The sequence below is a fragment of the Manihot esculenta genome, chromosome 10 (genome assembly GCF_001659605.2).
Source record: "Manihot esculenta cultivar AM560-2 chromosome 10, M.esculenta_v8, whole genome shotgun sequence".
Taxonomy (NCBI): domain Eukaryota; kingdom Viridiplantae; phylum Streptophyta; class Magnoliopsida; order Malpighiales; family Euphorbiaceae; genus Manihot; species Manihot esculenta.
Genome location: NC_035170.2, coordinates 643,153 through 713,385, shown reverse-complemented (window position 1 = coordinate 713,385; position 70,233 = coordinate 643,153). Strand labels below are relative to the sequence as shown.

The 70,233-nt window shown below is 37.2% G+C and overlaps 6 protein-coding genes and 1 pseudogene across 11 annotated transcripts; 2 read left to right on the top strand and 5 right to left on the bottom strand.

Annotated features, from left to right (window-relative positions):
* The window catches only part of LOC110624947, a 3,184-nt pseudogene extending 415 nt beyond the window's left edge, over positions 1–2,769 (top strand).
* A 1,227-nt stretch (positions 2,770–3,996) lies between these two features.
* Positions 3,997–7,167, top strand: LOC110624681 (phosphoglucan phosphatase LSF2, chloroplastic). Of its 2 annotated transcripts, XR_006352303.1 has the most exons (6): positions 3,997–4,290; positions 5,248–5,453; positions 5,617–5,787; positions 6,239–6,450; positions 6,754–6,852; positions 6,944–7,167. XR_006352303.1 is itself a non-coding variant. In XM_021769917.2 (5 exons), the coding sequence occupies exons 1-4, from the start codon at positions 4,014–4,016 to the stop codon at positions 6,440–6,442; spliced, it is 858 nt and encodes a 285-aa protein (XP_021625609.1). In that variant the 5' UTR covers positions 3,997–4,013; the 3' UTR covers positions 6,443–6,450; positions 6,944–7,167. The 2 variants fall into 2 exon arrangements, 1 of the variants encoding a protein (XP_021625609.1); XM_021769917.2 differs by lacking the exon at positions 6,754–6,852.
* LOC110624680 lies at positions 7,150–13,313 on the bottom strand. Of its 2 annotated transcripts, XM_021769915.2 has the most exons (13): positions 13,051–13,313; positions 12,791–12,955; positions 12,482–12,580; positions 12,227–12,364; positions 12,047–12,115; positions 11,873–11,969; positions 11,673–11,775; positions 10,450–10,660; positions 9,864–9,977; positions 8,841–8,972; positions 8,597–8,677; positions 8,165–8,281; positions 7,150–7,919 (listed from the first exon to the last, which is right to left on the bottom strand). In XM_021769915.2, the coding sequence occupies exons 1-13, from the start codon at positions 13,165–13,167 to the stop codon at positions 7,842–7,844; spliced, it is 1,521 nt and encodes a 506-aa protein (XP_021625607.1). In that variant the 5' UTR covers positions 13,168–13,313; the 3' UTR covers positions 7,150–7,841. The 2 variants fall into 2 exon arrangements, with proteins under 2 accessions (XP_021625607.1, XP_043816887.1); XM_043960952.1 differs by lacking the exon at positions 9,864–9,977.
* Positions 13,314–19,541: 6,228 nt separating this feature from the next.
* Positions 19,542–20,882, bottom strand: LOC110624634. Its single transcript, XM_021769847.2, has 3 exons — positions 20,512–20,882; positions 20,353–20,416; positions 19,542–20,194 (listed from the first exon to the last, which is right to left on the bottom strand). Exons 1-3 carry the CDS (start codon positions 20,857–20,859, stop codon positions 20,025–20,027), a joined length of 582 nt encoding a protein of 193 aa, XP_021625539.1. The 5' UTR covers positions 20,860–20,882; the 3' UTR covers positions 19,542–20,024.
* Positions 20,883–21,619: 737 nt separating this feature from the next.
* On the bottom strand, positions 21,620–27,428 carry LOC110624926 (potassium transporter 2). 4 transcript variants are annotated; one of them, XM_021770390.2, is made up of 11 exons: positions 27,188–27,428; positions 26,948–27,088; positions 25,759–25,854; positions 25,344–25,578; positions 25,020–25,265; positions 24,868–24,921; positions 24,117–24,377; positions 23,832–23,884; positions 23,615–23,732; positions 23,198–23,452; positions 21,620–22,896 (listed from the first exon to the last, which is right to left on the bottom strand). In XM_021770390.2, exons 3-11 carry the CDS (start codon positions 25,795–25,797, stop codon positions 21,794–21,796), a joined length of 2,364 nt encoding a protein of 787 aa, XP_021626082.1. In that variant the 5' UTR covers positions 25,798–25,854; positions 26,948–27,088; positions 27,188–27,428; the 3' UTR covers positions 21,620–21,793. The 4 variants fall into 4 exon arrangements, with proteins under 4 accessions (XP_021626082.1, XP_021626081.1, XP_043817017.1 ...); XM_021770389.2 differs by lacking the exon at positions 26,948–27,088 and having other exon boundaries at positions 27,188–27,427; XM_043961082.1 differs by lacking the exons at positions 26,948–27,088; positions 27,188–27,428 and adding an exon at positions 26,045–26,230.
* Positions 27,429–50,758: 23,330 nt separating this feature from the next.
* On the bottom strand, positions 50,759–53,847 carry LOC122724885. The gene is made up of 4 exons (XM_043960835.1): positions 53,544–53,847; positions 53,178–53,333; positions 52,772–52,921; positions 50,759–51,423 (listed from the first exon to the last, which is right to left on the bottom strand). The coding sequence occupies exons 1-4, from the start codon at positions 53,544–53,546 to the stop codon at positions 51,010–51,012; spliced, it is 723 nt and encodes a 240-aa protein (XP_043816770.1). The 5' UTR covers positions 53,547–53,847; the 3' UTR covers positions 50,759–51,009.
* Positions 53,848–59,184: 5,337 nt separating this feature from the next.
* LOC110623973 lies at positions 59,185–61,545 on the bottom strand. The gene is made up of 6 exons (XM_043961121.1): positions 61,112–61,545; positions 60,528–61,021; positions 60,323–60,449; positions 59,944–60,237; positions 59,750–59,854; positions 59,185–59,664 (listed from the first exon to the last, which is right to left on the bottom strand). Exons 1-6 carry the CDS (start codon positions 61,262–61,264, stop codon positions 59,185–59,187), a joined length of 1,653 nt encoding a protein of 550 aa, XP_043817056.1. The 5' UTR covers positions 61,265–61,545.
* Positions 61,546–70,233: the final 8,688 nt, after the last annotated feature.

Genomic DNA, 70,233 nt, shown 5'->3' with positions numbered 1-70,233 from the left:
TAATTTATTAAAAATAAATTCATATTCAATCTAACCCATTTAAAAATTAAAGTACAGCCTCTTTTAAATTCATATTCATTCACTTGAGGCCTCAAACAAGTTCCACATTTTTCACATGAACATGACTAATGCCAACCTCCAAATGTTTACAATATCTTTTATTCAATAAAAAATTAAAATGAATTGATTAATAATTAGATAACTATATAATAAAAATATTATTTTAATTTTGAAAATTAAGAAAGCTAAGCAAATTGATTTGATTGGCATTGGCTCTTTTAAGTCTAGAAACCACCAATTCCTATATTATTTTGGTTTCTTTTCATCAGCTATAAGCAACTATCAAAATTTGGCCATTTGTCTAAGAATAAACTGGTGGGTCATGCCTCCTGCAGCCTTCTAAACCCACTGAAATTTGCACATCGTTCACAATCCCTCTAAACCCACTGAAAAATAATAAATATTTATATATATAAAAAAAAATTAGAAAAAGAAAAAAGAGATATCTGCTTCTGGACCATTCAAATATCATATAGCTTGAATTGCAGATCAGTGCAATGATTCAATTAATATTTGTTTCTATCTTATTTTGTCATCATCATGAACTTCTTTTCTTTTCCTTTTTGCCTCGTAAAGCAATATGACCTAGTGATTTTAATGGACCAACACTTTAGTTTAATGATTTTAATATTAGTTTTAAAGCTTTTAAATTTTACATTTTAATCTCAATTAGAATTAAATAAATTAAAATGCTCATATATTATATTAATAATTTATTATTTCAGGTATTTTGAAAATCAGATTAAACTGAAAAAAAATATAATTATTGAAAATAATACTAGTAATTTTTATGTATTGGATTTTGATGAAATTTGAATTTGTAAGTTTACTTTAAAATAGAAATCAAAATTATATTCACTGATAGTTTTCATGAAAAAGCTCACTAATACATTAAATTAATAGTTCATATTTTGAATGTCTATTTTATTATATGAAAAATTATTAAATATTCAATTATTGATAACTATTTTATTTCAAAATTTATTAGTTAATAAATAATATAAAATCAGATTTTTACATTTTCACCAAGTAATTGTTATCCAAAATGTTGAACTCAAAGAAACTCTAATTAAATCTAATGTGAAACCACATTACCTTGAAATCTCCATTTATTTTCATTTAAAATCATTCACATAAGATAGTGGCGGTACCTGCTCTGTCTCCGACTGTGTCCCACTCTGCTCCGACCCAACCATCCCCGTTCCCAATTTTACAGGGCCATCCCTCCGTGTTATCCAACCTGACAATTCTTGCAAGTTCGACCCCGTTAATCCAGGCTACGCTGCTTGTTTAAATAAAATACGTAAAGACCTTATTGTAGCCACTGCAGCTTCTTCCCTTATTGGGTGTGTGATAATGGGCGTTTTCGCTAATCTTCCTCTAGCGTTGGCTCCGGGCATGGGCACAAACGCTTATTTCGCGTACACAGTCGTCGGGTTTCACGGGTCGGGTAATGTTTCTTACCAGAGTGCATGAGCTGCCGTTTTCATCGAAGGTCTGATCTTTTTAGCGATATCCGCAATTGGGTTAAGAGCGCAACTAGCGAAACTCGTCCCGAAACCGGTTCGGATCAGCTCCTCCGCTGGTATCGGTCTTTTCCTAGCATTTATCGGCTTACCAAAACAACCAAGGACTCGGGTTAATCGGGTACAATCCATCGACCCTGGTAACACTCGGAGGCTGCCCGATATCATCACGTGCGTCGTTGGCTCCTGTCACAACGTTAGCTAACGGCACAATTGCTTTGATGCAAGACGGCACCGTATCTGGAGATATCCTATGTGTACGTGACAGAATGGAAAGCCCAACCCTGTGGCTTGGAATAGTTGGGTTTATGATTATTGCTTATTGCTTAGTGAAGAATATTAAAGGAGCAATTATATATGGAATTGTTTTTGTAACGGCCGTTTCATGGTTTCGTGACACAAGAGTAACGGCGTTTCCTAACACCGTTGCAGGGAACCTGGCTCATGAGTATTTTAAGAAGGTGGATTTACATGTAACTGAAATTACAGCTGGGGCTCTAAGCTTTAAGAGCATAGGCAAAGGTTACTTTTGGGAGGATTTGGTCACGTTCTTGTATGTAGACATTTTGGACACAACTGGTACCTTGTATTCTATGGCTAGATTTGCTAAATTTATAGATCAAAATGAAAATTTTGAAGGCGAATATTATGATTTCATGTCAGATGCCATGTCAATTATTATAAAATTATTACTTGGTACGTCTCTGAATACAGAATATATTGAATCATCGATGGATATATATGAAGGTGGACGAATAGGATTAACAATATTGACTATCGCAAGATATTTTTTCTTAGCGTTTTTCTTTACGCTACTATTAGTTTTTATATCTGTTTGCATGATAGGATCGACATTAATTTTAATGAGGATATTGATAATGAAAGCAGTGATAAATATTGAATGAAATAATATGATATGAGACAAGTCATACCAGCATTTATAACTTTAATTTTGATGCCATTAACCTACTCTATTGCTTATGGATTAATAGGTGGAATTGGAACCTTCATTGTATTGCATATGGGAGATTGGTTCGAGGAGGCCTTGGAAAAAATTGGTATCATGAAAAGGAGAGATAGCAATGGTGGCAGCAACGATAACAAAAGGGGAGTTGATGATGGTTGCTACGGCGCAAATGAGCTAGAAAGACCGGATGAAAGTGTGAAATCAATTGAAGTTTAAGTTTAAAAATTTAGGGTTAGACATTATAATTTTACACATTTTTATTCATAATTTTGAAAATCTATATTTCTGCCTTTAAAAATTTGAAGAAATTAATATAAAATTTTTAGATGGAATTGATTAAAAGGGGTAAATATAAATATCTAGATATGTATTACCCATGTTATGGTTTATTATAATTTTACATTTTAATACTTTTAATTTTGAGATGATATACATATATATTATTAATTATGAAGAGGATCCAATGCATTTGACACAAATTCATCATGCCAAACCTTTGTGATACAATGTACACCTCCTCTTTCTCTTATGTATATATTTAATTTTATATATAATAGGATTCTTTTCTTTTTCATTTTGGTACTTTAGGGTTTTTTCTTTAATTATTAACACTTTTTGTATTGATAATTTGACCCATTTAAGAACATGTTCTAAATTGTGACAAACAATACATTTTCCAATAATTGATGATTTGATATAATAATTTTCAATGATAATGCTTTTAACAGAGAGATGTTATAGCAAATTTTAGAGCTTTTATTTTCTATCCTATTGACTAATAATGACTCAATTATCATATTATGCATATTTTCCTGTTTAATCAAACTTATGGACACATACACTTCATTAAATGAAAATTACTAATTTCAATTTTCTTATTTGCTTATTTGGTAACAAACATATTCATATTTCAAAACAAGTTTTATTTTAATAATTATACAACCTACTCGAATCTAAATTTCATTAGAGCTGAATTAATGAAAAAAAAATGAATAAATTCATAAAATCCTGATTATACTTATTTCTTTATTATATTTTATAGCATTTATAAATTATATTGAGGGAGAAGAAATTTAAAATTTTAAATTTGAAATACTTGAAATAAAGTGTGATAATTTTTATTATCAAACTACCTCAAATTTAAATTTGAGATAACTGAAATCAATCGTTTAACTCTCTTGATAAAGCTTAAAAATACAATATTAATTTTCAAAAATAAATACAATTAATTAACGGTTAAGATTTGATTTACAAAAATAAATCTTTGATTAATTTTAATACGTGTAAATTAACTTGAAAATATGTCCAAATGGTAAGGGAAAAAATAAACATTTTGGGGTGAAAGAAGGGGCATTATGGTAAAATGGAAGGAAAGGGTATTAAGGTAAAATGGTATATGTCCTATAAAATCTAGCCCCCCACAGGAATTAACAGAAAGTAGAGGATTAAAAGGAAAAGCAATGGCTTTTGCTACTAACTATATTTCCCTCTCTTCCGTTTTCTCATACCCGAATGAAACTGAAGTGTTCTTCACAAGAAATAAATCTACATGGAAATTCTTGCTTTCGAAGGATTGCTTCAAAATGGGTAGGATCAATTGTAAGCTATCAGATAGTGGAATCGAGAAAAAACCCACTGGAAAAGATGTGTCATTGAGCTCAACGAACAGGATGGAAGAGTACAATACAGCCATGAAAAGGATGATGAGGAACCCATATGAGTACCATCATGATCTTGGTTAGTTTATTCTACCCGAGCTTTGTTCTTGATGGTTCTGTTTCATTGCCACTTATCTTCCCTTTGTTATGATAACTTTTCAGTAGAAACATTGTTTTGGGGTTGATTGTTTTAGATTATAATTTTGATTGCATTTCCATGGAAATCTGATACAAAGCGGTGTTGATTGTTTTCAGTCTTAGTTATGTGGTAGAGAACGCTGTAATAATAATTGGGCCATGAAAGATCTCATCAGGATATTTAAGAATACTTGGTTGTGTTATAATCCATTTGCATTGGAAGTGATGAAGCAGCCTCTAGTTTATTAATTTAGGATGGATCTGGATCTAGATTCTAGATACAATCCTTTTGAATTTGTTTTTGTTTTATATTATATGATTGATATAGCTTCAAGATTGCAATGCCTAACATGCGCAAAAGGACTACCTCTATTTTAACTTTTTATGTTTTATTCATTCAATGGAGTGGACCCATTCCTGGATAATGGAGCTAGTGTAAACATCAATTTTTTTGTCACAACAATAATAAATAAATAAAAAGTTTTGGTAAAGAATCACAGAGATTCACAAACCTTGATTTGGAAGGTTTGTGTTTGCTTATATAGACTAGAGATTCTGATAAAGGCTTCATTTGGTTTTGCTTTGGTTCAACTTTTAAATATAGAACAATAATTCCATGGAATAGCAGTGTTGGCTAATTTTAATAATTAAGTATTATATGGAAGAGATACTTCCTAAATTTTGTAGAATACTTGTTCCATGGCCATGGAATAATTACTATATTCCCACACTGTTCTGTTCTGCAAACCCAAAGAAACAAAAGACTAGTATTTGCTTATTATTAACTCCCTCTGGATATGTTTTAACTAGGTCTGCATCCATCTATTGTGTGAATAGAATCCAATTAACTTGGAAGGTTTATTGTTTTCTTGAGTTCCCCCAATTTTTCTGATTTCAGGTATGAACTACACACTGATAACCAATAGTTTGATTGTGGGTTCCCAGCCTCAGAAAACTGAAGATATAGATCATCTGAAACACGAAGAAAATGTGGCCTACATTCTAAATTTGCAGCAGGACAAGGACATTGAGTATTGGGGTATTGATTTGCAGTCTATAATAAAAAGATGTCAAGAACTCGAAATCCTTCATATGAGAAGGCCTGTAAGGAAACAATAGTCATTTGAACATAGAAAATACTAAAACTTTTAATGAATTCTTATTTCCTGGGTTTTCTTTAGTTGTGGTTATGGTTATATTCTATGTTCTGCCAATGATTTTATTGGTGCTAAGTGAATGAATTTGGGAATTTGTTTCCTTTATTCAGGCCACAGATTTTGATCCAGACTCCTTGAGAAGAATGTTACCCAAGGCTGTTTCATCATTGGAATGGGCCATTTCTGAGGGGAAAGGCAGAGTGTATGTGCACTGCACAGCTGGACTGGGAAGGGCACCTGCTGTTGCAATTGCTTACTTGTTCTGGTTTCAGGAAATGAATGTCAGTCATCAACTCTTCTATTATTACTTTTTTCTGCTAATTATATCTAGTGGCCATCAGTCCAGTCCGGGCTAGGTCCCGGTTCAAGATTCATGGGAACCAGGACTGGACTGCAGGTCTCTCTCTATCCCAATGTCGATTTTTGGTTTGGTTTTAATCAAAACCAAAAGCAGGAATTTTCTTTTTCAAAATTTCTTTTCCAAAGGGAAAAAAACAGTTTTGACCATGAACCGGTTCCAGTTCAAAGCCCAGTTTTGACCAGTTTCTTCCAGATTGGACTAGTCCAGTTCTAGGCCAGGTCGAATTATATCATGCTTTCCTCGGCTTATTAGGAAGTTTAAACTGCATTGATATTTGACGCTTATCCTTTTGCCTTCTAGTTGGTTTTGCTACTTATATCGCTAACTGATTCTCTATACTTTCTAATCAGCATATATTGGTTATGAAACAGCTGAACACAGCTTATGATGAACTAACTTCAAAGCGACCTTGTGGACCTAATAAAAGATCAATACGAGGAGCAACTTACGATCTTGCCAAGAATGATCAATGGAAGGAGCCGTTTGATAATCTTCCAGAACATGCTTTTGGAGATATAGCAGATTGGGAGAGGAACTTGATTCATGAGCGTGTTCGTTCTCTTCGTGGAACCTGAACATTCAGGTGAAAATTTTTTGATTCTCGGAGGCGATCTTTCCTTAGGGTTTTTCACACTAAAATTAGTAAATGTAATCGATCAATTAATCGGCATGCTCACTCTTCTGCATTACACCCACAGTAGAAGTAAACAATTCCTTTCTAGTGATTAAAACCAATCATTTTAACACCAAGAAAACAAAAGTGAACCATGACTTTATACATACTGCTTAAATCCATTAGTTCTAGTTCCATGTTTTAATTCTTTGAGCGTGATTAACTATCATGTTCAGGAGCTTGATCACGTTTTATGTTAGAGCTTTCCTGTAGACTTTCGCTTCAGTTACAAGTGATCCCTGGCACCAGAATCCCACATAGGAAATACAATGACGATAAATCGTACACATAGCTTGTACCAACTTCTCTAGCGTATACTTCCTGATTCATTTCGATGTTTGGCTATTATTTTGTTCATGTATCCATGCTGAGGTGTGATGAGAATTTAAACTTTGTTAAACAGGAGATTAGCAGCTAAAAACATGACAAAGCTGCTACGGGGTCTTTTGCGATGAGAACGGCCTAGGGAAGCAATAGCATGTTTACAATAAACTCTGGAGTCTATCAAGGAATCTACACCCATAACTACTCTGTGCAACCGTTGTATATACAATAAATACTATGTACAACAATTGCATTGAAAGAGATAATAAAGGTGGCACCAAGATGTGCAATCAAACAGTCAAATACTCTTCTTATTACTGAATTGCAGAACATAAGATATCAGTAATGCTAGTCTAAATTACCTAATCCAATACAATAGTCTATGCCAGCAATTTCTAGCCTACTGTCAGCTGCGAATGTTTCTTTAAAGATTACAAGTTGATAACCGGCAAAATGCTAAAAAAAAAAAAATTGAAGAAAAACGCAAAAACCGCACTTCATTGATTTCAGCTTTTATTGTGGGGCTGGAGTGTCCCCTGAACTGAGAATATAAAATTTTGTATCCTAGATTTCTGAATCATTGCAACCGATGTCATCAGTATGGTAACTCAGGGAAATATGCTTCTCGAGTCTAAGGTTACCACTTAATAGGAACTACTTCAGTGCATGCCAACACCATACATGTGGCTGCAAGGGAAGCACTTTACATAACAACCTCGTTCCAGCTAAATGGAATCCAAGAGTAGCCTAGAGTAAACAGCAACTGAAGTGTCTTGGTATTGAACATGGTTATCGATTAAGTCAATGGAAAATGGCAGCAGAAGACATTTGACTCAGAAGCAATCTCCACCTATCAATGTCTAATGCTAGCATAATGGTGACTGTACTTTAAAAAAAAAAAAAACTGATTGATTGATCTTTGCATCTCTTAAACAAAAGCTGTACACAACTGCCGTTCAGGAAAAGATTCGGGAATTTCAGACATTCTGGAGCTTGGCAAGTCGTGCTTGTCGCCTTCCTAAATGGAATGCTGTAACTATCCACATTAAACAGACCTGGATCGGAAAAATGAATGGCAATTTCATACTTCTTGGTTGAAATAGTCACATCATCAGAATGAAATGCATAAAAAAATAGTAAAAAAAAAAAAAAAAACATTCAGACCATGCAAAGAGTGATATAGCAGAATAACACCTATGTTAAAAAAAACAAGAGCTACATAAACTAATAAGAAGCCCATCCGATTGGATGAATAATCCACTATGCTTCTGAAATACATATATATAGTGATTATACGTACAGGCAAGGCATAAAGGGAGACAGTTGAGGCTTTTTCATGAAGAGTGCTGAATAGTAGCTTATACATTCCTGCAGCTGTAGCATCTCCAAGCCGTTGAACAATTACATCTATGCACACCTGCAGCACCATGTAATGGAGAGGTCATGATGTTTTGGTGCTGTAAAATGCCTCGTGAATAAGGAATAGCGTGGTGAAATGATGATTTGCTACTCAATCAGAAAAGATCAGCACAATTCTTCCATGCTTAAAGGAGTTAACTAGGATTCCTATGATGGTTAACATCTAAAATAATTGGTCAAATATATTACGGAAGAGAGTGCAATGAAACGGTTCCGAGATGAACATGTAAAATAACAGCATGTTGCTAATACCAGTCGTCATAATCCAATTCTCAACTCTCAAGAGTCAAGATGGTTGGAGGAGTTGACAAACCTTTGCTTTGTATTTCTCCTCCTCTGAGACGACAGTAAAGAGTAGTTCTCTTCCTGGCCTGGTCACTACATAAGTGACAACCTGAAAGTAATGAAAAGGCCAAATGGTAAGATCTCAGTATCTTGAACAACTCACTTAGTCTTTAACAACTATGAAAATGGAAACTATCAGCTATACACATCATAGGTGCACGGTCAATTAACAAACAAAAAAAGAATGAAGCGAATTCGGCTTTGTGGCCAACCTTTCTTAAAGTCTCACAGATGGCAACTGCTATCCAAGTTGGCCAAACGGCAACAGCAACCAAATTTAAGAAGGCAACAACTGGGGCAGAGCATATAGCTGTTGTAACCCCAGCTACAGTAAGGATGCGCCCCTGCATTTGACTTGATAATTAAAATAAAAAGAAACTATGAAGTGTGTATCCTAATGAAATGAAATGCTGTGAACATTATGACTTAGTTCCCAGACGTTTTTATATACAAAGAAATTCATCCCACAGAATATACTAATTTAATTGCCGGAGCATGGACAGATAGAAGTAATTGCCACAGTCTGAATTCATGATTTTTCCAGTATTGTCTCTTAAAGTCAAGGTCATCTTCGTTTAGATTGCCATGAATTCAAAAACAATTACCATCACCAGCTGGGAACAGAAGTAGGAGATATTGTTTTCCATTTTAAGTCAATTATACACATATGATCAGCAAATATTTCAGATTGAACTTAATATAAGTTTTGCCTTCTAATAAGCAGCCAATATTTAGATGAAGAAAGCTTATTTCATGTAGATACAAATGAGAAAAAAAAATTGATTAAATTACCAACCTCAATACAGCTATGAGGAATTGGAGTCTTATTAAGTTACTAGAAATCTCATTGCCATTATTCTAATATTGGAGTCATACTAGGTTACAGATTCAATTTTGCATAACTAGAAGTGAACTGCTGGCTAAAGATTCAATTGTGCATTAACTAGTAGGAACTTTAACTCTAATTTTCAATTGTGCATTAACTAGTAGGAACTTTAACTCTAATTGCATAAAGGTATCTTCATCTTTTTAATTTGTCCCCTTCTCCAAAATGAACCACACTTTTCCCAGTGTGTAAAAGGAAGAGTTATAAAATAAGCATAGGGAGAAAACCTCTTTTGGGAATGTTTATCATGCAAGCTTAAACTATTACAGGGAAGTACAGTAGTCAGAAATCATAAGGCAGCAGCCAAAAAAGATCACGTGTGAAGGAACTTATCTAAATAAAAGAATACCGTTAGCGTAAGTTGTCCAGCAAGGATAAAAACAGCAATAAAGCTATTTATCTGTGCAAACAATCTTCTTCTGCCAAGAGAACTTGTAACAGTTATAGCAATTACAGTCACCTTCTGATCTTGCAGACAGACAAAGGGAAGTCAGCAGTAAGGTGCATTGCATGCTACCCATATCAGAAACTTGTAAATGAAATGCCACAAACAATGTGGATCTAATTCTAGTGGAATCTTAGCATGTAAGCATTTAATTTCAGTGCAGTACAGCTCGCATTGGCATGTTATGGGGTTCACAAGCACATCATTTCCCCTGCAATCTATCATCTCATGCATAATAAAGAAAGCAAAAATACGAAGCTTAAAAGAAGGGGCTTAAAAATATTTTCAGTGTTCTTAGTTCCTTTCTTCTTTTTTTACCTCATTCCTGCTTAACAAATGCCTGGTAAAAGAATGCCAAGCATAACCATTATAATTCTCTATGCTCGTGCAAATCCTATTTCTTCACTACTCAGCAAACCATAAAATCCGGATTAAGGAGGGAGATCTATAACTGTAAAATACATATTGAGGGAAAAAAGTTTCATTTTACCTGAAAGTAGAAGAATGAGGAGACAACTGCACTCAGCCACAGGAATAAGGACACATACAATAAATAAGTTGAAGATAATATAAGCCAAAATCCATCTAAGATGGCTAAAAACCGAGGCTTCACTGTAGATGTAGGTGACTTGGGACACAGAACTTTGAAAGAAGCTGATGTCATTTGATCATCCTTACTTTGTTGATCAGGATCAGCCTTTCTGTAAATCAGAAGCAAACAATTTACTCGCAACACTAAGGACTAAAACAACAAATTTAAAGCAATTTACTCACAACACGAAGGACTAAAACAACAAATTTAAAACAATGTACTCACAACACTTAAGGACTAAAACAACAAATTTAAGATTTAATACCTGCTTCATAACAATAATTTTGAAATTCCACTCCTAGAAGAATATGCTCAGCCAGCTATATCAGTTAATCCACAAGGCACAAAAAAATTGAGTAGCACAACTATCATTTACCCCAAATAAACTAGATCAACAGCTCATAGATTTCTGACAGTGTTCAAAGGTATTATCTAGAAGACAATTGAAAAGATAATATACTAAATACAAACTACAAGAATTGAAATAAGACTCAGGATAGACCCGTCACTCTTACCTTTTTGAAAAAAGACGGTTTTAAATGCATCTAGGATACGTATTATATATGAACAGTACACAATAACAAGTAGTCACCACAAACAAGGAATGACTATCCACTACATTATAGAGTTTCAGAGTATTAGTCCAACCTGCAAAGCCATTAAGATCAATTTCCTAACAGCTAATCTAAATCTTTTACAGCACATCGATAAGAGCTTTAATCTTTAACACATAATGTGGTATCTACATAAGAAGACTTATGCTGTCCACCTAATACTCCTTTAATTCTAATCTATGCAACTGAAGTAACTTCAGGTTTGTTGGGTCATGGTATGTTAACATGTGCATGCGTAATTGGATATTTTTTGCTTTGTTTTTAGCATAATATACTGTCTCAACAGCATATCTGAAGATGCTTAGTTTTAGCATTGGTTTTTGCACTTGATTAGTCTCAAGTCTCAACTATAGTATTGACTCCAAAGCAAATCATATGATATACTATTGCTTATAACACAAGAGAAAACCTCAACTAAAAGTCTTTAACACAAGAGATAACACTAGGAGCATGCAAAAGAAAAATACATGAAGCAAAGAAAATAAGAAATACAGAAACATAGCTGACCTTATGGGAGATAATTCTTCAGGAAGTTGGGACATATCTTTCTTGATCCCTTTTGATGACTGTGCAGCAAGTTCCATCAACAAAGCAGCAAACAAAAGCAGAACTGCAACGAAGCAGCCCATGGTTTAAAGCCACATAAAACTAAATGGAAATTAGGAAGTTTCTCTAATCTTGCAAACAGTTGAAAAAAGGACAAGTACATGGTCCCATCCAAGCCATTCCCGTGGCAAACAATGAACCAAAAAGCTGGCCAAGTGTAGCACCGGCCCCAATGAACCCAAACAATCTTGAGCCTGACTGAATACAGTAAACAATGTCAAATGCAGATTAAAACCATGATTTATCTTGAAATGTGATGTTGCAGTCATACTAACCTCACTATCCATCACATCGATTACTCTCGCCCAGGTTGAAGAAATGGTAATAAGATTAAGTAGAGCAACCTTCAAGGGGGGGGGGGGGGGGGGGGGAAGAAATTCCATTGTTATCTAAACTTGAAGACGCTTGAAGGCATGCCAGCCAAGAAATAACAAGTGACTAATCAATAATCGTACCCAGAGGAACAATGCAATTCTCACAGAAATGTAAAACCATCCAAGGTCGCTCCAACTGCTAGAATATGCAGGTGAACCAATTTCATTGACATCATCCTTTAGATACTCCTTTGATTCAGTGGATATTGAAACTTTACCCTAGGCATTGAATTTATATTACAGAAAAAAAGAAGCCCTTAGGAAAATATTCCAGAGAAAGAAGACAGAAGACATTAAGAAAAAGGAAGGCAGGCGGGAAGCAACGTCTCATACTACCTTGGTTTTGAATGGGGAAATTCCGCCTGATGAGGAATTCCAGAGAAAGAAGAACACAACAAGCGATACACTAAAAAATCTGTGTATCAAAAGCAAAGCCTGGAATTTCAAGAAGCACTTATTATGGGTATGTACAAGGACGCTAACAAATACTAAAAAATAAGCAACTAATTCATTTCCACTGAGAAAAGAGAGAATGAGATTGCTAAAAACTGTTCATTTAAGCTCAAAATAATGATTTCGAAGTCCAATTCAGCATATACAACAACAATTTTAGGGATTTAACAGCCATAAATGCAATGCAAGTACCTTTGCTTTAGACAAATTAGGCAAGGAGAAAATGAAAGTGGATAAAGGAGCAGCAACCAACGTGAGAGCTAAGGATCCAACAAACAAACCAGGTAGATTCGATAACCCCAGCGAGATCGCTCCCTCGTCCCGCAATGGCAACACCACAAAATACGCGCTCAAAATCTGAAAGAGAAAAATTAGAAAAACTGAAAATTTTTACATAAATTTCAAATTAAAAACTCCAAAATTGAAGAAAAATAAAATTGAAGAGGCATTACGAAGAAGAAACAAGAGGAAGAGTGAAACAGAGATGAGACTTCGTGAGGGTGAACGGAGACGAACGTGGAGAGGATGGAATCCAATCGAGACCTGCTCATTATGCTTAGCAATAGCATCTCAATCTCTATCGCTGGAATTGATCGAAGATCATAATCAAAGGTCAATGCATTCGAAGATCATAAGCAGAGGTCAATGCATTTTTCAAATACTTGGAGATCTTTCAAAAGGAAAAGCTTTTTTTCCCCCTGTTCAATTCACTGGATTTCTCTATTATTTAAAATTATTTTTTAATTTAAAAAAGATATTTTAAGAAAAAAAAGGAATTATGTACTCCGTAGTATAAATTATCCATATTTTTTAATTATTGCTTTATTATAATTTTATTTTATTTTTAAAATATTTTTCAGTATTTAATAAAATTTAATAATTTTAAAAGATTATAATTAAAAAATTAATAAAAAAATATTTTTTATTAATACGTATAAAAAATAAAATTATTAAAAATTATAAAATAAAATAAAATAAATAAAAATTATATTGAAAAAAGTATAATTTTTTAAGAGACATAAGAAATTCACTTGCAAGAAAATCTTTTGTTAATGGATCGAAGCAGGAGAATTTAAGAATTGGATCCTTAATTCTTTTGTACTAGCCACGATTAGGTTTAGCTATGAAACTGATTCAAAATAAAGTTGATTTATTTTGAAAATCGAAATAGGATGAAATAAAAAATAAAGACAGCTTGAAATTGATTTAATACTGAAAATGGAATTAAAAATCAGTCTAAATTAAATTAGAGTTAGTAAAGAAGGCTTTTTTTTAAAGTTACTCTCTCCATTTATGGTTGCACGGTCAGTCCTTTAGGCCTTCTTCCCGATTACTCGGGATCTTTTTCTTTCCTTGTCTTGTCTTGGTTTTACTTTGCTTTTTTTATTTTTGGATTTCAAAATTTGGTGTTTTAAGATATTTTTTCTTTGAATATGTGTTTTCTTTAATTTATTTTATCTTTGATTGATAATTTTATTTTTTTGCATGCATGTAGTTGTGTCTTTTCGGTTCAGATCTTTCTTCTCCTCTTGTTTGCTTCTATGGTTAGAATTCTATGTTGGCTTTTCTTCTTTTTGCTATTTAAGTCTGACATTAGGCAACTATAGTGGCTTATTGAGCAGAGAGTTATTTTTCGGTCGCAGAGTAATTGCACCATGCAGCATTCATTCAGAATGTGAGAGGCGTAGTAAATAATATAAGAAATATTATCAACTCGTTGCCTCAATACTGTCACACCCAATCCCAATACTGTAGAGACGGATAATTTTGAATAAAAAGAATAAAACTTACCTACCCAATTTTAGAGTCTCTGGAAGAAATTATTGAATTTCTGAGCAGGATATTGGTTTAAAGTAGGATCTAGCCGAGAATTTTAGAAGTTTATGAGTTGATTGGGTTGAAAAGGAGGAGATTTGGATTTAAAAGAGGAAAATTTTTTTAAAAAAAAATAACAGAGCATTTTGCTCTGCTACTGCTTCCGCTTTTCTTCACGAAGACAAATGCTCTGGTTTCGGGAAGAAACCAGAGCCTTCTAATGTTTTAATCTTTAATTTTTTTTTAATTTTTTTTTTTGGGCCTGGGCTTGGGCCTGATAAATACTGTCTCTACAATATAGTTGCTAGAGCATCACACATTATCTCAAAGGGCAAATCCCAATTAGAAACTTGGATGATGATGGGAACTATTACTAGCATCTCTTTAATCGAATTAAAGGTTGTCTTACAATCTTCATCAGAATCGAAGGTCACTTCTTGTTGAAGCAATCTGTATAATGGTTGTGTAATCTTAGAGAAATCCTTGATGAATTTTCTATAGAATTCTGTATAGTCAAGAAATGAATGAATTTCCTGTACATTTGTAGAATAAGATGGATTTTTTATTGTATCAACTTTGGTTTTGTCCACTTCTATTCCCTTGAGAAACAACGTGTCCTAGAATCAGACCTTGGTTAACCATGAAGTGATATTTTTCATAGTTTATAACCAAATTTGATTCTAGGCACCTTTCAAGAATATTCTCTAGATTAGCAAGGCATTAATCAAAATAATTATCGTACACCGTGAAATCATCTATAAAAACTTCAATAATGTTCTCCACATAATTAGAAAATATGCTCATCATGCATCATTGAAAGGTGGCTGGAGCATTGCATAGGCCAAATGACATTCTTCTAAATGCGAGAGTACTAAAAAGGCAAGTGAATGTTATCTTTTCCTAGTCTTTTGGAGCTACAAGGATTTGGTAAAACCTTGAATGCCTATCCAAGTAACAGTAGTGTGATTTACTCACAAGTCTCTCAAGCATTTGGTCAATGAAAGGCAAAGGGAAATGATCTTTCCTGGTAGCTGCATTCAGTTTTCTGTAGTCCATGCATACTCTCCACCCATTTTATATTCGAGTGGGCACAAGTTCTCCTTCAGTATTTTGAACAATGGCGATTCGAGTCTTCTTTGGAACTACATGAATAGGCTTACCCATTGGCTGTTAGAAATTAGGTAGATGACTCCAGCGTCTAGAAGCTTGACTATCTCTTTCTTGACAACCTCCATCATTGGTGGGGTTAACCTCCTCTGAGCATCACAAACAGGTCTGCAATCTTCTTCCATAAGAATTTTGTGCATGCAGGTAGATAGGAGATACCCTTTATGTCTGTTATGGTTCACCCTATAACTTTCTTGTGTTTCTTCAACACTTGTATGACACTCTTTTTCTCGTGGTGGCTTAGCTAGTTTGAAACTATGACAGGTAGTGTCCTGTATGTTCCTAAATAGACATACTTCAAATGACCTGGTAGAGACTTCAGTTCAAGCTCCGAAGCTTTCTGGACTGATGGTGGCGATTTGTCGTTTGATTTGAGCAAATGAGTGGTCAAATCAGTATAAATTTGGTCTTGTTTAACCTCCAGGTTGCATGCTATCTCCCATCTTACTGTTTCATCCATGCTTCTCCTGTCTTTCTCTCTTTCTTGATTGGTGTTCCTACATAGATCAGTGTTTAGTTTGTTATCTTGATTCATTTCAAAGACTTCTTGACTTAAGCAATCAATAACATCTAAATCATATACAGGAGATATATCATTAGGAAATTTTATTACATCATCAACATTAAACTTTATTACTTGTCCTTCAAATTGCATAGTTAATGTACCATCATGCACATCTATCTTTGTCCTGGCAGTGCTCAGAAAGGATCTCCCGAGCAATATGTCTGATATTGTATTGCTCTTGTTCTCCTCCATGTCAATCACATAAAAATTTGCTGGAAAAACCAGCTAATCCACCTGCATCAAAACATCTTCTAGGACACCTTTTAGATAGACAATAGACCTGTCGGCCAACTGAATAGCGATGTTAATATTTTTTAGTATTCCTGCATTTAATGAGTCATAAATGAAAAGAGGCATAATATTGATTGATACCTCTAGGTCACACATAGCTTTCTTTATGCCAATATTACCTATTTTGCATGAAACAACAAACATTTCTCGGTCTTCGCACTTGGCTGGAAGTTTTCTTTGGATAGCAGCTGAGACACATTCTCCTACACTCACTTTTTCATGTTCAACAAGTCTCCTGCAGTTGGTGCATAGTTCCTTCAAGAACTTTACATAGCGAGGTATTTGTTTGACAACATCCAATAAGGGTATGTTTATTTCCACCTTGCGAAAGGTTTCAAGTATTTCCTTCTCTTCCTTTTCCTTCTCGGATCTTGCTAGCCTTTCTAGAAATGGAGGTGGAATTTTGAAATGGTCTGGTGATCTTCCTTTTTCTTCTTTCTTCTATTTTGGTGTAGCTTCCTCAGCCTGCTTCTTAGTGGTTTGCCCATAGGTTTGGACAAATTGAGATTCAGGAACGTTGCTCTACAGCTCTTTTTCGACGGTTTGTCTAGGGGTTTGAGCAAATCAGTGTTCCAGTCTGTCATGCTGCAACTCTTTTCTGCTTTTCAAGATTATGGCACTGGCATTATGTTTTGGGTTGATCTCAGTTTGGGAAGGTAATTTCCCTTGTGACTCTAGCTTACTCACCGATGTGGCAACCTGACTGATTTGCTATTCTAGATTTTGAATTGTATTTGCTAGAGATTTCATGATCTCTTCTAGAGGTATACCTAATTTTTTAGGGGCTATTTGGATAGAATTCCTTTGACGATAATTTTGAAATTGATTTGCTCTAGCATAACTGAAATTCGGGTGTTTCCTCTAATATGGGTTATAAGTGTTAGAGTATGGGTTATATTTCCTTTGGCCATTAAGCCCTCAAATGGCATTAAATTGCTATTCTTCCTCTTGAAGAAAAGGACATAGATCAATTAGATATCCTATCGTGGCATAGATTCCACAGGGCCTTACTTACTGAGTTTGATGAGCTTGCTGCACTTGACCTACAATCAAACTTCGGACAGCTGATGTTAAATCAACAATTTGTGAGGCCAAGGAAGATATACTTACCTCATTAACTCTTCTAAGTGGTTCTCTTTAATCTCCATATTGTTTTGAGGCTGCTGTCATAGTGGAGATTAGGTCTTATAGCCTGAGGTGTTTTGTCCTCAATTGATCCCCACACGCTGTATCAATCAGTCTCCTTTCTCAAGGTAACAAACCTCCATAAAAGTATTCAATGAGAGACTTGTCAGAGATGTCATGTTGAGGGCAACTTATGCACAATCGTTTAGATCTCTCCCAATACTCATATAGTTCTTCGGAATCCTTCTGCTTGATATCACTGATCTCTCTCTTAATGCCAATGGCCTTTGAGGTTGGGAAGTATTTATTCAAGAAAACCCTCACCATCCTAGCCCATGAGGTAATGGATCCGGGTAGCAAGTAGAATAACCAATATTTGGCAAAATCATTAAGGGAAAAGTGAAAGACTCTTAGTTTAACAAGTTCTTCAGTTATCCCTTGAGGTATCATGGTTGAGCATACAATATGAAATTCTTTGAGGTATTTGTGTGGATCTTCATTTTTCAGACCTCTGAATTTTAGAAGAAGGTGGATTAATTCAGTTTTAAGCTCAAAAGGGGATATCAGAGGTGGGAAAGTGATGCACATCGGTGCTTGATCACCCGCGGGAGTTGCTAATTCACAAAGAGTCATTTCTTGTGCCATTGGAGCTCTTATCCCAATGTTTTCAGTTTCAAATTCAACTGCTACCGGCTCTGATCTAGCTACTGTAGGTATTCTGTTTAGTGTTTCTGGTGCAGCAGCTTGTATATCAGCTGCGGTTGGATCTGCCACCTCTACAGCAAGTTATGCAGCAGGATTTAGGGTTGTTGTTGTCTCTTCACTAGTTGCAGATGAAGACGGTTTTGAGCCTTAGTTCCTTGTATTTGCTTGTTTTCTCAAGTTCTTGGCAGTACGTTTAATTTTTGGATCGTAAAGTAAATTTTCTTTACATTCCGAACTGGTCATGAAAGAAAATAAGTTAGTTTAAATTCCTCGGCAACAACACTAATTTTTTATGGGTGTCGAAACCAACAAAAATAATCTATTAAATAACAACAAATATGAATTGTTTGTAGGGAAAATAAGATCAAATTTACAGAGAATTGATACTAAAAATTTCCAAATGTTGACTATGATAATAAATAATAAAAATAAAATAGGGGTTTTGATGATGAGTTAAAATAAAGATTAAAGCAATAAAAGAAAATAATAATTAAAAGAGAAATAAATCAAAATAAACGAGTTTTAGTTGAAGTGTGGGATCTATTTTAGTTTGGAAATTGATTATCGATGCAAAAATACTTTTACTCATTTTAATAAATTAGTTATAGTTATGAAAAACGCTCCACATAACCAACTGTCATTAGGTTTAAATTAATTAAGAAACATTCGCTAATTAATTCTAACCAATAAATTATCCAAAAAAAAGTTTTTGAATTTCATTTATCAACTGTAAGCATTAGAGAGATCTAATTGTTACTTGTTGAATAACTTAAGCAAATTCTTAATTTGTGAATTTGAGTTAGATTATGCAATTTCTTAATAGTTACACTAATTGTTACTTGTTAAATAATTTAAGCAATACGGACTTCAAACATTCAAACTAATAATTTATTACTTAGAAATTAAGAACAATGGTCCTATTGATCAAATAACAAAATAGTAGTAATAATAAAAAGGGAAAATTACTTTTTAGTCCCTGAGGTTTAACGTAATTAACACTTCTGTCCCTCTATTTTAGCGACCCAACACTTAAGTCTCTCACTTTCTCTTTCGTCCAAATTCGTAGTCCTTCCGTCCATTTAAACCGTTTGATCAAAGAGTCAAAGGTGAGATGTGATAATTTTTTCCAAAAATACCATTCTCTCAATGTGAAATCCCAGAAGAAGAAGAAGAAAGAGATTAATTTTGTCAATTCACAAAATAGAGACGAAGAATAAATTTATATAAATATTGAAAAATAAAAGATAAATAATTGAGTTTAGATCTCCCAATTCATGTATAAACTGAAATTTTACTCTAATTTTAATTAGAAAAAAAAAATTGACACTCATAGTTCTCAAAGAAAATATAAAAGAGAAGGCGAAGAATCGGTGCTGGTGAAGAGACATGAGATGCTGCGGCTGTCCAAGCGCTGTCCTGAATGCTTGGTTTATATAAATGCCAGTTATTAGTCTTCAATTTACTTGTCTATAGCCCATCTATCAGAATCACTAGTAATGTTTGTTTTCCCTTGTAAATGTTTAGCTTGAAGTTAGAACTTGTAATTGAAGTTCCTCGTAGTTTACATTTGGATTGCTTAACATCGAAGCATTGACTGCAATATTCTGGGAAAAGATTATCACAAATTTTTTTTCCAAGTAATCTAAATGCTAAAAATGTAGTTGAAGATTGTAACAATTGACTTTTGCAAATCTCTTGCACAAAATCTATACCAATAGCTATACAAAGGAAAATTTTCATTCTGCAGCAGCATCCCCTTCATCTGGAGAACAATCTGGTAAAGAAATTCCCTGAATTTGCCTTTTCTAGACATGCTACATGAACATATCTCCCAAACTTGTCTACTTGCCTTGGCTCCCCTCCTGTGTCTTTCTTGCAGACCTTGCAAGTTTTGTCCACCCAGCCCTCTTCAACATATTGCCCATCCACTGATTTCAACATGAGAAAAAAAGTTTAAAACAAACAAAAATTCAGTCTTTTAACTTTCATTCTTTTTCTCAGACTCTCTCCATCAACAGACAATGATGGGTTATCAAGAAAAAAAATTTTACAGAATGAACTCAAGTTGAATGAATGAACTGCACACCTTCAATGTAAGATTTGAAGAAATCCTTGTAAGTCCCTCCAATTTTCCGTCTAAGAGCACCATACTGCATAGAATGAGAAATTCCAATTACAATATATAAAATAAAATTCAAATAAAAATTAATTATTTTCTTTTATCAAACAAAAACTCTGCAAGTACCTGTTCCCTTGTCATTCTACCACCAGACCTGGTGTTTTCTCTAGCCTCGTCAAGAAGTTCAGCATCTTTAGCAGAACGAACCTGGGAAAAATCTAAAGCTTCTGTTACACTGCTAAACAAAGATTGCTTGCTCTTCTTTGGCTGCTCTTTGCTATTCTCTGATTTAGCAAGAACCCTAAATTTAAAGCTCTGATGAAGCCTGCAGTGATAATTCAAGCATTTCTGTGTAACTCCCACCTGAGGAGGGAAGCAACAGTTTTGAGAAGGTGACAAGGGAAGAGTTCGAAGTCCCATGTTTATTTTCCTGAAATGCAGTAGCTTCAATTCCCACCCAGAAACTCCAATCATTTTGCATTTTTATAGTCAGTGTGGCGGTGCTTGGCCTGCAAAGCAGAGCCACTGGTTTATTGCAATACTTGGTGGCTGAAGGAAAAGCTACGTGGTCCTTTGCCCAGCTACTGAAACTGAGAGGAAAAGTTGGTGGTGAACTTGGGACAAATTCTTAAGAACTATCTCTTGACTGAAAAAACATTTCTATATCTTTATAGTTGCAATATCAATGGCTACCACGTGATTGGAATTTCAATTTCTGTCCTCTTCTTGAATTTTTCTTCTTAAAACACAATATTCTTGTGGTAATTATTAGAATTGAACACCCACATTTGTATTTGCATATGCTAAATATTATATTATACCACTAGGTTAGCTTATTTTTAAATTAAATAAATTAATGAGAATTGACAAAACGGAGTTATTAACTCTTTTTTTAGAATAAATATATTTATAAGAAAAGAATTTACGATATATATTTTTATTGTATTTTTAAAAAGTTAAAAAAAATCAAATTAAATCGGGAATTTCTAGATATAAACAAAAGTATAAGATAATAAAAAATTCTTGTGAATTTATTGAATAAAAGGATCTTCAATTGATGCAGTCAGAATATAAATATTAAATAATTAATTTTTCAAACCTGGAGAATAATATAATATTAACATTCCAACCAAAGGATGCACCAATTGTCTTAATGTCTCTCTCACTGACATTGGGCCCACAAAGCTCTCCAGTTGCACAATGACACCTCAGCTGTAGCCTAGTAAACTCATTGTAATCACCATAATGATTTGAGCTAATTTTTTATTTGAAGAATACAATTTTCCTAATTCAGTATGCATATGATGACTCTGTACAAACAACTTCCTCTATGAAAACTTGTCTTAATTTCCTTTCTCTTATAAAATAAGCACAGCAAATTACTATTTACTTACATGAGATGAAATTATTACACAACATAAACCATGCCAACCTCTAGAAGAGAAGCTGGTGGAATTTTGAGTGCCACGTCTGGCCCCCTGCAGTTCCTTCCAAGGAAATTATACCCAAAATTAATAGCCAATTTCTTAAGCACGGATGACCCTTGCTTTGCTTGAACATGAGAATGTCCTAGTATAAATGCAGTTCCAGCTTCTTGAGCTGCTAAAAGATCTTCTAGCTCTTCTTTTAACTGCAGATGAATATCAGACTCTTGATCATCATCAATGGCAAATCTAACTCTTCTTTCAACTACAGGTTCCATTTCAATAACATCAGCCATGCTTTCTACTGTCGAAAAACCACCCGACACACTAGCCGGTTGCACGGTCTCCTCAATCTCGTATTGTGGTGTGCAAGCGAATGTTGTGTTTCCTATCACTGCCAATCTATATTCACTGGAGGATTCATTGGATTGAGATGCAGCATCCTCAGTATGCGAGTTAGTTCTAAGTGCTCGACGCCAATCATAGTTGATGAAATCAGCCAGCCTAGCAATAAGCTCAGTTTCAAAAGAATCAACATCCTGATGCACTTCACGATATCCATATCGAACAATGCATCTGTAAGATCGATGAGTTGAAGGGCCAACACGTCCCACAAGATATCTCTCAGCAGGGGGCACATAAGGGACGGGCACAGATTTTACACACACGAATACAAGGACACGGTGAAAGGCAGGAAGGTTAGTGACAAAGCGTGAAAAGTTAGCTGGGATGCCGGAGGTGAGGTCAGTGAAAACTAAGCCAATGCCTGGGACTCTAGCAATTCCTAAGCTTGGACCTAGTTCTAAAAGCCAGTCTAGTGATACCTTGTTATGGAGATCAAATTCATACTTTTTAATGGTGGCATAATGCCAAACAAACATGATGGTCATGAGGAAGAGGGCTAAGAGGATGGGAAGCCAGGCACCCTCGGTAAACTTGGTCAGTGAAGCTGAGAAGTAGAGAAGTTCAACAGAACCAAAGAAAAGTAGAAACGAAAGCGCTACTGCAGGGTTCTTGTTCCAACAGAGGATGATAACCAGGGAAGTTAGGCATGTGGTCACCAGCATTACCGTCATCACTGCCAATCCTGCAACAGAAAACAATGAGATTGTAAAAACTTAACCGCCAAGATTCCCTTCTTAGTTTTCTAAATTCAGGTACTCCATAAAAATTTGATCATCAATTATAAGATGAATCAAGTTGAATGACAAGGTCAATGCATGTAATCGAAGTCAGGCAAATGGTGCTTGGCTTGCCCCTGACGACTAAAACCTTGCAATGGACACTGCTTCTCAAAATGGAGATGAAATAAGCATTTAAATGGGAAAATAATTTGGTAATATATACGAAAAATAAGGATCTGGGTCAACTTTAATGATGCAACCTACCTGATGCATTTCCCATGTGCTTTGTGTCTCTAAATCCAATAGTCACAGCAATACAGAGGACCATGAGAATCCAATTGATCTCAGGGATGTAAATCTGGCCATGCATCTCATCAGATGTGTGAACAACTTTCACTTTTGGGAAGCAGCAAAGTGACTGGCTCTGGTTTATGATAGAGAATGTCCCAGTAATAATTGCTTGGCTTCCAACCACAGAAGCAAGAATTGCTATTATTAGCACCGGCAACCTTAATTTTTCTGCAACCAAAGTCAGTCAAGTACATGACCACCACTGGTTAGAAGAAATAGTCCCCAACAGACTGAGACATTGCATTTTCCTAGTTGCTATAGTTGTCTCGTTTTAATTTGTCAGCATTGGTGGATGGCAAGTGTGAATAATTACGCAGATGAAGGTCTTACCTGGAACTGAAATATAAAAACCAATATGATTATCATTGTGGTGATGTTGCGACAGATATGCAGCTTGCCCCATATATGCCAATATAAGTGCTGGATAAACCAGAAAGGTGAAAGCAATCTGAAGTGCAACAAAGACGAGAGAAGTACATAAATATTCATAGGAATTGTGGATTTTTATATCACTAGACATGATACTAACTTTGGAATTCTAGCATACCTGAATTGCAGCATAAGAGAAATGGCCTAGATCAGCAAACATTGCTTCTGAGCCTGCATATGAATCATGCATATCATAGTCATTCTCAGTTAGTTAACAAAATACGATCCAAAACTCTGTTTCCCACAATGTAATCCATCAACACAGTCTGGATGTAGACTATACAGATAGATGTTGCTGGCTTAGAGAGACATATCAAGCACATTTCAGGTTGAATTTGAAATTCTAAGTCACAAACACCCAATGTATAAAAATTCCACATATACAAACATGTTACAAATATACCTGTTATGCACAGTAATATTCCGCCCAACGACATCCATCCGCCTTTCCTTGTTTTCTTCAAGAACTTAAACATGTAATACGGAGAAAGAGCTTGATAGACGTGTGGATTCCAGTAGATTATGTTATATAAACCAAGGGCGCTGATGCATAATAGCCATGTTAAGACTATTGGTGCAAAGAAAAATCCCACTCGATGTGTGCCATAGTGTTGAAGTGCAAAAAGACAAACCAAGATGAAACAAGTGATTGGAACTACAGCATCTGCAAACAAGAGGGAGCAAATAGGATTACAGTATAGTTACAACTGAAAATGAAACTAGGATATAAATGATAACGTTAAACAAATTAAACAGATAATTTATCATCTTCAATAGCCAAATAAAGACATCAGCTCATGTCTTCAAATAATTTTACATGATTTTGTCAATGATTGGGATTTTGCATATTTACTCGTAAAGCAAAACTAAAGCTCCACTAAATTTTATTTCAGACAGCAAAAGTCCAAATGCAACCTCCCCCTTCTCCCAAATCCAGTTTTCCCCCTTCCTCAAAGAGATTTCCAGACACCTAAATACAAACAATTCAATTGTGTGGAAGTAATTAGCCAGAAGTTCTTTGCCCATCATTAATTCTCAACTAATGCAACAAGCTTGGTCATTCTATTAAATCCCAGCTTCTTAATAAAAAAATTTATAAGTTTCAATACTAATTTAATAGTAGAAATAAGGCAAATGCGAGTAAAGAAGCATACACTGATGATGCTCCTTGGACATGGATAACTCAAGGCCAGATACAGCAGAAAAAACTGCATACAAAAAGCAAATAAACAATATGTCAATCTGCAAACTGAGAGATTAGAGCATGTCAAACAAATTAATCGAACGTTACTGGAAAGAGACTTACCAGAAATTGCTGGAGTGAGTACTCCATCTCCAATTACCATACATGTACCAAGAAGCACCAAGATCAGCAAAGCAGTATGCAAGGCCTTGTGCTTTTCAAGGTATATTTTAACCCCTGATTTATTATTCTTCTCTGGAAGGTGCTCAGTTTTGTAAGTAGAGAGTGCTTCATCTGCAGCCTGTCTATTGGGCAAAAGGCTCACTTTTGCATGCCGGCATATCAATGAATACAGTGCAAAAGTACCTCCTGCAAAATCAAGCACAAAAAGTTTTCAATTTGATGATCCAACTGATACAGTTATAGCATAATTATCCGAGTACTTACCCTCTCCGTTGTCATCAGCTCTAAGTACAACAAAGACATACTTGAACAAGGGAACCAATGTGAGAGTCCAGAAAACAAAAGACAGAACACCAAAGATCTCTTCATTGGAGTCTGAATGGTGGATATCTTCTGCAAATGTGCTCTTATAAACATAGAGAGGAGAAGTGCTGAGGTCCCCATATACAACTCCAAGGCTCTGATATGCCAAAACCAACAGTGTCTTCCAAGAATCCTTCTGCAACGAAATTTGACAAGCACTATTCTTAAGAACTCAACCAAGTTGCAGAAGCATCACAAAATTAATTTTCTATCAACTGAATGAACCTCCAGGCTACATGTCATTACTGACAGTGCCTTTAATATGATCTTAAAGTATAGATCCAAGAAATCAAGCTCAAAAAAGAAATGAACAAACCTTTGAGGTATCCCAACATTTACCATGCCCGAGATCCATGATTCCTACGCCTCAAACTGAATTTCTTTTAGTTCCTAAAACAATATATATGCAGATCTGCAGGGAATAAAATATTTAGACAGAATTAAAAATTAGAATTGAATCTGAAGAAACTCTTTAAAGAATATCCTCATGAATCCCAAAGCACCCATGCATCTTTGCTTTGCTCCAACAACCAGAGAAGATAGGGGAAAAGAAATAGGTCACATTCGCTCACATTCCAATAAAATCCACTTCCCATCCATACCTCCATCACATCCTCACCAAACCCTCAGAAAACTGAGTTCAAGAAAAAAATTTTTTTTAAATAGTAAAAAAAACTCCAAATATTGAGTTACACCCACATCCTAAATTTTGGTGAAATACCGGAAGCCTTAAAATATTATGCTCAGCTACAATAAAATTAATCAAATAAAGCTTCATAAATGAAAAGGGCCCTCCATCTTAATCACAGCACCTGCTGAACTTCTTTTCTGTTATAAATAAGATTATATATTTACGTCTCTTTTCTTTTTATGGTTGATACTTCACTGTTTCTAGCACTTGAATAAAGCAAGAAGCCAAATCCAACACGAAATATATAGCAACCGATCCATAAAAGACAAAAAGGGTATGGAACAACAGCAACTTTGATGTTATTTTCAACAAAAAAAAAAAAAAAAAAAAAGGAAACAGCAACTTTGATATTAACAATGTGTATTAAGCTGTGGCAGCATATGGCAGATAGTTACTACGGCTTCATTGCCACAGAAAAAACAAGAATACAAGATTGAAGAATCTAAGTGACGGAATAGAGAGGCATGATCACGTGGTGTAACGACAGTTTACGTGCACCGCCTTAAAAGCCGATTCTGAGGATCATAGAAAAAACCGCACCTTCCCTCTCTGGGTTAGTTTGGATACCCAAATGGACTTAATGAGTCTCAATTTATCCATCCACAGATGAATTTCCAGATTCTCACCCACCGAAAGACACCCTTTTTAATTTCTTTTCTTGAAAAATCTTTGAAAGCTGATATAAGCAGTTAAAAAAGTAAGATTACTGCTGGTTTGGATTTTGCAAGCAGCTAAAAGTGATAATAAACGAATCATAACTTTACAATCACATGCTCTCTTAGATAGACCACACAACCACTCACAAATTCATTACCCTGCAGAGCTAGCAATTTGTTTCAACGATTGTAGTAGAGACAGGCCCATGTGGGTCATAAGAAATGAACGTGCTTTTTAGCTCAGAATGCACTAATCATCACCAGCCTTTCACAATCACTTTGCAGCAAGATTAAGAAATCTGGCAAACCCACTTGTAGCTTACTTAAACAAATTTCATAAAATGGCAAAAGTAATCTGAACTGATGAAGACAAATATGGTGAAGCATTAAACTTTTACCTGAGTTTCAATTCCATTCTGAACTTCTCGGTGACAATGGTAGAAAACTCTGATTGGATCTGCAAGAACACACTAATGCAGCAATGTGTGGAGTTGAAGTTCAGAACTTTTCTTCTCACCACCTTAACAACATATAGAACATGAGTCACTCTTTTATACAAAATAATTGTTTACCAAGAGACAGGACATGTGAGGGAGATTTATACGTAAGTAGAAGGTAGTGATAAGCTTAAGAGACAGCTCGCACTGTAGATTTTGGATGGATTTGAAGGGTTAAATGAATGGACAAAATTCGACCAAAACAGATGAATGGACAAAAGCTGTTAACCTCTGCACCAACTGACAAACGGCGAATGTTGCTCGGTTCAGTCGAGATACTATTATAAAGAAGAAAATGGAGGAGAATAATAATAATTAATAAATTAAAATAAAGAGCATTGTTTTTTGGACATAGAGAGTTTCCATTTAAAATATAAGGGGGTTTGTTTAGTATCATATATTACTTTTATTTAATATTTATAAAACAATATAAAAATTAATAAATGTGTAGTCATTTATTAAATTAAATTTTAATTATGAATATTCTTAATTAATAAATAGTTTTTAATTATTTATTTAACATAATAAATGATAATTGAGTGAAAGTGTTTTAATATGAGTATTATAGTCCACAATATATTGTTATACAAATTTTGTAAAATTTATTTTAAATTCTATCAAAATTTACTTTTTACTTGAAATTACGAATTAAATTTAATTTATTCAATTAATATTTTTATATTTTATAAAATTCAAATCTTTAATTTTTCTATTAAAAAAACATTAATTACCTTAAATTATTTATAATATTTAATTTTTATAATTCTAATTATATGCATTATTTAATAATTATAATTTTAAATATTCATATTATTCAATTAATCTGATTAAAATTAAAATAAATAAATTAATACTTTTTTATAGAAAAATTGAAATTTTTAATTTTTAAAAATATATGAATATTTTAATTAAATAATTTTAAAATAAAAATAAATTAATAAATTTTTAAAAAATTTAGAAACTTTTCTTCGTGAGTAGAGAGAGAATACATTCGTTTACTTTGTTATTCCATGAATTTTCTAGAACGACGTCATTCCATGGATTGGAATCATGAACCTCCTTTCTTTTTTCTTTCTTTGTTGCACTTATGCATCATATTTAACCATTTTCAACATGAAGTAAATATCAAGATTCAGTTTGTTTCCAAAGAAAAAAAATATATTATGGTGTTTGAATATTTAGAAAATTAATTAATAAAATATATTTTATTAATTCAACAAATTATTAAATATTTAAAGAAAATTACCTTTTTTCTTTTAATATTTTCATATATTAACCCTCCCTAAGGTAAAATTTATTTTATAAGAAAAAATTCAAATAAATTATTATAAAATTTAAATTTTTTAAAATGTAAATTTTTAAGTTAAAAAAAATAATTTTTTTGCATTTCAAATTTTAATAAAAAATTTTATTTCAGAAGGAAGATAAATGTTATGGAAATTTTTGCTTTAATATCAATGTAAAAGTAATTAGTTGTGATATTTGGAGCTAATTATAATTAATGATGAACAAATCACATAACCAAGGATATAATTAGTTTTAAAAATGACCAAGTTTATATTTATAAAATTTGAAAAAGTAATAATTTATTATTTTTTTCATATCATGGTTCAAACTTTTTTCTAAAAAAAATTATTTTTAAATAATATTAAATATTAATATAAAATTATGTAACTCTATAATTAAAATATATTAAGATTATTCTAGTTAATATATTTTTAATAAATCTAAAAAGATAATGTTAAACCCTATGTGGGGCGGCTAACCAATTATAGCTATTGAGTGGAAATCACAAAGCCCTAATAGTTAAAATTGAATGGACTAAAAAGCTAGTCAAAATTTTCATCATACCTTGCAAGTCAAATTCCCCCACTAACAAATACTTAATTTAGGATCAAAAGCCTATATATAGGGATAGTGTTACATGCTAAACAATTTGATACACGTATAATTAAGATATTTGATATTGCTTTGCTTTCAAAAAAAAAAAAAGACAGAATGGAAATCAATGTTGTACATTATTGTCAACTGAAATAGTGTATTTTCTAATAATTTCTCAAAAACTATATAAATTTTAATTTTTATATAAAGTAAAATTTTGTTTTAAATAAAATAATCATAAGTAGTTTGGGCCACCTGAGCTAAATCGTTATAGAGCCCATTTTCAATAGATCAATGGGCCTAGCCCAAAAACGCACTATGCGTTGATCCTCTGCATAATTTTGGTGAACATATCAAGTATTTTAAACCAAAGGCAAATAATTTCATGAGAAAAGTCATGATTAATTTGATTAAACATTGTTATTTTCCTAATTTGTAATCATGAAAAGAAAATAAAATGAAATGAAAATACTTCCTTTGATCACTCCTGATGTTTAGGTTTGATTTCGTTTAATTAAAGGCAATTTTCATTTTCAGTGGCTCAATTTAAAAAGGAACAATAATTCCATTTGAAAAAGGGGGAAAAAAAATGTTTCTCCCATTGTTAGGGTTTTAGAATTGCACTTAAAATTAATGACGTTCAAAAGTTTACTATGGTATGATCCACTTCAAATTACTATCCTTATTCAGAAAATATAAATTTAGAGAAAAAAAAATAGTATAATTATGTGAAAATTGAATTCATTTCTCCTTACACATGATCTTATCATAATGAAACCATTACCATTGAAAATGAAACTTTTTAAATATCAAACATTTGGGTTCTCTATAGCGGACCATAATGAGCAAGGGGAGGTTGAGTTTGGAGAGTTGTTTGAAGAAATAATGCATCTTTTTTTTTTGGGCTACAAAAGGATTTTTGAGTTTTTTATATACCGGAAATTCTGGAAGAGGCTGAGGGGAAAATTTAAAATTCTTAAAAAGGGCTTTTTTGTTATTAAACATAATTATTTTAATTATTTCTTTTGCCAGTAGGTATTTAAAAAAAAATAGGAAAATTAAACTCTGATCATTATGGTATTTTTAAAAATGTTTTGCCAACCTATCCCATCGAGTGTGGAGATTGCGAACACTCTGATCTTGTTTAAGCAGGTTTCAACATCTTGATTCTGAAATGAGATTATTATTTTATCCCTCCACTTTTTATGACCCCATCTTTCATCAACATCTCAGGAACCTTTTCCCAGGAAAGGAAGTTTTCTTCCACCACTTGGGACACCATCTTTTTCACCCTTCAAATGAGATATGGGGACTAATCACCAGGTTCTATCAGGCTTACTTGGCAAAGCCATGAGGAGTTTCAATAATTTAATGACAGTGAAGACTACATGAGAGCATCGGCAGAAATTTGTTTAGTCTGTATGATGTGTTCGTGATGTGGCTCAAAGATTAGGAGGATTGAAGGCATGGATCTGCACAAGGCAGAGGGTAATGATGACCCAGAGCAGCCTTGCGAGCCTGCAATTACTATGGAGCCATGTTTCCATTTTCCTCTGAAATATGATTGCAAGAAAAGGACTAAAGTTGATGCCAGTGATATTTTCTTCCTTATTTAAGGCATTGTGAGGAGCTGAGTTGGGGAGTGAAGCTGGTTAATGATGATGATTAGTTGTAATTAAGCAGCAAAATTACTTCCTTGTAGTTTGTTAAATAGGTGAGGCTGTCCACTAAGCATGTCCTTGTCTATCAAGTAGAATGCAATTTGATTTGATTTCGTTTATTTGGCTCACTTGGTTCTGACTAGAATTTGAACTTGGCCTCATAATGCTGGCATGGCTTATTAAGTTAAAATCTATTGGTTTCTTGCCATTATTTTACTTACTTTTTGCTTTAGAGTCCATAATCCTTTGCATTTGGTTAATATCTGAACTAGAAACATTAAAGAAGTATTACCCACATCTTCAAGTTGATATGCTTGCTTGCAATTCACAAACACCATTTTTTTAAATAGAAAAGCTGAGATTGCTTAGTGCTAGCTTTATAATTAAGCACACAAAATCATTTACATTTGTGATAATTACTGTGTGACTTCACAAAGAGAACATTTTGGCCACCCAATTGGAGAGGAGGATGTCGCTCAATTTCAATCCTTTTCTCCAAAAATAAGCCAAAGACAATAAGTTATTTACCATCTCTTGGTGGGGACTTAATCAAAAACCCAAAAACAATATCATGAGAATAGTTTCAATATTTGTCATCTCTCCAGTCTCCACTAAAGAACCATAGAGTAGCCAGAATACTTGCTAAAATGTTCTTATTTATTAACACAAGAAAAATAAAGGGAAAGAAATAGCTGTATGCAGAACATAATGAAGAAGAAGAGAATTAACACAATAACATGAAAACATATGTATGACAGAGAAGGAAAAGAAAAGAAAAGAAAAAGCAGCTGCAAGGGGAAAATTAAGAGCTCAACTCTAACTTCAGTGGCCAACACCAGGGCTTGGAACATCACCATACCTTCTGTAATAATCATATTCTCCTTCTCCAGCTTCATCTCCTGAATCATCTTCAATGTCTACATGCTTTTTTGTTCCTCTTCTTTCAACCTGGCAAGCAAGACCACAATCCTTGCCAATCCTGGTGGCCACTTTACATTGAAACATCAGGGACAAAAAAAGCACAAGTATCAGAAGAAGAGCACTAGCCTTAGCCATTTTTTGAAACTGATATAACTCTTGAAGCTAGCCAGCTAGCTTTACCTATGGGAGCCTAGTCTTGAAGAAGGTAAAGGTTACACAAATTTGAATTATTTATAAGGCACTATCATGGGATGGCATGATTTTTAGAAAGGTAAAGTAGTAGTATATATATAATTTCTTTCATGGAGGGTCATGTAAATGAGCAGTGCATAGCATTTATGAAGAAAGAAATATAAAATTTTTATGACTTTGTCTTTGACCTCAGTGCAATTAATATTCATTGTAACTAGGAAACATCTTGAACTTGAAGATGTTATTCACATCATCACACATTTCATTTACCAACTTTTGCTCATTAAAAAGATACTCTCATTACAAGGCAGATATCTCTAGTCTAAGATATGGCCTGCACACCAGTAAATCAAATAAAAACAAATGCTTGGTGTGTTAGACAAGTGAATGAACAAAAATAAACTGTTAAAATTGTGATATTATAGAAAATGAATAAAAAAAATCGTTCGATAAAGTATTTTAACGAATATGTGTATTTATTAGAATTAAACTCTTGACTTTATTTGAAAGAATAACATCAAATTATGTACTCGACGCTCATTTATTTAGAAATAATATTTTAAAATTGAGGAGTCAAATCATATTCAATTTTGAGATGGGTATTTTATATATATATATATATATATATATATGCAGACTTATTTTTCTTACATGTATGACAAAATCATGTGCATGGTGCTGGCTTATATAAATTACCTTGAAGTTAGTACTCCATGGCCATACAAATGACCTTGAATTTGAGGTCTAAGGTATTTGTAAGTAAGAGATGTTATTGAATGGAAGTGTGCAGGTCATGCATTTAGAGATCTGAAAGCCATTGGAACTACAATACTCTTACAGTTGATAACTCTCATGGCACATGGGACTTCAGCTTTCTTGGCATGAAAACTTTGAATTTCTTATTCCAACAACTTTCCAGATTTCCTATAAGAGAATAATTAAGTGCTTGCTCAAAATGGGTCCATTTATGGGTAATAATAATGCAAGAAATTGATGTTAATCTTCGATCCCATACTTGACTAATTTTATTATTTTTTTTGCTTTTTATGAGAATTCAAAATCGAAATGTCAAAAACTTCAATACTACTGAATTAAAACTTATGATAATAGAGAAACATATATAATTGAAGAATTTTGAATTTTAATTTAAAAAATTGTCATGCCTTTAAAGAAAAGATGAGAGTTTTGGCATTCATGCCACTAGATAAAACCAGATTATAAAAAATGAATTTAAAAAAAAGGTATGAATGAACTGGGGTCACCATGTATTCATTTTGTCTTTAGAAAATGTCAAAATCTCTTGATGCTTTTTTGCTTTTCTTTTGTTGTTCATGGAAAGTAAAATTCTTTTTTGAGCTTGTATATATCATGAACTTTCGGCCATGCAGAGGAAACCAAATCAAACTAAATTCAACCTAATCCATTGACACATTAGAAAGCTTTATGTTTTTTCATGGTTTTGGCGTATGTCTAACAGTAAAAATAGTTTTTTTTTTTTTTTCTTCACCAAACCATATGCGTGTCATCTAGTGCACTAGCATTTTTTACCACCTTCGCAATTTATTTGCATCATCCTTACGTATGGACCATGCAAACATAGACCCATTAAATATCAACATATTATGATTAATTATTTTTTAAATTTAAAATGTCATTAAAAATAAGAAAAAATTGAATAAGGAGAATACAATCTAACCCTATTTCAGTAAATTGGCCCAATTTAAAATTCAATATGTTAAGTAAAAAAATTTTTATATAAATTTTATTCGAAATTTTAATTAATATCGTTTGACTAAAATGAAATAAGAGAAAAGAAAACTAAAAATCTTATTGAAATTCTTTAAAAATTGAAAAAGTGAGTTTCTAATAGTTAAAAGAGACTATTTATAATAAAAATAAAATCTTAATAAATAAAATTATGAAAATATTTAAAAAATAATTAAAATAGTAAAATTGACTCCTAAACGATACAATTTTCATATTGAATTTTATGATAAGGTCTGCGGCTCTTGTTACACTTTTGAAAGTCATGCGTTCTGAAATTGCCTTTTTAAAAAGCAATCGTGTGTCTCTATCGGACGTCGGCAGTAAAAGATAGACACGATCTAAATCTACTGTATAATTCAAGACTAGTTGCGCATGTCAATATAAAATTAAAGAAAAAATAATAAAAACAAATTTAAAAAATTTTGAATAAAATAATAAATAGTCACCTTACATAACATGGATTATAGTTAACTGGGATAATGGGTTTATCAGAATTCTGTAAAAATTTTATTGAATGCAACAAATTTATTAATTAATTGCAAATAAAACTTCTGTAAAAATCTCATCCATCAATCTACAAGTACATTTTAATTTTAAATAATGTATTATTTATCGAGGCTTATAATTAGATTTGTGTAAACTCATTTTTCTTGCTAATTCTATACCTTTGGATTAGTTTGCGAATAAAACGTAAGTTTTTTTTTTTTTTTTTATAAGCATACAATTTTTATTAATACAAAAAACTAAGAAAAACTCAGCATGACTATTGAGTCTATCTCAAATACAACCCTAAACAACATAAGTTTTTTAATTTAATGAACCGTTTGTTTTATGGAAATATTTTCCACATTTTTTTGGATTTAAGATATTTAAAAAATTAATTAATAAAATATATTTTTTATTAAAAAAATAATTAAATGAAAAATAATTTTATTTAAAATGAAAAAAAAATATTTTTTTATAATTTAAAAAGCTTTTTAAAGACTTAAATATATAAATTTATTAATATATTTTGATTTTTAAATTAAAATTATTTTAAAAAAAATATTTTTAATATATAAGTTATTTTCGAAAAGAAAGGAAATCTAAATACGTAATATATTATTATATTCAAGTTAATTTACTCACATTTAAACTTAATCGAATTGTACATTTAATTCATTAAAAAAATTAACTCATCCTCTTACCCACTAATACAACTCTTAATAATTAATCCACCAATTAACAATGGGACCAATGGATGCTTGGATTTTGGCAGCCAACAGGGAAGGATCTATCTATGGGCCTCCCTTATCTATGGACTAAGGGGCCATGAGCCCTGAAATTTTCTAAGTTATATAAAGAAATTTAAGTAATTTTCTTTTAATTTTAAAAAAATTATTATTAAATTTCTTAATTTTTAAAAAATTTATTAATTTATCTCTATTTAAAAGTTACCTAATTAAAAAATCTTTAAATTTTATAAAACCAAATCCTTTAGTCTTTTATATCAAAGAATTCATTAAATATCTTAAATTTATATTACTTGTTTTATATAATTAATTATATGTATTATTTAATTTTTATAATTTTAGATATTCATACTATTTGATTTATTTAATTAAAATTAAAATAAATTAATTAACTTTTTTTTACAAAATAAACTAAATAATTTAATTTTATAAAATCTTTATTTTTTTAATTCAAAAAATTTATTTTTATTATGACAATTCATTTAAATCTTCAAATACTTGTATTAAAGTAAGTCACCGTTCGATTTCAAAATCTTTCTAATTTAGGAACGAATTTAGCATCAATTATAATAAATCCATTAGTTACATATTATGGTATATGCCAAATGAGGAGTCCCAGTTGACATTATAGATGGATAAAACAAATAAGAGAACCTCCAATAATGTTATCTTCTTTAATTAGCTTTATTATCATTTTCTTCTCATCATCATCGCCACCAACTTCTTCTTCTCTAGGTTTATTAAAATATATTTGGTGGAATTAAAATGTCCAAGATAATTGACCAATTGATGCAAGCCTAACGAAATCAATTTTGAACAAGACATAGTGGTAGTGGAGTTAGTTAAGGAGACAATAAAAGCATTTTGAATTCTTAGCAAATTAATTATTAATTGCATATATGCCCTCAATTTTTAATTAAATTATTTATTTTGTAAATTATAATTTATATTTTCTATTCATTTTCCATGTGTCAAACGCAAACGTATTCAATTGGACTCAATCTATATAATATATTAATAATTGATGACCGCTGGATTCCTTCACCCCGGACCAGGGACTTGACCATAGCCCAAGGCCCACGACGTAGGGGCCCACACACCTGATATACATAACAAGCCTGGCTCATCCAACCTTCAAGGCCGGGCTCGGCCCATCTTCCTCACTCAAGTCAGCCCGGCCCGCACGAAGCAGACCCTCTCCACTCAGACTTAGCATCCAGCCCAACTCTCAGCCCAGCCCAGGATCCGGAATAATATTCACCAGACAGCCTGGCAGATCCGCTTGAACGTACGCACGAGGAGAATCAGAGGCCGTTACGCATGGAGCAAGCGGCTGATACCCTAGTACCTCCGAATCCGCATGGCAGAGACGCGTGGCCCAATCCTGGAGAGACCTTTACACGTCACCGGCAAGCAAGACAATGTATAAAAGAGGAGTCCCCTCCTCAGGAAACTCAAGCCTTATTCAGTAATACAAAACCCTTGTAAAACCCTATTCCATTGGATCTCAGATCATCAATTGGCGCCGTCTGTGGGAAACGAAGGAGATCTTTTCATCACCGGAGTTTTCACTTTCAAAACCCACTGAGATCCACGATGGCAAACCACCAAGACAGTAACCTTAATATTCTAAATGACCTGAGCTCTGCCCAAGATGGGCAGCAGTTCTCTTTTTCTAGCCCTACAACGTTGAATAACCAAACACCTGTTTCTCTTAATCCCTCGCCAAGCCTGGCAGGGAATACTCCCACCATGACCCTATCTAACTAAGACATTCAAACCATGGCTCTCCAGCTACAAACCACTGCTCACTGGTTGGGGCAGATAATGCAACAAAGGGGACTTAGCACCCCAGTAAACGCACTCCCAGTAGTGGAGGAACCCAGAACCGATGAACCCCTACCTACCTCTGCCCGCCTCCGAACTAACAACCACGATGCCGGAGAAGAGGAAGAACCGGAGGCCAGAATTCATGGGAGAAGGGCAAGAGAGTTGATAGAAAATGAAGAGGTGAACGACCATTCTGCCGAAACAACCAGGGAAACGGGAACTGAGACAGAGGAGGAAGAATGTAGTTTGGGCAAAAGATCCAGCCCGGAAGACGAGAAAATGAACCAAAAACTGAAAAGGTTGAAGGAGCAGCTCCTAGCCGAGCTAGGTAAGAAAGATCAGAGTCAAACCTCCTTGCCTACTTCTTCTCCCTTCTCAAAATTAATGCAGCAGGAGACCGTTCCCAAAAAGTTTATGATGCCGCCGATGGCGGCCAATAATGGGGCTGGTAACCCGAGAGAGCATGTCATGAACTATAAGACCTTCATGGAGTTGCAAACTCTGTCAGATGCTCTGATGTGCAAGGTGTTCCCAACAACGCTCTCGGGGCCAGCGAGGGCATGGTTCAACAGCCTGGAGGCCGGAAGCATTAAAAGTTTCGGAGATCTGGCCACCCGCTTCATTAGCCGGTTCGTAGCCGGGGTGCCAGCAGATAGGAAGACGAGCTATCTGGAAACAGTGAGACAAAAAGCTGGTGAATCCCTCAGAGAGTATGTCGCCCGTTTCAATACGGAGGCCCTTCAGATTCCCGAGCTTGACGAAGGAAGGGCGGTAGAGGCCATACAAAAGGGAACAACCTCTGCCGAGTTCTTTGGTTCTCTGAGCAGGAAACCTCCGACCTCACTGGCCGAGTTGATGAAGAGGGCGGAAAAGTATATAAGGCAGGATGACGCCTTAGTAACCAGTAGATTTGCCAAAGGGGTGGAAGGAAAAGAGAAAGCCCCGGAGGAGGGGAGGTCGGAGAAACATGAAAAGAAGCATGGAAAGAGGCCCGAGCCGTACAAGCAGGCCTGGGAAAGAAGGGATCAAAGGCCTCCTCCTCCTCGGGTTCTCGAACCAAGAGTGCTCCCTCCTTGGGTCCCGGAGAAACCGACTCCATTAAATGCGTCCAGAGCCGAGGTGCTCATGGCTGTCCAGGATAAGGAGTTTCTCCAGTGGCCCAAACCTTTGAAGTCGGAAGCAGATCAGGGGAATCCTGACAAGTATTGTCAGTACCACCGGACGCATGGCCACGATACAAATAACTGTTTTCAGTTAATCGCGGAGATTGAAAGATTGATAAAAAGGGGGCATCTCAAAAATTTTGTGAAGAAACCGGAGGGGCAGAGGCCTCAACCCGGTCCGGCTGCCCAGATGCCCAGGAGAACTGGAGCGGGACCAGTGAATGATGGGTCCAGTGGAACTATTAACATGATTGTTGGAGGAACTGGAGGACGGATGAACCGTCGAGGAAAGAAGAGAAACCGGGAAGAGGAGACCAGCAATGGTGAGATTATGCAGATCGTTGAACACTCTCCCATGACCATCGCTTTCTCTTCGGAGGATGCACAGGGCATTCAGATGCCCCATGATGACGCGCTTGTCATTGAAGCAGTCATTCATAATTTTCGAGTGAAGATCTGGTGGATGATGGGAGTAAGGTCAACTTATTGCCATATCGGGTTTTCCAGCAGATAGGAATCCCAGAGGAACAGCTGGTTCGGGACCAGTCACCCATCAAAGGTATCGGAGGAGCACCGGTACTTGTAGAAGGGAAGGTGAAGCTGGCCCTTACCTTGGGAGAAGCACCCAAAGCTCGCACCCATCATGAGGTGTTTTTGGTGGTCAAACTCCCACTAAGCTACAATGCGATTTTGGGGAGGCCGGCGTTGTTCAGCTTCGAAGCTGTCACTAGCATCAAGTATCTGGCACTCAAGTTCCCAACGGAAGGAGGAGTGGGAATGGTCCGGGAAAGCCAGGAGGAAGCAAGGGCAGTATACTTGGCCACAGTGACGGAACCAAACTCAACCGGAGAAGCGCTTGATTCGGAAGTTTTGGAGGTCAGGGATGAGACAAAGGAAGCCCGGACAGAGCCCGTTGGAGAGCTGGAGACCTTCTCCCTATCAGAAGAAGAAACGAGTAAGGTCTTCAGTCTCAATGCCGGCCTCACCAAAGAACAAAAAGGTGAAGCCATGGCCCTGATACGAAGTCACTCGCCGACCTTCGCATGGAAGCCCTCAGACATGCCGGGAATTGACCCCAAAGTGATGACACACCGATTGAATGTTCTCCCCGAGGCCAGACCAGTAAAGCAAAAGAAGAGAGTAGTGGGAAGAGAGAAGCAGCAGGCTACCCAGGAAGAAGTGCAGAAGCTAGAAGAGGCAGGCTTTATTAGGGAGGTTATGTACCCACAGTGGTTGGCAAATCCTGTGTTAGTCAAAAAAGCCAATGGCAAATACAGGATGTGTATAGATTTTACCGACCTAAATAAGGCCTGCCCTAAAGATTGTTACCCCCTCCCCGATATTAATAAGATGGTCGACTCAACGGCCGGTTTTGATTATATGTCTTCTTTGGATGCTATGTCTGGTTACCACCAAATCCCAATGGAAAAAGCGGATGAGGAGAAGACCTCATTTATAACTGAAGACGGGACTTACTGCTACAGAGCTATGCCCTTCGGATTGAGAAACGCCGGGGCAACTTACCAACGATTAATGAATAAAATCTTTAAGAACCAGATCGGCAGGAATGTAGAAGTGTATGTGGACGACATGGTGGTTAAAAGTTCAACTTTTCAACAACATATAATGGATCTAAGGGAGATATTCGGGGTGTTAGATCAATACAGGATGAAGTTGAATCCAGCAAAGTGTGCTTTCTTCATCAGGGGAGGAAAGTTCTTGGGGTACATGGTGAGTGGAAAAGGCATTGAGCCCAATCCGGAGAAGGTGGAAGCCATACTGAATATGCCAGAGCCGACCTGTGTAAGGGACGTCCAGAGATTAACCGGGAGAGTAGTGGCGCTTCACCGATTTATGTCAAGGTCGGCAGAAAAGTGTTTGCCATTCTTCAAAAAATTGAGGAAGGTCCCGAATTTTGAATGGACAGAAGACTGCCAAAAAGCCTTCATAGAGCTTAAGGAATACCTCAGCTCGCCTCACGTGCTCAGCAGCCCCGTAAAAGGGGAAGAACTCCTGATATACTTGGCAGCCTCAGAGCAAGCAGTCAGCGCGGTACTAGTAAGAGTGGAAGAAGGGGAACAGAAACCTGTTTTCTACGTCAGCAAGGTACTCAGAGACACTAAGGTCAGATACTCGAACATTGAAAAATTGGCGTATGCCTTGTTGTTAGCAGTCCGGAAATTCAAGGTTTATCTGGAAGGCCACCAAGGAGTTGTGATGACGGACCAACCGTTAAAGAAGATCCTACGTAAGCCGGAAACTTCAGGACGGATGTTAGCATGGTCCGTGGAAATCAGCCCTTACTGTCTGGAGTACCGACCTCGGACAGCTATAAAATCTCAAGCGCTGGCCGACTTCATAGCAGAATGCTCATTCAACGAGGAGAAGGAAGGATCATCCTCGGAGATACCAAGCAAAGAAGGAGAGGGAGAGCTTTCCCAAGAGTCCAGCTGGAAGCTATATGTAGACGGAGCATCAGGCTCTGAGGGCAGTGGCACTGGGATAATACTTAAGGGGCCGGAGGGCTTTAAAGTATGTTATGCCTTACGGCTAGAATTCAAAGCTTCTAATAATATGGCCGAATATGAAGCCTTGGTAAACGGAATGTTGGTAGCTTTGGAAATAGGGGTAACCGACCTCGAAGTAAATAGTGACTCTCAGCTGGTAATCAACCAGGTGACGGGAGTATATCAGGCCAGAGATCCCATCATGCAGAGTTATCTTGATAAAGTAAAAACTGTGGAAGCCGACCTCACGAGCCGAGGAGTTATTACGAGATTTCAGAGGATACCTCGAGATGAAAATGAGGAGGCAGACCTGCTTAGTCGGCTGACCAAAGAAGAGTTAGAGCAGCTCCCTGATGAAGTATACATACAGCATGTCAGCACACCTGCTTTCAAGAAGAAAAACACAATACTGCAGGTGGAGCAGAGCCCAACTTGGATGACTCCATACCTGAGATACTTGGAAAAGGGCGAACTCCCCGAAGATAAAGTTGAAGCCAAAAAGATAGCAGCCCGAGCTGCCAATTACCAAGTAATAAGGGGAACCTTATACAGAAAAGGGAATTCCAGCCCATGGCTCCGGTGTGTGAGTCCGGAAGAAGCTGCAAAGGTAATGGAGGAAATACATAAAGGCCTATGTGGGGCTCATGAGGGAGCAGGGACATTAGCTAACAAAATATTCAGGCAAGGATACTACTGGCCCACTGTTAAAAAAGAAGCAGAAGAGTTTGTTCGGAGGTGTGACGTATGTCAGAGATTTGCTAATGCCATCAGGATCCCTGCCACTCCTCAAGCAAGCATATCCAGTCCATGGCCTTTCTCACAATGGGGAATTGACATCCTGGGACCTTTCCCCTAGACTACGAGGCAAAGGAAATTCGTAGTGGTGGCTGTGGAATATTTCTCGAAATGGCCAGAGGCAGAAGCAATAGCCACAATCACAGCTCGCAAGATGATAGATTTCGTATGGGGACATATCATCTACAGATTTGGCATACCAAGAGTACTTATCTCAGACAACGGCAGACAATTTGACTGCAGCACTTTCAGAGACTTCACGACGAACATGGGCATATGGCATAAGTTCTCCTCCGTGGCTCATCCTCAGACTAATGGCCAAACGGAAGTCACTAATAGAGCTATCCTTCAAGGATTAAAGAAACGGCTGAATGGCGCAAAGGAAAATTGGGCAGAAGAGCTCAACAGCACTCTATGGGCACTCCGAACCACTCCCAGAGCACCCACTCAAGAAACCCCGTTTGCACTCGCCTATGGCACAGAGGCTGTAGTCCCAGTCGAGTTGCAGATCCCCACTCATCGAGTTCAATTCGTTAGTGAGAACGCTAATGCGGACAAATTAAGGAGCAACCTAGATGCTCTTGAAGAAGTTAGGGAAGAAGCCCAAGTCCGAACTGCTGCTTATCAACAACGCGCGGCAATATATTACAATCAAAAGGTCAGAGAAAGAAGCTTGAAGGTGGGAGACCTGACTTTAAGAAACCTGGAAGCTACTGGAAAAAGAGCAGCCGCAGGCAAGCTAGCACCGACCTGGGAAGGTCCATTCAAGGTGACAAAAGTGGTTAAGCCCGGGGTATACCGAATTGAAGATATGCAAGGAAACCCCGAGCCCCACGCTTGGAACATCCAGCACTTAAAAAGGTATTTTCCTTGAAATATTTGTAAAGAAAAAACATTGTATTTTGACAAATATGAATAAATGAAAATTTATACAATGTGATTATCTTTGTGAAAAACATTTTTTCATGAAAAAGAAAGAACAGGGCTCAGAAAGATCCCTTGCAAACAAGACCTCAGCTAAGCACAAAAACCGGCTGAGATGACGAAGCGACAGTAAGGCCAATGAGCCTGAATTTTGTAAAAACAACCGGCGAGGCCCCGAGGTCGTCCCAGAAATCCAAAGAAAAACAGGATCCCGTGAGATCTCCTGGAAACAAAAACAACCGGCGAGGCCCCGAGGTCGTCCTGGAAATTCAAAGAAAACAGGATCCCGTAAGATCTCCTGGAAAAAAAAACACCCGGCGAGGCCCCGAGGTCGTCCAGGAAATACAAAGAAAACAGGATCCCGTAAGATCTCCTGGAAACAAAAAACAACCGGCGAGACCCCGAGGTCGTCCCGGAAATCCAAAAAAAAAAAAAAAAAAAAAAAAACAGGATCCCGTAAGATCTCCTGGAAACAAAAAACAACCGGCGAGGCCCCGAGGTCGTCCCGGAAATTCAAAGAAAAACAGGATCCCGTAAGATCTCCTGGAAACAAAAACACCCGGCGAGGCCCCGAGGTCGTCCCGGAAATTCAAAGAAAACAGGATCCCGTAAGATCTCCTGGAAACAAAAAACAACCGGCGAGGCCCCGAGGTCATCCCGGAAATCCAAAGAAAAACAGGATCCCGTAAGATCTCCTGGAAACAAAAACACCCGGCGAGGCCCCGAGGTCATCCCGGAAATTCAAAGAAAACAGGATCCCGTAAGATCTCCTGGAAACAAAAACACCCGGCGAGGCCCCGAGGTCGTCCCGGAAATTCAAAGAAAAAAGGATCCCGTAAGATCTCCTGGAAACAAAAACAACCGGCGAGGCTCCGAGGTCGTCCCAGAAATTCAAAAGCAACACAGGGTCCCGTAAGATCTCCTAGAATCAAAAATAGGTCGGTGAAGGACTTAAGAGCCTCCCGAAATAAAAAAATTTTTTTTTTCCACCGGAACAACTTATAAAATCTAATTCCGACCTCGGAAGAAGAAAAGCCCAGAGCCAAAAAAAAAAAAAAAAAAAAAAAAAAAAGAAGCCGAGCTCCCAGCTCGAACAGACTCATATTCTTACAACACTCAAGGTCGAGCTCCCAGCTCGGACCGATGTTAGCAAAGGCCCAAGACCGAGCTCTCAACTCGGGTAGACTTATATCCTTAAAGGATCCAGATACGAAGGCCAAAGCGCACGGCCACGTTCCCTCCATAGCAGGACTCATAAATGACGATATCCTTAGGAGGATAAAAAAGGCTATAATCAAAGCCGAAATCAGTTTATCTGAAACAAATATACGAAGTCACAACGAAGAAAGCAGGACTAAAAGCCAAAAACTGACATGATAGTTGTCATTCAAAAGGTACGAGACTTGATCTCTCAGACTATCAGCTAAGAGCTGAGCTCGCAACTTAAGCTTAATTCAGAGCTTCTGAATGAAAATATGTAGTTTACATCACGAATACGAAGAGAAGAGATAAATGCCAAGAAATATGAAAAACAAGAAGGAAACTAATATTTTATTAATGACTATTACACTCTATTTCTCCGGCGAGGAAGGAGGATAAATAGTCCTTAAAGGACTTACATCAGTAAGAACACCCTCGCCTGCATTATCTCTATTTACAGCCACCCCCGAAGGAAGCTCGGTGTCCCTGGGGCCAGAGCTCTCAACATTAATAGTAGGGGCAACTTCTGACCTAAGGTGGAGGCCGTCTTTCTCAGAATCAAGATCATCTTCCTCCGACCCCACCTCGGATTCCCCTGACGAAGACTCAGCTGTCCGGTCTATGTTCCTCCGAGAATCTCCTCGGGGCAAAGGGAAATCATCCTCCCCGTATAGCACTGACTCGCCATCTGAGTCCACTTCGCGCCTACGAAGCTTGGCCAAAGGAATATCAGGAGCCTGTCTAGCTTCTCTTAAACCGCGATTGTAGCCAGTTACATACATGCTGTAGGCCTTATCAAGGATAGCCTTTTTCATTTCACCAGAAGCTTTATACTCATCAAGATGTTCTTCACAAGCCTCAGCCACAAATTCCTTGAACTCAGAAGAGTCTTTGTAGTCCTGAAGATGAGCTTCACAGGCCTGATCAATTTTAACCTTCAGCTCATCAGACTCCTGATACTCCGCTATATACTGTTCACGCTTCAGCTGAGCCTTCCCTTCGGCATACTTTACCACCTCAAGCAGGGCTAAACATTTACGTTCCAAAGCCCTGACTTCATTTTTCAGCTGTTGTTGGCGAAGGTTGAACTCTTCAGCCGATGAAGACAGATCTTTGATACGTTCAGAACTTGTGCCCAATTCCTGCTCCAGGACCTCCACCCGGGCTAGGGCACTTTCCTTCTGAGCCCTCACCTCATTTAGGTGAGCTTGAAGCCCCTCAAAATCAGCCTTTAAGGCCTCATGTTGGCGCTGGACCTCGGCTTTTTGGCCAACAGCCTCATCCCTCTCCTGAAGGGCCGTTGTCATAGAGGACAGCTGTTTTACAGCCTCTACACAACGAGCTTCCACTTCAGCTGCCCTCTCATCAGACTCCTGGAGAACCCTGCGAGTACGAGACAGCTCTAATTCCAGGGATTTGCTATGCTCTGCCGCATCAACCGCTCTGTCCTCAGCTCTTTTCGAGGCCTCCAGCGCAGAATGTACCTCCACCTGGAGAGACTGGATCTGCTCCCGGGCGGCTGCCAGGTGGCCCCTCGCGTCGCTGGTGGCAGTCAGGTTCTCATCGCGACGCGCTTCCTCGATCCGGCGGTCCACGGACTCCCGGAGAGAGAGATCACGGGCATCCACCTCCATAATCAGGCCTAACACCTAGTACGGAAGAACAATTGTCAAGAAAAGAAACAAAGCAAACTCAAAGAGAAGTGAAAAAATAACTTACCATCAGCAGCATTTCTCCAATCGTGGATCCGAGCTCCTCACGAGAGCGAGATTGGAAGGACACCTGCTCCTTGGTAGAACTGGCCAAGTGACCAGTCAGGGCCAGAAGACGAGGATCCGAAGCCTCTGTTATCCCGCCGAACATCCGTTCCCGGAGAAGTGCGGCAACAGCGGAGGCCGGAGACTCCGAGGAAATGCTTGACAGGTCCAGAATGTTGTCAGTAGGGGACGATGAAGGAACAGCAGAAATACCCTTCCCTTTCCCCATGGGAGGAAGAGGTGCGGAAGGACCTGTAGCAGTCCGGGATTTCTTCCGAGCAGGAGATGGGACAGGCGTTCCAGCAGGGGTCGGACGCTTGCCCCCAATCTTGGAGGGGACACCCTCAGATCCCTCAGGTTCAGTCCTCACAGGGGCAGGGGCACCTTCAACAGAAACCTCCGGGCTTTGATCCTCCAGGAGGATGATCTCCATCCCTGTCCTAGAGATCTCCTTATCTTCAACAGGGGACTTAAATTTCCCCTCTAACACCTCCTCAGTAGAATGAACGGCACCCTGCCCCACTTGTTCAGTAGCTTGGGTCTGCTCCACAACAGCTAGGGAAGTTTCCCTCACGACCTCTGAGGAGGCTGGAACGGATCTAAACCCTTCAGCAGGCGTCGAGGTCGAGCTCGACCCACCATGGCTAGATGACCGAGCTGATTTGGTGCTGCGAGAGCTCGGCTTGGAAGTTTGAGAAGAGGCTTTGACGGGAGGTCGGCTGATCTTCTTGGAGGAAGCGGCCTGAGCCAGCTCTGCAGCAATCTCAGTTACAGAACGCCCATCCCCAAAGGCGTCAAAAATTGCATGCATGTTCTCCCGAGACAGGTCAAAATTCTTGGGGAATTTGATGCCATCCATTCTAACCTCAGACGCTGCAAGAAATAAGAAGTTATAAAGAGTCAGCATACTTCCTGATATCATGAGCAAAGAAGAAACAGAATAGCCGGACAAAGCACTATACCCGTGTCCCGGATATCCCTAAGGTTGGACGCAAACATACACTTCTCGACATCATACTTCCTCTCAACGGAAGTCAGTCGAAGTAGCCCGACCTGCTCAATAAGACTCAATTCGGGCAGATTGTTGCAGCCCGGAAAGATCTCCCCCCACCTTAGGTCCACCTCCCATGATCGGCAGGACCCTAATTTCAACTCCGCCACAAGGAAATTCTCTACCCATCCCTTTATAGAATCCTTGTAGCCCGTAAGAAGAGACAGCCCATTACGGGGGGAAAAGTAATAGAAGTTTTGCTTCGCCCTAACCAGGCGGAAAAAAGTGACAAACAGACAGGCCGTAGGGGCGAAACCCCAACCCAGGCAGATAGACTCGAAACAGGACATGAACAAAATGGAATTTGGGGATAACATTCGAGGAGTTACCCCAAAGTATTCAAACACCTCAACAAAGAAAGGGGTAAAAGGAAGCGGTAGACCAAATTCTCTCTGCTTCAGGAAAAACACTATGCTACGAACCTCTTGGGGATCCACTAAACCAGGTGGGCGAGGGTAAGGAAGCACTATCCTCTCATTTGGAAGAGGTGCTCGAATAAGATACAACGGAGTATCTAAAAGCCTCCGGGAAATGTGATTAGTTATGTTGGAAGGGGTAATATGCGACTCAAGGTCAAAAACATCAGGAAGCTTTAAACTTGCCATGGAAGAACAAGGAAGCGTACCTGAGAACACGATAGGATGAAAAAAGAGACGTAGAAGGAATTGCAGGAAGACAGAGAGCAACCAAGAACTAGTTCTTCAAAAGACAGAAGGAATTCGAAAAGAAAGAAAGAAAGGCTATTATGAGGCAAGGCGTTGATACTGAACAGTTTTGTCTTGGAGCGGCGCGATCATTAATTGTTCTCGAAGTTTACCCTCTCGACGGTTAGGAAATAACCGGCGAGACGGTAAAGGGGCAAAAGGACGATCGCTGGGCTTCTCTACATCTATCAAGGGCCAAGTATACGATGACAGTCCATCATTTAAAAGCCCATTCGCCATCCACATAGTACAGGCCCAACTCATCAGTCAGAGCAACTTAGCCTACTACTTTACCATCCCTATGGTAAATGCCGAGGAAACAGAGGGGCAAGTCACGAAAAGACTCAACAGTACAAGCAAATAGGAGCATGATAAAGGTCAGACTTGTGCATCACTTAAAAAGTTATAAGATTTGATTTACCGCTACTAAACAAAGGGTGGGAGATCGGAAAGAGGCGCCAAAAGCACCTCGGAGTCATACAAAGCTGAGAGCTTAGAGTTCAACTCATCAGAAGCCGAGCTCAGAGGTCGGATTAGTCCAGCTCAGACAGCATGACTTGAGAGCTCGGCCAGCTAAAGGAAACTCAGAGCTCATCTCACTAAGCAAAGACATAACTCTCAGGTCGGTCAGTTCAGCTCGGACAACATGACCTGAGAGCCCGTTCGGATGAAGGAGACTCAAAGCTCAATTCATCGAAGTAAAGACCGAGCTCACAGGTCGGTCAGACAGTCCAGTTCGAAAAACTTGAAAGCCCAGTTGACTAAGTGGATCCGGAGTTCAACTCATCAGAGCTCGCAGATAGGTTAGATTAGCTCGGGAAAAAGCAGGACAGAGCTCAGTTGGTTAAAACTATAAGGCGAGCAATCTAAAGTATTTCACACATAATAAAAGAAGAACAGCTTAAGCATGAGAGCAGAACAAGAACTTCATTAAAAGAAAAGCACATTACAGCACGTTACAAAGGCCTACACTACGGGATGAAAGACTATCCTTAAAGAATTTACATATCCAGATACTTCCTCATCTACGACTATCACCTACCCTACTATTCTAGTCTTCAGCTCGGAGGACTTCTCGTAGCTCGGAATGAGAGTTTTTCAGAAAAGGCCAAGATCTGTCTCGCTATTACAGGGGAACTGAACAAGTTGATTCCCATAAGCATTTCTCACTGTTCCCCTGGGCGAACGTCCGGTTACCCAAATGTGATGCACGGTACATTCGAACAAGCTCAGATATGGTATGCCGGCCGTGCACCACACATGAAAAACATAAGTCTTCGAGGCTATGACCCCGAAGAGATCGCGAAGTACACATTCGAAAAAATCGCTGGAGACCTGACTGAGTGCAGCAGATCCCAGTCTCACGTAATACTGGTACTTCACACCAAAGGGAATAATAATACTGGTACTTCACACCAAAAAGAACAACAAGCTGAGCGCCGGCGCCACTCCCATTTATATCAAAAGAGGACAACAGGGGCATCGAGGAAATTCCCTGTTTCTCTGTGGAAAAAGGCGAAGTTAGATCGAACCCCTCAACAGTCCAGAACTTCTCTGGAGCCCGGACAACAAGCAGAGGAGGAGGCCGGCCAGACGACCTGGGTAAAGCAGTTTCAGCAGCTTGCTGGATGGTCCCGCCCTTCGCCTGCCATACCCGAAGGATCTTCAATGCACCCTTCAGACGCCTTAGAGGTAACATCAAATTTTCAAGAATTTTGAACTGACCCATATTTATCTCAGGAACTGCAAAAAGTTTCAAAACAGGGACAAGTCAGAAACAGTTCTCCCTTAAGATGATAAGAGCACAATCAAGGCAAACCTCTGGAGCACAAGGCAATCTGTCTGAAGAAGGCGTCGGATAGACCTGCCACAGATAAAACAAGAATTCCTCGCTTCAACAGAAGGCTCAAGAATGAAGAAAAGCTGGCGCTGATATATACTCGAAGCCTGAGGACTTAGCACGGGGCAGAGCTACACTAGACTCTAAGCTAATGGTGTCAGATTTCTAAAAGATATTCACAGAAAAGGAAAGAAAGGAGATGTCCAGATAATGATGACAAGAAAGTAAAGGCGGCAGAGGACAAGAAAAATAGAGAAAAGACAGAAAGAGGAAAGAGCAGATAGAATTCAGAAACTGTGCAACGACTGAAAGATGAAAAGATGTTATTAAGGCACCTAAACCCGAACAGACGCGATCATAATAGTTCTTGGTATTCACCCCCTCGGCAGTTGGAGCAATAACTGCCGAGAAGGTGAAGGGGCAATTGATGACCGCTGGATTCCTTCACCCCGGACCAGGGACTTGACCACAGCCCAAGGCCCACGACGTAGGGGCCCACACACCTGATATACATAACAAGCCTGGCTCATCCAACCTTCAAGGCCGGGCTCGGCCCATCTTCCTCACTCAAGTCAGCCCGGCCCGCACGAAGCAGACCCTCTCCACTCAGGCTTAGCATCCAGCCCAACTCTCAGCCCAGCCCAGGATCCGGAATAATATTCACCAGACAGCCTGGCAGATCCGCTTGAACGTACGCACGAGGAGAATCAGAGGCCGTTACGCATGGAGCAGGCGGCTGATACCCTAGTACCTCCGAATCCGCATGGCAGAGACGCGTGGCCCAATCCTGGAGAGACCTTTACACGTCACCGGCAAGCAAGACAATGTATAAAAGAGGAGTCCCCTCCTCAGGAAACTCAAGCCTTATTCAGTAATACAAAACCCTTGTAAAACCCTATTCCATTGGATCTCAGATCATCAATAATAATAATTAGTACATGGCAAAAAATTCTTCCCTAAGTACGTAATGGATGAGGTCACAATTAGGATTTTTTTTAAATTGAATAAATTTAAACTTGAACAATTCAATTTTTAATGGAATTGAACATCAATATTTACATAAGGTCGAAAGGAAAATTTTGTTATCTATAATCTATATGTTTTTATTATATTGTTGCATCTATATATTTTATGTATTGCTTTTAAGTCCCTACATATATTTTATATTTTTTTATATATATATAATTCATGCATGAGAGAGTTTTATAATTAAATAATAACTGAATTAATTAAAGCACTATAAATTCATAGGCTTTAAAGAATTAACTCTAATCTGTATTAATGGAACATTGAAACTCAAACTAAAATTTCTCAAAAAAGAAATTTCATTGCATAATTAATGTGGTTAGTTCTTAGCCAAGAAATTTTCGATCAACCATATTCATTTTTTTAAATTGAAATTACACTACAAAAAAACAGACTATCAGTGACAGATTTTTCCGTCGCTGAAAGTCAAAAATCCGTCGCTGAAACTTTCAGCGACGGATTTGCGACGGACTCAAGTCCGTCGCTTAAAGTCATGTCGCTAATTTTTTCCGACGGATTACAAGTCCGTCGGAAATATTAGCGACGGATTTCCGAAGGATCTAAACTCCGTCGGAAAATTTTACGACGGCTTTTCCGACGGAAAATTCAGTCGGAAAAATTTAGCGACGAAAAACGTTTGTCGCTAAATCCGTCGAAAATATCAATTTATCCGATAAACATTCCGTCGCTAATCCGTCGGAAATAATTAGCGACGGAAATTTTCCGTCGGAAATCCGTAGGAAATATTAACACATTTTAAAAGTTTTTTCCACAAATCCGCCGCTAATCTGTTAAAATTCAATCACAAAAAATAATTCTTTGTTTTTATTTAGATATTCCCTATATAATCAAATAATTTATAATTAAGAATCATATTGAATATAAATCAAATATCATTCATAATAATTATAAGTAATGTTCATAATACTCAACAATATTCAGAATATTTAAAATAAATCCATAATATTTAACAATGTTCATAAAATTTAAAATAAATTCATAATACTTAACAATCGTCATAAAATTTAAAATAAATCAATTATACTTAACAATGTTCATAAAACTAAAAACTGATCTATGAATTTGTTGAAGCATCTGATAGAGAAGTACAATCAGCAGTTGGATTATGCGGTGAAGATCTTTTTTCGTCCTCAGTCTTTGCTGGCTCCTCAGGCTTGATTACTACTGTCCCTGATTCAGAGACTTCCTCCTTCGAGTTCGACTGCTGGTTCTTATGTTCCCCAGCAACTGCCACAATAGGCTGATCACCCATTATTTTCTCATCTGATCCACAGCCACTAATCTCATCCCAAATATTATCAAAGGACATGGCACCATGCAAAAAGTCAAATCTTCCCTAGTCCATGCCTTCGGGATGGAAAAATCCGATAAAGGACTTGCCAGGAACAACAGAAAGTGATTGAATTGGGACTTGATAGGCATAATACCATGATTGTTATGAAACCAATCAGCAATGACAGCGACAAGTGCTGTACATGCACTCTCACCTGCTGCTCGCTCATTTCGCTGATCAATTGAAGCAAAAAAGACCTCTGTTTGAAGTTTCATGTGCCCATCACGACTTATTATTTCTTTGTGCTCCCAACTACCTATAGCAAAATTGTCATCTCCAAAATCAGAAACTGATGATCGATTTGCGTTTGAATCCTCATCTGCTTTATGAGACTGCAAAAAAGTTGCCATCATTCAGAACTATAACTCATTCTAGTTGGTGTAAGGAATTAATAATAAAAAAAGAGCAAGGAACAAATAACCACAAGAATGCCCTGAATAAATATGCAAAGGTGATCGATGAGGTTATTTTTTAAATACCATCAACTGGAATAAAAACCATAATATAGATTCTTTAAAAGAAAATTAAAAAGAAAAAAGCATAACACGTAAAACATAAGCTGATCATACCCCAAAAACGCCAGCATGTGATTATCGAGTATGGAGCTTTGGACTGACTAGATTTTCAAATTTCTATGGAAAAAAAATTTCGCTGTCTAGGAGACTGAGCAGTGTAATTATCAAGGAGGACAGCATATTGTTAAACTCATCAAAAGGTAATAAAGGCATATTACTACCATTCTCAAAAGTGAAATACTATCATCATTGCAATTATTTCTGGATTGAATAAAATCTCTTGTATCATTAAAAATTGGAAGTCTCATACCAATAAATAAATAAAACTTCGGTCAAATTCACAACTGTGACTATTTTTTAATTGTCAATTATATCCTCAATGTTGAAAGTTTAGATTCAATTGTGGCCATCCCAAGGATATGCATGAATATGAAATTTCACTTAGGATTGCAAAATAGAAATCTTATATAAACCAATCTCGATCCGTAGAGTTAACAGATTTGGGTTAGGAATTGTGTATGAATTGAGATAAATTACTGATTTCATGTTCTAACATTCAGAAAAGCAATTAAAAGCATGCAATTGCTGGACATGTATACCCCAATTAAAGGAATTTTAAACTATTGCACCATTCTTAGTGTCAGTTTTTACTAGGTAGATGCTATCGATTCTGTTTTCATTTCTTTTTAATCACAATTTATTGCTTTACAATATTAAACTAGATATGCATGAAATCCTAAGGGTTGTTACAATTCAAATGATATGCAGAAGTTGGGGATATAATTGATAGTAAAAGAACACATATTGACCAAAATGGCAAAGTTCACCGCCACAATTAGCCCAGAACTAAAATCAGAACAAAAAGCTTCTAAGAATTGCTCCCCAAAACATGCACTCGTCTACTTTATAATCTTCTCTTCATTTTCTCTCCATAGTTACCTAGATTAAAAAGAGATAAGGAGAAAAAGAGAAAAGGATAGAAAATAAAAACATACCATGAGTTCACTATCAGGCTCATGAGTTCACTATCAGGCTCATGGAGAAAAAGATAAAAGGATAGAAAATAAAAGCTTCTAAGATTTTTTAATTTAAAAAAAAAAATTAAAAAGAAAAGGCAAGCCTTCTTTGCTCTCCTGGTGGAAACATAATCTTTTAAAATCTTTACCTTTCTCAGACCAGCTTTAATTGCAGAAAGCTCATCCTTTTCAGTTGAAACAGTTTCTCCTGATTGAGGGGGTGATGAAACAGGAACTATCTCTCTCTGCAATGGCTTTGTGGCTTCTGGAAACCTCAATTCCAACAAGATAAGTGATATCTGTGTGGTTAATACAAAGTTTGAATAAGTGAATTTTGGGAAAGGGAGAAGTTATTGACACTCAAAAAAAAAAAAGAGGGGGGGGAGGGGGGAATTTATCAGCACTTCATCTAATAGTGGAAAAATTCACTAGCATCACCTTCACATAAATATGAAAAACACAAAATCCATGTTTATGTAATCCAAAACAATCAAGAGAGTCATAAATGTACTTGCAGAATCAAGATGGAAATCAGAAAAATTCTAATGCACATACACAAAGCATTGGCTTAGGCTCAGCTGCACCAGCAGGAAGCGAAAGAGGAAGGCTTAATTCCAACTCTTTCTGTTCAGCAGTAGAAGCATATTCAGCAAGGTTCAGCGACGCAGTACCAACAGCAGGAACCTTGTTCTTTGGACTTCCTATCGTGCTCTGAATCAGAAAGCAAACAGCTTAATTCTCCCCAAAGAGGTTTGTTATTTTGTCAACACCCAACAGCAAAAGGGTACTAAGAACATAAAAACTTGAGGAACTTGTAATCAAATTATGCAAATAGAAATAAATACCAGAAATAAGAAGAATTGCAATCAAATGATGATAATAACAAAATAGCTGAAACCAAAAGCAGCAAAATCAACTAACCATGTTTCAAAAAAGATCAAAAAAGAATTGCAATCAAAGGCTTTCAATTCATGTTTCCAACAAGTTTTAATGAGGCGACAGCCACGGGAACAGCAGCGGCGGCGGTGAGTGGCAACGGCAGTGGCAGCTCCAGCAATGGCGACACAGCCGCGACAGCAGGAAAACCAGCAACAATAGCGATGGATAGCGATGGCAGGGCGCGCGATAGCAACTTGTGGCAACCACGGGAACAGCAGCGGCTGCGGCGGCGGCGAGAGTGGAAGGAAGAACGATTCGGCGCTGAGGGGAAGAGAGGAGGGGAAAAGGGTGGCTGAAATTAAAAGAGATGAGGAAAGAGAATATTAGGGTTTTGTTTTTATATTGTTTGCATTTTCTGACAGATTAGCAACGGAATAAATTCTGTCGCTAATATTTTAAAAATCCGTCGCTAATCTGTCGCTAATCCGTCAGAAATTTAAACATAAAATATCCGTCACTGATCCGTCGCTAATTCCGTCGCTAAAATTTTTTTTTTCGACGAAAGTAATTTCCGTCGCTAAATCCGTCACTGATAGTCTGTTTTTTTGTAGTGTTAAAAATTAAAAAATAAAATATAAAATCTCTCAAATTTACTCAAATACATTTTTTTTACTCACTGTTATATCATAGAATTTAAATAATAATAATATTTTAGCAACGGTCTAAAATTATTAATTTAATAATAATAATACAATAATTTAGTAATTTAAATTATTATAATGAAAATTTAATTTTTACTCAATATAATATATTTTAGATAAATGATTTATTGTATATTTAATAAAATTATAATTTAGGAGGACTTTTTTTCATATTTAGTATAAAAAAATATAATTCTTTATTACTGAAAAAAATTCATTTTAAAATACATAATTAATTGCGTACAATTTTCAATCAAAGCATAAAATATTAATAGATTGAAATCTAATTGCAAACAAACATATGAGTGATTTAATTATCTTTTCTACATTTAGACTGACCTATCAATGTTGAATTAATATATTCAACAATTAGTGATGAAAACTAGGTAAGTGCTTGGAAAAATTGCTTAATCAACTGGGAATTTTAATTTTGTAGTCAACTATAATTATATTAATTTGTTGGATTACCTAAAACAATAATAAAATGAAAATTTTATTAATTAGTTTATCAATTTTTCAAAATATATTTTTATATTTTAATATATTTTAAAATAAAAATTAATAATAGTTGTTGTAATTCAGAAATATTTTAATATATTTTTTAAAATAAAAATTAATTAATATTTTTTTTTATATTGTATGAACTATAAATAATATTTTTTCTTAATAAAATATAATAGTAGTTGTTACATGTCTTATTCCAATTGCATTAAACCATTTTCTTTGGATTTTATTTCAGTTTAATTTCCACAAACATATACTAATTACATCATTTGACTATCATCAACCTGTCCCTCTCTTCTTACTTTGTCAACTTTAAGCAAACGCTTTCATATTCTTCTATCTTACATATAAAAAATCCTCGCAAACCGATAGCCCTAAGCAATCATTCCACTCCAAAAATCACCCATTTTGATTTAATTTTCTCTCTAAATTCTTCGTCTCTCATCTTCAATGGCAAAGACTCACAAAACTCAGAAACTAAAACCACTACTCGTACTCTTTTTCCTTCTCGTTTCACTATCTACTCTTTATTCTTCTTCTTCAGCTAGGCTTTTACATGAGCATAACTCTTTATCACAGACCTTAGCAGCATCAGAACCTACTTTGAATCTTGTATTTATCGGCAACGACGTTATTGATTCGCCAGCATCAAACAAAAATTTCAACCATATTTTACCATGTCAAATAGATTCTTTCAAGATGAATTCTACCGCGAAAGATAAAGCGGGACTCACCAAAAAGTATAGACAGAAAATTTCACATGTGCTTGCGAAGAGACAGGTTCCTTACTCTGGACCAAGCAAAAGAACTAATGACATTAGGAAAAAAGATTAAATGCATGTTGTTAATTTGTATTTGTTATTCTTTCTTTAATTTTACAGTGTAATGAATTTTACTCAAATTAATTAAGATACAGTTTTGAGTTTTTCTATTTTTTTCATTATTCTATCAATATAATGGAATTCATGGAATTTATTCTACTATATTTAGTTTATTATTGCTATTATATATTTACTTTTGATAAATAAAAGATGCAAAAACCCACAAAATACATGATTATACTTATTTTCAACAATTTATTAAATCATTTATGGCAGTTTTTTAAAAAAAATAATTAAAAAATTGAACTAAATAAAGCCTCGCTTTGATTATTATGTAAAGGAAAACAAAATTGTTAGCTTCAAAGAGAATACAAGTATGGTTCAAGAAATAATTTCTTCCTCTAATTATATATTTATGATGTTTTAATCAATTTATTGAATTATTAGTTAAATATTTTTTGAATTACGATAACATCTGCGTGTTAAAATCTACCTCTCAAGTTATAAAGTACATTTTGTAAATAAGGCAAGTGATTCACTAATTGATAATGTTAGCTAAACTTGCAGCAATCTTCACACAGGAGAGAGAAGAGCTTTAGAGAGAGAACGTGACAGAGGTGAAGATAGGCAGCGTCGGTTTGACGGGAGGGCTTTGGCTTCCCCCTGTTAATGGGTGTCTAGGTGTATAATTTTGTCTTTGTTCTGTTTTTATTGTTCTAACTTTGGGTGTTTTGTTGATTTTTCGCTTGATGGTTGGGAGAGTTTGCTAGTTTTGGCATTTGTTGGTTTTGGGTACAGGGATTCTCGCTTAGCGAAAGGCTTTCGATCAACAATATCGACGGCATCTCAACGATCGTACTACTACATTCGGTGATTTATGCTTTTTTAAGCCGAGTAATGGCCAAACTCTATAGCATCTATTTCTATTTGGGTGATGGCTTTGTTTCAAGTCTCAATTTTCTAATTTTCATAATTCTAGTGGTCTTTGCTTTTGGTTGATTTCTCGGTTCTCCAATAGTGCTATCTGATTTCTTACATGTAGTTTTTTTAATTTGCTATATGTGAGTGGTTGCATGTTTAATTGTCTCTTTGATTTAATTTATTGTTTTCTTTATTTATTTAAATTCACATGATGCTATAATTTTCTATGATTACTTCCTATAAAACAAAATAACAATTGTTTTGTCTCCTAAACTATTTATAATTTAAGGAAATTTTATCTTTTATTTTAAATTTTTTATAAAACAAATTTCTTTTCATAATCAATCATATTGCAAAAAAAATATGATACTGATAGAAATTAAAAATAATTTTAAAGATATATATAAATATAATATTTTTAAAAAAAATTAAAAATTAAAATCTATAATATTTAAGTATAGATTTAATAAATTTATATATATATTTCTGTCAAATAATTATTTTAAAACATCAATTTTGGTTAATCTAACTCATTTTCCACGAAATGATTACTCCGCCAAAGTAAAAATTATTTACGTAAGTTTAAAATAAAAATATATAATGTTTGTAAAGTTTAATTTATTTTTATAATAAGATAAAATTTATTTGTTTAAACCAAATAATCATAAAAATTCTCTAATTTAATACATTTAAGGGCTAATTGGATAAAAATCACTAGCTGAAGCTCACATCCAAGAAGTCATGGACCTTTCAGTTCTTGCAATGAAAATATAAATTAAAAAAAAATCTAGTATTTTTTTTTAAATGGGATCGGGGATTGAGAGAATAGATCTAAAAATCTTTTAAATTTATTCAGATATCTGTGGATTCAAAAAAAAAATCTAGCATTAATAAGTTTAAGGGAGATTTACAATTTAACCTCTGAGTATTGCCATTATTAACAAATCAGTCCCTATATTTTTAGAAATCTATTAAAACGTCCTTATTTTTTCTATCCGTCAAGGAAATAATCATTCCGTCTATTTTTGCCATTAAAAATATAGTAAAAGACTAAATTACCCCTTTTTTTTCCCCTCCTTTTTCTTCTTCATCAATTCTTCCTCCTTTTTATTCTTCTTCTGCTTCTTCTTCTTTTTCTTCATCTTCTTCTTTTTTGAAGAGGAGGAGGAGGAGGAGAGACTATTTCATTGACTGAAATAAACGATAAAAACGTTTTAATAAATGTGAGAAAAAATAAGGATTATTTCGTTGACAAAAAAAAAGATAAGGACGTTTTAATATATATGAGAAAAGATAATGACGTTTTAATAGATTTCTGAAAATATAGGGAGTGATAATTTCCATCAATCGATGAGGAGGGACTATTTCGTTGACGGAAAAAAACGATAATTACGTTTTAATAGATATGAGAAAAGATAGACACTATTTCATTAACGGAAAAAAATTATAAAAATGTTTCAATAGATATGAAAAAAAATAAAAACGTTTTAATAGATTTTTGAAAATGTAGGGACTGATTTATTAATAATAGTAATATTCAAGTACTAAATAAGGGGTTTTATTTGAAAGTAAAATTGAATTTTAAAAATTTTCTCTCTCCTCCTTTATTTAATTTTAATGAAAAAATAAATAGAAAAACTATTTCATTTATGGAAGAAAATATAAGAATGTTACAAAAATTGACTTGTTAATAATGAAAATACTCACAGATTAAATTATAAATTTTTCTAAGTTTAATTTCATTTAAAGTAATATTTATTAGATTGAATGTAAGCGATAGATTTTTAATAGGAGAGTAAAACAATGGTAAAATTATATACAACCAAATATAAGTGAAAATTTTAAATTTAAATACAAGATTGAATATATCTTTTAAGATTAAAGACTCAGTTTCCTCATCAGGAAATACTTAATTTTCACAATAAATAAATAAAAGACTCTTCTCAAGTTTTGGCTACCCTGTTTGTTTCTGGTTTGCGCTGAGAGAGAGAGAGAGGAGACTGAAGAAATCTTTAACAATTTCTACTTACCGATGCAATTGATTTTCAAATATGTAGTAGGTTGTATTGCATTAACACTATAAGAAATTCCTAAATTACCAACGGACAATTCCGTTGGTAAATACTGATAATCCGTTGGTGAAACGGATCACCAACGGATCTGTGACGGATTAAGTCCGTCGGAAAAATCCTCGTTGGTAATTTTAATTATTAACGGAAATTTGTACCCGTGAGTGACAGTTACGGATCACCAACGGAATTTTCCGTTGGTGACAGTGACGGATCACCAACGGAAATTCCGTTGGTGATAGTGACAGATCACCAACGGAAATTCCGTTGGTGACAGTAACGGATCACCAATGGAATTTTCCGTTGGTGACAGTGACAGATGTTTGGTTACTAATCCGTTAGTGAATAAAAATACAGAATTACACATCCCTACCCCTACCCCTACATATACATCCATATACATCCATCTGTACCCTGTATATTCATATACATCCACATCCACATTCATATACATCCACATCCATCTATATCCTGTACACTCATATACATGCATTTGTACCTGTACCCTGTACATTCATATACATCCATTTGTATATTCATATAATAAAAATACTATAAACAGACAAAACTAAATTACTCATTAAAATATATAAAAAACGTAATGAATTTGTACTACAATTATATTTTGGAAAAAAAATTATAAACTGGTCATAACAAAATGTACATACTAAACTAAACTAGCTAGCTCATTATCTGTATCATCATCACTATCTGTATGATGATCACCAATGACAGGAGCATCATCACGCCGCTGCTGTGGAGACGGAGCTGGAGGTGCCGTAGGATCAGATGTCTGAGTGGATGTCCCAATACCCTGTTGTGCCATCATCCTATGCATAAACGTCTGCAACTCGTCCAGCCTTGTGGTAATTCGACTATTCTCTGTCTCTAGCCAATCAATTTTATTCTGCATCCTGTTCATTGTTTCAATTGTAGGAGGATCCACTGGGGGTGCAGACGTGTATGATGCAGAACAATGAGCTGGCTCATGAAAATATGCTGAGGCCTGGGACCTTAACCCATAAACTCGACTCTTTTTCTGTCCGCCAACCGCTTCGTAGTACAGTTGGGCCTCATTTATGGGCGTTGGCTCATTGCTTCCCTCCTGTTGATGTGTAGCAGCCTCCTTCAGCTGTACGTATTTATCCTGCATTATAATTTTAAAGTAACATATAAGTAAAACAATTTACGTCAATCAAAATTGTTAATAACTACATTTAAGATGAACTTACATAAATAGCTTTTGATCTCGCATCAACAAACTCCTCCGTCCCCTTTCTCTTATGTGTGGCCTCAAAAAGCTCATGCGGATGTGGTTCTTTGCCTAGTCTTTCCCTCTGTTACCAATTATAAGAATTGTAGCATTTGTCATCGAACCAAAATATTTATAAGAAGATAATTATAAAATAAAAGTTATAAGAAATACCATCCTCCGCTGGTGGGTGTACTGTGAAACAGAACCGCATGCGTGCCTGGAAATGCCAGATCCTGAACCTCCAGCCTCACTGCGCCTATTGGCAGAAAACTTCTCACACTTCTCTTTGTATTCAGAAGTGTTCCAAGTTTCCTGCCACTTCCTCAAAACATAATCAGGGGTTGCAAGATTCTTCGCCTTTCCTTTTCGGATTTCCCACATTAAGCCCCTGTATCGCTCAGCTGCCTTTTTCTGCCAGGCAATTTTTACTAAGCTGTCAATTGCTTGGTCCCATAGAAAGTATTTCTGCAAAAAGATTACATTTTATGATTAGATAGTAATTAAACAGTTCAAAAATAGATGATAAACTGATAAAATAAATATGCTTCACCTTGAATTCCTGCCAATAAAACTCCTTGGTTTCATTGGGCACAATCTTCCAACAGTGGCCTTCCTCGACCAATCTTTCTTTCACTATCAGAGTTATCCTGCGGCTGCACATCTCCGACGGATGCAAACTACATGAACAAGATAATTTTGAGTAAGTAAATGGTAACATTTAAAATATTGTAAATTAATAAACAATTAATTATTACTTGTTGTTAATGAGTGAAATAGTCTGTCTGAATGACTGTGTTCCGCCTACAGCAGTGGTCGATGCAGCTGATGCTGGAGCAGATGCAAGAGCAAATGATAGAGTAGATGCTGATGCAGATCCTGTCCCTCTAGCGGATGCAGTACCAGAAGGGGATGCATAATGAGGTGAATGTGTATGTGATACCGGTGGTCGTGGAGCTGCAGTAGGGTGGTGAGGATGTAAACTGTGACGGTGAGGTGGTGGAAGGGGACGGGGAAGCTGTGCATCGGCAGATGGTGTAACTGGTGTATATGATCGATCTATATGAGATGGCTGTACACTGGATGCAAGTGGTACCCATATCTGAAGTTCCGTATCCCCAAGTCCCGTCGGTGCCCGTGGTATATGCGCCTCATGCTCATGTCCGTCATCTGTATTCGCGTCCTCTTGACTTGCACTTGCAGGAAGTTGAACCCGTCCTCTGGGCTTGCTAACCCTTCCACGTCCCCTCATCTGTGAATAAACAAAAAATGTCATAGTCAAAAATAATATAAAGTTCATAAACATTATATTAAATATATACAAATGTATTAAGGTACTCACTGAGTAATAAAAGAAATATACAACTCCAAACTTCTTTAGTATATAGATGAATTTAGTCTGATTCATATGAATTGTACTCATTATCACCGTCTGCATCTGCATCAGAATTAGGGTCACTAAGGAATTCGTCTTCATCTGTCGAAACGTCATCATGAATCTCAGTCATTCCTCCGCTAGGATCATTCAGGCAGTGTTGTTGATTAATATCATCGATATTTACTTCAGCATAATCTATGTCATCTTCTTGAAAAGGTTCATATGTCTTTGAAGACGTTTGAGATACTTCAACAACGGGTCTACCTTTAACTTTCATCACAGCCCACCAATCATTTTTGTCACGACGCTTGCTCGGGTATGAAGCATAAACGACTTGTGTTGCCTGAGAGGCCAATACAAATGGCTCGTACTTACTGTATCTACGCTTATTGTTAATATCAACAATTCTATACTGTCGGTGCACCTTGGTGCCCGTATTTGGTGTTGGATCAAACCAGTCACATTTGAAAAGTACAGTCCGCTTAATTGGTAGCCCTGGATACTCCAATCGCAACACCTCGACCAACTGTCCATAGTAGTCACTTTCTTCAGAACCGTAATTACTCCCTTTTATACATACACCAAAATTCATTGAGTTACTACTTGAATTTCCATTGATTGTGTTGAATTTACATCCATTAACACAATACCCATTAAAAGTGGTGACACTTCTGAGTGGTCCCTTCGCCACATCTTGCATAAGCTAATTTTGTACATTGTTTGGCGATTCATGGGCATACTTGTAAAACCATTTGACAAAGTCTCTCTCTAGTTTTTCATCAACAGCTGCATCTGTGATATTTGGTTGTGTCGACTTTACTCGCTCCACATAAATACTATACATACAAAGAAACAAGTAATGTTTAACAATAATGTACAATATAAGAGGTATTAGACTATTAGTATAACTACCAATACTTACTCAATATATGTTTTCACCTCTGGACAATTTAATAGAATATATGTTTGAGCGGCTTGGATTTCATCTTCAGTCATATATCTGGATTTTCCTTTTCCGATAGTTCTACCTGTGCATTTGAATATGCTTAATTTACCTGGTATGTCATCATCAGATACAAATTCATGCAAGTTGCGTGGAACCTTTCGATGTCTGGTCATTACATGTGCTTCAAAGTAGTGAGCAGAAAATGCACTTGCTTCTTCTACCAAGTAAGCATTGCATATTGAACCTTCAACCCTTGCTTTATTTTTAACATTGTTCTTTAACTTTCTCAAGTACCTAGTGTGTGGAAACAAAAATTATATATGTTTACTATGTAATTCATCATGGTAAGGAGTGCGAGTAAATATTTAGTACGTGTACCTCTCAAATGGGTACATCCACCGATATTGTACTGGTCCTGCAATTAATGCCTCATATGCAAGGTGTACTGGTAAATGTTCCATTGAATCAAACAGACTTGGAGGAAAAACTCGTTCAAGCTTACAAAGGATCACAGGAATTTGTTTATGTAACCGTTGCATGTCCCCATTAGTAAGTGTAGTTAAGGTGAGTTCTCTAAAGAAATTGCTAAGCTTTGTTTTTGGTTGCCAAACATTATTTGGTAAGAACTCTCTGAGAGCTATAGGAAGAATTCGTTGCATGAAAACATGACAGTCGTGGCTTTTCATACCAAAAAGTCTAAGCTTCCGACTATCAACACATCTCCCTAGATTGGAAACAAATCCGTCAGGGAATTTGAGTGTTTTAAGCCAATCACACAGTATCACCTTCGATTGGTTATCCAAACAATAACATGCTTTTGGATATTTCCCGCTAATTGGATCTTTCTTCAATTCTGGTCTCCTACATATTTCATTTAAACCTTCCCTTAATTTTATATTGTCTTTTGTCTTCCCCTCCACATTCATAACTGTATTAAAAATATTTTCAAATACATTCTTTTCAATGTGCATGACATCAAGATTGTGGCGAATCATATTTGAAGACCAATATGGCAAATCCCATAATATGCTCCGCTTACGCCAACCAGTTATCTTTGAAAGCCGACAATTTATTTCATGACTGTCAATGTCTATAACCCGCCTCAACCCAATTTGCTCAATTTCTTTTAGCAAGTATTCCCCAGTTCTAATTGGCGGTGGTGACTTCGATACACATTTGTTTTTAATAAAAGATGTCTTGTTTCGACGGAAAGGGTGGTCGTCAGGCAAGAACTTCCGATGACTGTCAAACCATGTTTGTTTACCCCCCCTTCGTAATGTAAATGCATCTGTGTTTTCCATACAGTAGGGACATGCAGTGCGTCCTGCAGTGCTCCACCCTGAGAGCATTGAATAAGCAGGGAAGTCACTTATAGTCCAAATTAATGCAGCACGCATAGTAAAATTGTTCTGTTGGAAAGCATCGTAAGTATTAACACCAGTTGCCCAAAGTTCTTTCAATTCTTGCACTAATGGCTGCATGTACACATCAAGCTTCTCTTTCGGATTCTTGGGACCAGGTATTATAATTGTCAGGAACATGTACTCATCTTTCATACACATACCTGGTGGCAAATTGTATGGAGTTAGTATTACTAGCCATGAAGAATACTGTTGCCCAGATTGACCGAATGGTTGAAATCCATCAGTGCAAAGGCCAAGTCTGACATTTCGGGCCTCCAGTGCGAAGGTTGGATGAGTTTGGTTGAAATGCTTCCAAGCAGGAGCATCTGAACAGTGGCGCATCACCCCATTCTCAGTTGCATGGTCATTGTGCCAAGTCATATACTTAGCTGTAACACATGACGCATAAAGTCTTTGCAAACGTGGTGTAATGGGGAAGTAATACATCTTTTTGTATGGTATTTGACTCCCTTTCCCCAAGTTGTGCTTCAAGCGTTTGAACCTTTCATGGTCACAAAATTTGCATCGTGTAAGTTCTTTATCATTTTCCCAAAAAATCATACAACCATTCGCACAACAGTGTATCTTTTGTACAGGAAGCCCCAATCCTCGGACTAGTCTCTTTGTTGAGTAAAAGCTGTCCGTCATGACATTGTCACTCGGTAACATCTCCTTCATGAGTTCACAAATCTGATCAAAACACTGTTCTGAGAAATGATGTTCCGCCTTCAGATTTAGTAAACGTGAAACAGCTGATAACTGGGAGTGAGTTTCACAGCCAGGCCATAATTCTTGCTTAGATGCATTTAACATATCATACAGTTTATGTGCAGCCGAGTTTGGCATCTCATATGTATCATTATGCATTACATGACAACTTGTTGCATCCATGACCATGTCCTCAAAACGATTGAAATTTGGGTGATTAACACTGTCAGAACCATAAGACATGTCTAAATCTGTATCACCATATCCGTCATGCACTTCAGTTTCATCGTGCAAATACCAAACAAGGTAATTTTGAACAAAACCATGCTTCATTAAATGATATTTAACTGTATTTTCATCTTGAAAGCTACGGTTCTGACACTTAAATCGATTACAAGGACAACGGATCTGATCGCCATTTAAATATTCTGTGCAGGTCTTAGCTTTCTCTAGAAATTCATTGATACCCTCTAAATATCTGGGATTCAGTAAACCGTCTATGAGAGGAGCATACATCCAACTTCGTTCAGTAGTCATATTAACTACAATTAATATGCTGATATGAAAACAAATAACTTATAAACCCTATCTTCGAACAGAGCCTGAAAACCAACAATTAAATTGTGCATTATATCAAAATGATAATCTGATAACTACATTCATTTTGGAACTAAATATTAACATAAATTTGAACTTGCCTGATATCAATGGCAGTATCTTCTACTGGAGGGGAAGGTGGCGGGGCAGTATAACCAGGTTGGTTAGGCTGTTAATGAGAAATTATAGCAATCAGTATATGTATTCAGCCATCATCCATATTAAAAATGCATCATGTTTGGAATATCTACCTATCCACGCACACTTAGTGTAAATTCAAACACATGCACCAAAAAAATTTCACAATGCAATTAGATTTCAATTTCACTGCCAATGTGCACCTGCTGGTGTATTTACTTGTGCACTTGCTGGTGCACTCAGGTGCACACTTTAAATTGTACCTGCTGGTGCACTTGGCAAGTGCACCAGCAGGTTTACTTGAAATGTGCACCTGCTGGTGCACTACCTGCTGGTGCACTTGTGCACCTGCTGGTGCACTACCTGCTGGTGCACTTGTGCACCTGCTGGTGCACTTGCCAAGTGCACCAGCAGGTGCACAAGTGCACCAGCAGGTGCACATGGCAAGTGCACCAGCAGGTGCACAAGTGCACCAGCAGGTGCACCAGCATGTGCACCAGCATGTGCACTTGTCCAAGTGCACCTGCTGGTGCACAAGGCAAGTGCACCAGCAGGTGCACAAGTGCACCAGCAGGTGCACAAGTGCACCAGCAGGTGCACAAGTGCACCAGCATGTGCACTTGTGCACCTGCTGGTGCACTTCCAATTGTGCACCTGCTGGTGCACTTGCGAAGTGCACCAGCAGGTGCATTTCCAATTGTGCACCTGCTGGTGCACTTGCCAGTGCACCAGCAGGTGCAATGTCAAAATGCACCTGTTGGTGCACTTGCGAAGTGCACCAGCAGGTGCATTTTCAATTGTGCACCTGCTGGTGCACTTGCCAAGTGCAGCAGCAGGTGCATTTCCAATTGTGCACCAGCAGGTGCAATTTCAAAATGCACCTGCTGGTGCACTTGTGTAGTGCACCAGCAGGTGCAATGTCAAAATGCAAGGAAAAAAAAAAGGGCTTGAAAAAAAAATCTATGATGGGAACGGGTTGAGCAAAGAAATTAAACAAGCATAAATGTATCATAAAATTAACAAGCAAAAAATTAAACAAGCAAAAAATTACAAAAAATCTAAGAAATTTGAAATCGTGGAGTGGGAAATTCGACGGTGGATGGCGGCGAACCTTTTGATGGCGGTGGACGTTGGATGAACAGGGCAGTGAACGGCCGAGAGGTTGGACCCAAGTTCCGATTTCAGTGAGCCCGTGGATATTGATGCTGAGAATAAGCTCCGTTGTCGACGGTCGATGGCGGCGAACCGTTGATGGCGGCGAACCGTTGATGGCGGCGGACGATGGATGCACTTGGCAGTGAACGACGGAAAGGTTGGAGGCAACTTCAGATTTCAGTGATTTTGATTTTAAGGAATTAGGGATTTCATTTAAGACTGGGATTTTGGCTCCAAAATTTTCACTAACGGATTACTGACGGATGGCTTCATCCGTTAGTAGTCCGTTAGTATTACTAACGGAATCACAAACCGTTGGTGAATCCGTTAGAATCACTAACGGATTTCAAACCGTTGGTGAATCCGTTAGTATCATTAATGGATTTCAAACCGTTGGTGAATCCGTTAGTGATACTAACGGATTTACCATCCGTTAGTGAAATCCATTAGTGAAATTGTGAATTCTTGTAGTGTAATATTCACGAATATGATGCATTGCAAAATATGTTGTTGGTGTGGATGAATCTTGAATGATCCTCTAGCCCTCAGTACGATATGAAACGATATGATATGACATGGTATGATATGAGATAGAAAGACCAGGTCGCCCCTGGCACTATGTTAAATGTAAGCGAACACTAGGTGAGGCCTAATCGCCCCTGGTGTAGTTTGACATGTTATGATATGAGTTAAGTAAGCGAATACTAGGTGTGGCCTCATCGCCCCTGGTATAGTTGGACATATTACGGTATGTTGAGGGCTATTGGTGACTAGTTCATCCTTGATGTGATATGTTTGTGATGTGATGCATTCCATGATAGCATACTTTAAAATGAACTGTTTTTCTTGTATGGTTTCCGCTCACTGGGCTTTAGAGCTCACCCCTCTCCCCTAACCCCAGGTATGCAGGGTCGGAGATCGTTCAGGAAGTCACCAGGCTACGACTATGGTTTTGATGTGTAATAGAATAGTAGTGGACATGATGTAATGTAAGTTTATGTAATGATGTAAAAGAGTTGTCTTACAAAATGATATTTTGTTATATGTTCAGAGTTATAGTATTGTGCTTGGCCCGAGTTGGATAATCCCTTTGGACATGAGTTTTATTTTTATGTTGATGTATGTGTTGGACCGAGTTTGACATAGGGTATGCTGACCCTAGGGGTTCTATGAATTCAGTCATAGTGCATACGCAGGACAAGCTGGTTAAAGGTAACGTTTTAAATGTTTTATGGAAATGTTTGTTGTAACATCCTCTGGGCCCACAACAGTAGATATTGTCCGCTTTTGGGTTCGAGGGCCTTGGCCCAGCCTTCCCCTCACGGTTTTGTTTCTAAGGGTTCACGCAAGCGTCCTTCCCCTCAAAACGCGTCTACTGTGGTCTCTTAGGGCTTGCCCTTATAAGGCTTCCCCCCTCCTTACCTCTTTCCGATGTGGGATACTTTTAATCCACCTCATAGGGCTTCTACCCCCATAAGGCCTGAGCATCCTCGCTCAGCACACCGTACTCATGAGGCCCAGGCTCTGATACCAATTGTAACATCCTCTGGGCCCACAACAGTAGATATTGTCCGCTTTTGGGTTCGAGGGCCTTGGCCCAGCCTTCCCCTCACGGTTTTGTTTCTAAGGGTTCACACAAGCGTCCTTCCCCTCAAAACGCGTCTACTGTGGTCTCTTGGGGCTTGCCCTTATAAGGCTTCCCCCCTCTTTACCTCTTTCCGATGTGGGATACTTTTAATCCACCTCATAGGGCTTCTACCCCCCATAAGGCCTGAGCGTCCTTGCTCAGCACACCGTACTCATGAGGCCCAGGCTCTGATACCAATTGTAACATCCTCTGGGCCCACAACAGTAGATATTGTCCGCTTTTGGGTTCGAGGGCCTTGGCCCAGCCTTCCCCTCACGGTTTTGTTTCTAAGGGTTCACGCAAGCGTCCTTCCCCTCAAAACGCGTCTACTGTGGTCTCTTGGGGCTTGCTCTTATAAGGCTTCCCCCCTCCTTACCTCTTTCCGATGTGGAATACTTTTAATCCACCTCATAGGGCTTCTACCCCCCATAAGGCCTGAGCGTCCTTGCTCAGCACACCGTACTCATGAGGCCCAGGCTCTGATACCAATTGTAACATCCTCTGGGCCCACAACAGTAGATATTGTCCGCTTTTGGGTTCGAGGGCCTTGGCCCAGCCTTCCCCTCACGGTTTTGTTTCTAAGGGTTCACGCAAGCGTCCTTCCCCTCAAAACGCGTCTACTGTGGTCTCTTGGGGCTTGCTCTTATAAGGCTTCCCCCCTCCTTACCTCTTTCCGATGTGGAATACTTTTAATCCACCTCATAGGGCTTCTACCCCCCCATAAGGCCTGAGCGTCCTCGCTCAGCACACCGTACTCATGAGGCCCAGGCTCTGATACCAATTGTAACATCCTCTGGGCCCACAACAGTAGATATTGTCCGCTTTTGGGTTCGAGGGCCTTGGCCCAGCCTTCCCCTCACGGTTTTGTTTCTAAGGGTTCACGCAAGCGTCCTTCCCCTCAAAACGCGTCTACTGTGGTCTCTTGGGGCTTGCCCTTATAAGGCTTCCCCCCTCCTTACCTCTTTCCGATGTGGGCCCAGAGGATGTTACATTTATTCATGTTTGGGATTATACCGACTGTACAGGTTGCTTAGTAGGCTTGCTACGGGACCCGGCGGCTTTATGCCGATCTGGATCCTAGCGCCGGTAGCGGTCCGATTTTCGGATCGTTACAGAATGGTATCAGAGCCCTAGGTTCACATGGTCGGACCTATAGTGTGTCGGGCTCATAGAGGTTATAGAAGGGCAAGCACAATAGGAAAGATCATGTCCACTAGGATAGGATGTGGAGTCCTGTCTTGTATGATGATGTGAAATGCCATGATGATATGCATGTGCATTAATGTTATGCTATGTATGTGATGTATGTGATGCGGGTTCATGTGTCTGCACATGAACCATTTGATGTTAATGTTTATGTGGTATGTTGTGCTTTCAGAAGTCAAGATGAGAGGAACTCGTCGATCTGCTAGATTGACTGGAGCTCCGCCAGAGAATGAGGGCATGGATGCCCATTCCCCTGCTCTGCAGAGGGTAAGATCTTGTAGGACAATCAGGGAAGGTACATCAAGGGACCCTAGAAGGTCTTTTGATGCAAGTCAGAGGAGATCAGTTCAGGGTGATATGTCAGCAGATGTGATGGAAACAGAGGAGGATAACCAAAGAAGAGATAGTAGTTTGGGCATGAGTATGTGAGTAGAGGATATGGGAGAGTCCCAAGGAGGCACTCAGGCCTCAGGCTTTGTTCCACCATAGTATCCACCCTACCCGCAAGGGCCAGGGTATCCGATGGGAGGTACATCGGATTTCTTTAGCTATGACCCATATCCCACCTTTATGCCCTATCCTCCCTTTTGCCCACCGTACCCACAGTACCCCATGTTTCCACCCTCATCTTTCTACCCAGGTCCAGCAAATCCAAACCCAGGGAATGCTGCACCTCCTCCTCCACCAGCAGAACCAATAGTCCCTGATGTCCAGATACCCAAACCTGGTTCAGCAGTTGGGGATAAAGTAAAGATGACAGACTACCTAAAGTTGGATGCCCCCAAGTTTGAATCAGGTGATGACCCTTTTGAGTACCTCAGAACGGTGAAGATGATAACTGATGAGTTGGGAGGAAGTGATAGTAGAGCCATCCAGATGGCGGGGTTCACATTGAAATACAAGAAGGCAAGGGAATGGTTCAAAAACTATGTGGACCCAAGGTTGGAGAGCTTATCCTGGGAGCAGTTTGCCAATGAGTTTGCAGGATGGGCTTTTCCAGATAGTTCCAGAGAACTGAAGATGATTGAGTTTGAGCAGCTAAGGCAGACGGAAGAGATGAGTGTAGATGAGTTTACAGACAGGTTCCTGGAGCTGTTGCCGTTTGCAGGACAAGGTCTTGACACAGACCTGAAGAAGTCTAGGAGATATGTTATGAAGCTTCACTCCAGGTATTCCTCGTTGGTTCAATCAGCAGAAAGGGAGAGTTTCCATGCTATAGTGGATATGGCACGGAAAATGGAGGCTAGTGCCATCCTTCAAGGGACAGTTAAACAGTACGTGGCACAGTCTTCGGGTTCCAAAGTCC

What these genes read in the sequence shown, in the direction of transcription:
- LOC110624681 (XM_021769917.2), top strand. Translation starts at nt 4,014, where the DNA reads ATGGCTTTTGCTACTAACTATATTTCCCTCTCTTCCGTTTTCTCATAC. An exon ending in TCCTTCATATGAGAAGGCCT is followed by an intron (nt 5,454 to 5,616) that starts GTAAGGAAACAA and finishes TCCTTTATTCAG; the next exon opens with GCCACAGATTTTGATCCAGA. An exon ending in TCTGGTTTCAGGAAATGAAT is followed by an intron (nt 5,788 to 6,238) that starts GTCAGTCATCAA and finishes GTTATGAAACAG; the next exon opens with CTGAACACAGCTTATGATGA.
- LOC110624680 (XM_021769915.2), bottom strand. Translation starts at nt 13,167, where the DNA reads ATGCTATTGCTAAGCATAATGAGCAGGTCTCGATTGGATTCCATCCTC. An exon ending in TTTCCCCATTCAAAACCAAG is followed by an intron (nt 12,365 to 12,481) that starts GTAGTATGAGAC and finishes TTCAATGCCTAG; the next exon opens with GGTAAAGTTTCAATATCCAC. An exon ending in GAATTGCATTGTTCCTCTGG is followed by an intron (nt 12,116 to 12,226) that starts GTACGATTATTG and finishes CCCCCCTTGAAG; the next exon opens with GTTGCTCTACTTAATCTTAT.
- LOC110624634 (XM_021769847.2), bottom strand. Translation starts at nt 20,859, where the DNA reads ATGATTGGAGTTTCTGGGTGGGAATTGAAGCTACTGCATTTCAGGAAA. An exon ending in GTAGAATGACAAGGGAACAG is followed by an intron (nt 20,417 to 20,511) that starts GTACTTGCAGAG and finishes CATTCTATGCAG; the next exon opens with TATGGTGCTCTTAGACGGAA. An exon ending in CTTCAAATCTTACATTGAAG is followed by an intron (nt 20,195 to 20,352) that starts GTGTGCAGTTCA and finishes TGTTGAAATCAG; the next exon opens with TGGATGGGCAATATGTTGAA.
- LOC110624926 (XM_021770390.2), bottom strand. Translation starts at nt 25,797, where the DNA reads ATGGATCTCGGGCATGGTAAATGTTGGGATACCTCAAAG. An exon ending in GTCCAAGGAGCATCATCAGT is followed by an intron (nt 24,378 to 24,867) that starts GTATGCTTCTTT and finishes TCTTGTTTGCAG; the next exon opens with ATGCTGTAGTTCCAATCACT. An exon ending in TTTTTATATTTCAGTTCCAG is followed by an intron (nt 23,453 to 23,614) that starts GTAAGACCTTCA and finishes CTTTGGTTGCAG; the next exon opens with AAAAATTAAGGTTGCCGGTG.
- LOC122724885 (XM_043960835.1), bottom strand. An exon ending in AGCCTAAGCCAATGCTTTGT is followed by an intron (nt 52,922 to 53,177) that starts GTATGTGCATTA and finishes TTAACCACACAG; the next exon opens with ATATCACTTATCTTGTTGGA. An exon ending in TTAAAGCTGGTCTGAGAAAG is followed by an intron (nt 51,424 to 52,771) that starts GTAAAGATTTTA and finishes ACTTTTTTGCAG; the next exon opens with TCTCATAAAGCAGATGAGGA.
- LOC110623973 (XM_043961121.1), bottom strand. Translation starts at nt 61,264, where the DNA reads ATGATGACGTTTCGACAGATGAAGACGAATTCCTTAGTGACCCTAATT. An exon ending in TTTATTGGCAGGAATTCAAG is followed by an intron (nt 60,238 to 60,322) that starts GTGAAGCATATT and finishes ATCTTTTTGCAG; the next exon opens with AAATACTTTCTATGGGACCA. An exon ending in CGAGATCAAAAGCTATTTAT is followed by an intron (nt 59,665 to 59,749) that starts GTAAGTTCATCT and finishes ATTATAATGCAG; the next exon opens with GATAAATACGTACAGCTGAA.